The sequence below is a fragment of the Carya illinoinensis genome, chromosome 14 (genome assembly GCF_018687715.1).
Source record: "Carya illinoinensis cultivar Pawnee chromosome 14, C.illinoinensisPawnee_v1, whole genome shotgun sequence".
Classification (NCBI taxonomy): Eukaryota; Viridiplantae; Streptophyta; class Magnoliopsida; order Fagales; family Juglandaceae; genus Carya; species Carya illinoinensis.
In genome coordinates this window covers 30530126-30602214 of record NC_056765.1, presented here as the reverse complement: position 1 = coordinate 30602214, position 72089 = coordinate 30530126, and the positions used below count along the sequence as shown (strand labels likewise).

The 72089-nt window shown below is 33.8% G+C and overlaps 5 protein-coding genes and 1 pseudogene across 11 annotated transcripts; 1 reads left to right on the top strand and 5 right to left on the bottom strand.

Annotated features, from left to right (window-relative positions):
* Positions 1-7432: 7432 nt before the first annotated feature.
* Positions 7433-14819, bottom strand: LOC122293437. 2 transcript variants are annotated; one of them, XM_043102015.1, is made up of 3 exons: positions 14577-14819; positions 14407-14516; positions 7433-7907 (listed from the first exon to the last, which is right to left on the bottom strand). In XM_043102015.1, exons 1-3 carry the CDS (start codon positions 14653-14655, stop codon positions 7578-7580), a joined length of 519 nt encoding a protein of 172 aa, XP_042957949.1. In that variant the 5' UTR covers positions 14656-14819; the 3' UTR covers positions 7433-7577. The 2 variants fall into 2 exon arrangements, with proteins under 2 accessions (XP_042957949.1, XP_042957948.1); XM_043102014.1 differs by having other exon boundaries at positions 14407-14813.
* A 9285-nt stretch (positions 14820-24104) lies between these two features.
* LOC122293811 lies at positions 24105-34305 on the bottom strand (annotated as a pseudogene).
* Positions 34306-35282: 977 nt separating this feature from the next.
* On the bottom strand, positions 35283-40170 carry LOC122293330. 2 transcript variants are annotated; one of them, XM_043101878.1, is made up of 7 exons: positions 39623-40170; positions 38829-39041; positions 38582-38719; positions 36872-36991; positions 36706-36792; positions 35861-36312; positions 35283-35634 (listed from the first exon to the last, which is right to left on the bottom strand). In XM_043101878.1, coding segments are annotated over exons 1-7 (1401 nt in total). In that variant the 5' UTR covers positions 40013-40170; the 3' UTR covers positions 35283-35633. The 2 variants fall into 2 exon arrangements, with proteins under 2 accessions (XP_042957812.1, XP_042957813.1); XM_043101879.1 differs by having other exon boundaries at positions 36013-36312.
* A 14007-nt stretch (positions 40171-54177) lies between these two features.
* On the top strand, positions 54178-56995 carry LOC122293810 (zinc finger BED domain-containing protein RICESLEEPER 2-like). The gene is made up of 6 exons (XM_043102270.1): positions 54178-54436; positions 54557-54684; positions 54913-55596; positions 55735-56259; positions 56792-56860; positions 56972-56995. The coding sequence occupies exons 1-6, from the start codon at positions 54178-54180 to the stop codon at positions 56993-56995; spliced, it is 1689 nt and encodes a 562-aa protein (XP_042958204.1).
* Positions 56996-58433: 1438 nt separating this feature from the next.
* Positions 58434-61556, bottom strand: LOC122295117 (transcription factor bHLH130-like). 5 transcript variants are annotated; one of them, XM_043104171.1, is made up of 8 exons: positions 61416-61556; positions 61074-61144; positions 60179-60801; positions 59542-59846; positions 59290-59463; positions 58946-59011; positions 58796-58864; positions 58434-58698 (listed from the first exon to the last, which is right to left on the bottom strand). In XM_043104171.1, the coding sequence occupies exons 3-8, from the start codon at positions 60705-60707 to the stop codon at positions 58651-58653; spliced, it is 1191 nt and encodes a 396-aa protein (XP_042960105.1). In that variant the 5' UTR covers positions 60708-60801; positions 61074-61144; positions 61416-61556; the 3' UTR covers positions 58434-58650. The 5 variants fall into 5 exon arrangements, with proteins under 5 accessions (XP_042960105.1, XP_042960102.1, XP_042960103.1 ...); XM_043104168.1 differs by lacking the exon at positions 61416-61556 and adding an exon at positions 61255-61415; XM_043104169.1 differs by having other exon boundaries at positions 60179-61144.
* Positions 61557-64691: 3135 nt separating this feature from the next.
* Positions 64692-70194, bottom strand: LOC122295116 (sm-like protein LSM8). The gene is made up of 6 exons (XM_043104166.1): positions 69993-70194; positions 66464-66555; positions 65741-65781; positions 65580-65654; positions 65178-65230; positions 64692-65055 (listed from the first exon to the last, which is right to left on the bottom strand). Exons 2-6 carry the CDS (start codon positions 66498-66500, stop codon positions 64965-64967), a joined length of 297 nt encoding a protein of 98 aa, XP_042960100.1. The 5' UTR covers positions 66501-66555; positions 69993-70194; the 3' UTR covers positions 64692-64964.
* Between the last annotated feature and the right edge of the window lie 1895 nt (positions 70195-72089).

The following is a 72089-nucleotide window of genomic DNA, read 5'->3' as shown; positions in this document are numbered from 1 at the left end:
GGCGTGAGGAAGAGGGAGGAGAGAGAGAGAGCTCGGGGGGGGGGTTCGGACGCGGGGAAGAAAGAAAAGAAAAAAGAAAAAGAAGAAAAAAGAAAAAGAAAGGAAAAAGAAGAGAAGGGAAAAAGAAAAAAGGAAAAAGAGAAAAAGGAAAAAGATGTGAAAAGAAATGAGGTCCAATCCTCACTCCGGGAAAACGAAACAAACCGCCGAAAAAGATTAAAACCACAAAACAACTAAAAGATATAAAACCCAACCTCAAATAAATTAAATTAAAAACCAATTTTAAAACGCAAATAATTTAAAATAAATAACTGATATATTAATTAAAATAAAAACAATTATTTCAGCGAAAATACACTCAAAAGCGGGTCATCACAGTGTTCGTATAAAATAGAAGATTGATGGAATTCTAATATTTTTCTAGGAGTCTATCTATTTACGGTTCTCGTATACTATTCCGATCGGTTGCCCTTCAATATCATATTATTTTGAAGGACCAAAAAGTCTCATGTTGCATTTTCGGTACACTAGATCTAAGGCTGAACTTCAGACCAAATTTTCCTCATTTCTCCTCTATTTGAGCTATGTCCGTCGGCTTGCAGCTAGGGGTGATTTCGGTTCGGTCCGGTCCAGGGTGGGAAAGGTCAGGCTTGGTCAATCTTTCGGTCTCATTCGAAATGGCAGGCTGCCGGTCGCCCAGTGCCCTCAAGTTCTCAACAAATACAAAATACATAACAAATACATCAAGAATTCAAGATCAAATATTCAAAACAAATTGCAATGTGAATAGTTTATAACCTTCAGCTTTAGGGGTTGTGAGGAGGGAGAGAGAGAGGGAGAGTCCCACATTGGATATATATAAAAGCTTCTACACCTTTATATACAATACTTCGAGCGCAACGTTTGTCCCGGTAGACACTGGCAATACGAGCAATGCAATACTAGTAATGTTCTCAAATCCTGCACCTATCTCCTGCCACACAAGGGAGACATTTTTATAAATTTAAAACTATATTCAAATGTCTATTAATTTATAATTTTTCTAATAAACTATAGCAAATTTACGTTAAATTTTATTATATTAACGAATTATATCCAGAGCGCAAGTATATATTATATTAACGAATTATATCCAGAGCGCAAGTATGCAGTGGGCTTATGGTCTATTCTTGTTGGGTTGGCCTTATTGTCATTTACACTTTGTTAATCTTTTAATTAAGTCCAATTCATTAATAATTCTAGTATGTAGTATGTAATACCCTTAAGAGCTTAGGCCCATTCTTAATGAGGCATGTGTTTGTCTTTTAATGAGGTCTAAATATGGTAACCCTGGTCAAACTTAGGAGAAGTTTGTCACGGGTGTATGAGGAAATCCTCTAATTCGAAATCAATATATAACCCTATAATTTTCTTCTCTCTCTCTTTCATGCAATTCTTGGAGGCCACTCGCCCTCTAAGTGAGCTCATCGGTGCTTCTAATGTGTAACAATTTCTTGACAGAGAAAAAGGTAAGCAATTGGGGTATGTTTGTTACATATTTTTGTATGTAAATGTATTTGTGTGGTCCCGCTTGAACTTCGTTTGTCTACACACTTTTTTGGCAAAATTTTGTTAAAACTCAAGTTTGATTCTATAACAATTTTTGTTATATTGATCACTGTTATATGTCTCTTTACTTGAATTTTGGAAGTTACTGTTGGAATAATGAGACAATAACTTTTAAATCTAAGTGAACCAGGAGCAATTTTTTTCTTCTATGACTTTTTATGAAGCTGAAAATTTATTTTATTGTTCAAAACTTCAAGGTTCTGGGAAGCTCAACAATGATGAGAGATATATGCTCAAACTATTTTTGTACTCTCTAGATGGTTGCCGAGGAAGGTGAATGAAATTTGTGTATACAAAATATATGGAAGTTTATGTTTGGTTTTTATATAATGAAAACCATACCCAAAGAAAACAAGTATTTTTTCCTTATTCTATTGGTCCAAGTTCTCTAGTTTATTATTAGGGCTAATATAGAGGTATGCTTCATGACTTGTGGAAGAGTTTTCCAGTGTAAATACAGGAAGATAGGTAATTACTTCCACTCTCCGTATTTATGTTTTTCTCCCTATTAAACAAGAAAAATCACCTGCAATAAGAAAAAGAAAAATTAGATGAAAGGGACGAAGAAATAGCAAAGGAAAGAGATAAATAAAAAAGTTGACGGGCGTAAAACATCTATTCCAATTAATTTTCTTCACACGCGTCAATCTATATTTACAGACCCATATGGATATTGCAGTTACGGGTAATTCTGAACAGTCAACAATTTCAAGATCTGAGTTTTAAATTTGGACTTTAGAGTTTTGATTGCCAAAGCGATAATGGGAGAGACAAAAAAATGTCCCCTAAAAAGCAAAAATAAAAAATAAAAAAGAAAAAGATTTAAAATAAAAAAATAAATTAAATTAAATTAAAAAAAAAAAAAAAAAAAAAAAAAAAAAACCAGTTAGTTTCTCACTAGCATGAAGAACGCAAAGCTGGCTAGTTCTTATAGCTGCCGCTACCCACGTATAGGTCAGTCAAGTTTTGCTACTCATCATCCACACACATCACATACCATATATATATTTTTTAAACTAATTTTTATTTTTGGGCTTTATTCTTCTTAAACTTATTGAATTTTTCTACTCATCATTCATATACTACACATTTGGTAAGAAAAGAAAATTAAAAAAAATGATGTGTAGTGTATGAAGATGATGAATAGAATTTTTTGGGTTAGAAATACAAACCAATTTAAAAGGAAAAAAAAAAAAAAAACACAAAACCAACTACTAAAGGTGGCAATTTTCTTTTGTAAATATTGAATAACAATTTTAAATGAAAAAAACACTTATTTATTAAATTACATTCATGATATTTTGAGTCAAAAATAATGTTTTGGATTCAAAAACTCATATTTTCGATTGAAATAATTTATTTTTTTTAGTAAGAAATACCAATAAATCAAACATAAAAGTCCAAAACCGACTTTAGGAGAAAGCACGATCAAAATGTTGTGGTTCAAATTGATACGCAAGAGTAGATCATAGATGGCCTGTTTTCGAGCTAGCTGCAAGATTGAGCAGCGATAATGATTAATGCTAATAGTTTGATAGGTCCAAACAATATTCTTCTAAATAAAATATAAAATAAAAATTTTAAATAAAAGATTAAAAGACTTATTTATTAGATGACATGCATGATATTTTTATTCGAAAATAATATTTGGACTAAAAAACATATATTTTTAGCAAAACAATTATTCTTTATTCTTTTAAGTTACGAATACCATCCAATCAAACATAAAAGTTTAAAACCGGCTTTAGGAGAGAGCACGATCAAAAGGTCGTGGTTCAGATGGATGCTTAAGGTTAGGTTAGGTTTGAATAGTGAGTTGAGATGAAATAAGTTGATATGAAATTTGAAAATTGAATAAAATATTGTTAGAATATTATTTTTATTTTGAGATTTGAAAAAATTGAATTGTTTATTATATTTTGTATGAAAATTTATAAAAATTGTAATGATAAGATGAGATGGGTTGAGATGAAAAGAGTATACCATAGACTTGTTTTTGAGCTACCTCCTAGATTGAGTGACTATGATTATTTATTAGATGCTATGCATTATAGTATTTGTTGAAAATAATATTTTGGACTTGAAAACTCATATTTTTAGCACAATAATTATTCATTTGGGTCAGAAGTACTAACCAACCAAAACCGACTTTAGGAGAGATCATGATCAAAAGGCCGCAAGAGTATGTGATAAACCTGTTTCAAGCTAACTACTAGATTGATCAGCAATGATGATTAATGCTCATAGTCTGATAGACTTAAACAATTTTCTCTTGAATAAAATATCAAAAATTAATTTTGAATAAAATTAAAATACTTATTTATTAGATGACATTCATGATAGTTTTTGTTGACATAATGTTTTGTACTAAAAAACTAAAACCTGCTTGAATCGTGACTATCACTAGAAATAACAACGCGAAGTTAGCTGGTTCTCATAGTCGCCGCTACATTTGATTATAATGTGGGTGCTAAAAAGAGCTTTCTAGGGAAAAATTATAAGTTGCAACTTAATAGGTACGTAACAACATTCCTAAGGTCAAATAATCAAATATAACTATTAAAAGCCATCTTCATGGCTCTACGCCATGTTGAATGGTTATATCCATTTAGAAAAAAGGAGACTAAAATGGCACTGGGGTGGTCGGCTGAATTAAGAAAATATGGGGAAGAAACATCACTAATGGATGGTGAAGTAAAAGATTGGAGGGCAGAGGCAGCAGCCATGAGAGAAACTTGAAGAAAAAAATTAGGACGTGAAGAAGGAACAAATCAGAAGCCCAAGATGGGCTCTGATACAATGTTGAATGAAGGAAAACAATATCCTTCATTGATTCTAAAATAATGTACATTAGTATTTAAAGGAAAAAGATGCAACAATTGTGCCTATAATTCTGCTATATACAAGGAAAGTAAAGCTATACAATTGAACAAGAAATTATAGAAAGAAAGTGGGTGGCTGATCCTAATATGGTGGTGTAATATATTTCTTGACAGCAGAGTTTGTCAGTACGAAGAGTGTATACCTACAATAGTGGAGGAAAAAGATGTTCAAGGGTAATGGGAAAGAGGTCCCTACATGGAACTATTAGAAAATTTTCTATAGGAAAGGAAAAGGACAGAAGTGGAATCAAAGCTTTAAACCAGATTCTTCAGGTCACAAACAACGAGAAAAATCTTCATCTATAGAAAATTGCTGAAAATATTCCTCTTGAGGGAGGAAATGTACCAACACATTAAAAAGTAGATAGATTCGAAGACTGGAGGTAAATGACTGAGAGCCTTACCTGGAACATGAAGGATAAATATAGGTAGAAAATGCTTCGGCTGTGAATCACCCAAAAAGAGAATTGAGGATCTAGAAGAAATGAAGACACAAGTAGAAGACGCTCCAGCTGTGAATCGCAATCAGAGGAGCGAAGAAAAAATTTCAAAATTTTTACCTCAGCCGGAATTCTCTAGGGATGCTTGAACCGGAGAGAGGAGAGCTCGACGAGCAAATGATATGGCGCCAAACACAGAGGAAATGAAAGAGAAACTGTAGAGTGGGAGGATCTGTGCACCCATAACAAACTTTCCCTGAGCAGTTACCATACTTCCAATAGTTCTGCCATGGAGCACACCGCATTTTAATTAAAAGTGGCAATATGTGATATGACCTGTTAACTTAATACGAACACGACACCATAATAACAGATTTGTGTTTAGTCTTAACGGGTTCGGTCAAAACATGTTGATCCGTTAAGACACGATTGCTTAACGGATTGATAACGAGTAAACCTGTTTTGACCCGTTAATAAAGTTAAAGTTACAATTATACCCTTATACCTAAAAGAAAAATTGTTGAGATTTTAATTTTGATATTTTTATTGTTTTGATTGTAATTTTAGACTTGTGGTTAGTTTTTATATATATATATATATATATATATTTTTTTTTTATAGATATTGTGATTTTAATATTTATATAAAATTATGCTAAACTTAATAAGGATAAACGGGTTAATTTTATGTCTGTTTGATGCACATAAACGAGTTGAACGGGTCGGGTTAACCTATTTCGTAATATTCACTAACGGGTTAAAATAGGTTGACACGACATAACCCGTTATGTTAATGAGTTGTTTTAAGAATTAAGATTTTGACACGATAAACTTAATGGGTCGTGTTCGGATTGACCCATATAGTATAATATACATGTCCTGACACAACACGAATACAATCCTTTAACACGATTTGACATCCCTAATTTTAACACACTGGGTATGGCCAGCGTATATAGTGACACGTCTTTAAGTGGAATAAAAAAATATCCACAGACCAAGAGCTAAAAACTCACTGGGCACGGCCAGCGTGTATAGTGACATTGAAAACCAGGTTACTTTTTCTTCCATTGCAATCTTATTTCTTACCGAATTAATATCCCAAATAAAGATTATACTCATGAAGATGGTAATTATTTCGTTAATGACCTAATTAAGCAATAATTGACAGTTGGACTATTGAGAGAATTGCCCGTTTCTTTCTTAATTTTTTGAAAACTTGTTATATATATATATATATGAATACTGCTACATCTACAAAAGAATTATACAAAAATAATCTAACAAACTAATGTAGTTTCATCTGATTCATTAGATCTACTTTACAATAAAAATAACCTTATAATCTTACGAACCATATCAAGTCATTTCAATTTGTGAAATATTTTTTATGTAATTTCTTTGTGACTAGAATATTTCACTATATATATAATGATCTATAGAGGCGTTGGCATTACAATACCCATGGACACCCCTATGGTCGATGTTATAACAATTTTGAATTCACGATATTATATTATTTCGATGATTTTCCTTGCCTTTGATGTGCATTGGACGGTTAGGATATTGTACTTCTTTGGAGGTTGAGTTGTGTGATTGGATGGATAAAAGGGTACGTTTACTCAATTGTTCTATATTTGTGACTTTGATTTAGCATCATTCACAATTAAATAAAAATATAATTTACAAAATAACGAATGAAATAGTGGTAACTTTTAAAAAGTTCGAGTAGAAACACCTTTTACTATTTAGAGAAGCTTTACAGTTGACACTAGAGAGTGCCACCCTTTGTTTTTGTATTTTTGTTTGTTTTCGTTTTTGTTTTGTTTTCATTTTTGTTTTGTTTCGTTCTTCTTCTTCTTCTTCTTCTTCTTTTGGGACAATAGTGATAGCATGATTCTATTTGTTTGAAGAACAGACATCCAGCCAAGGAGGCATTTTTAGAGAAGCATCATAAATAGAATAGCTTCCTCCACCGTAAGTGTTCAATTACCCAAAAGCATTTCAAAAGAAAAAATGTGAATGACTTGGTGGTACTATGAGAATTCTAAACCATGTGAAATAGCAACTTCTAATGGAGCTACACAGACTATCATACTGACAGGTTAATAATAACTGACTAATAGAATCAGCTTCAACTACACAAAAGAATTACTTCACAACCCAAAGAATAATGAACTAAAAAGCCACTCATGCATCAAAGATCCAAACAAAAAACACTAGGTACAGATAAAAAATAAGAAACCAATTCCAAAAAAGGAATGCAATAGGGTGAGAAGCAAGAATGTGACAACCAAACCAGCAAACAGGTCACTCTTTAGGGGAAAGAAAAGGTGGCCATGAATATCAAACAGTTATGGGCTATAAAGAGTGGTTGCTATTTGGTAGAGTGAAAATCTTTAGATTTAACAGCTTTAGTATGCATCACTCAAAAAACTCATAATAATAGACGATGGAAAAAAGTTTGATTCTACACTTGAAGTTGGTTTTTGCACGTCTTGGATGAAGCTAAACACCTGCTACTTCTGACATTTCACGAACAACATTTTATTCAGTTTGAACAAATTGAAGCAAGTAATGCACTCTATTAACCACATTATATACCATAAATCCTATCCTACCTCCAACCCAACTGCCCAATTCCCTTCTCACAAGATAGCCAACCTTTGCAAGTCTTTGCTTTTTAAGGAAACCACCAGCATATGTGCCAAACAATGCCGGGTCACCAACTTTGCCACCTTTGCACCTTCTTTCTGTGCTTGTTTGGCTGCATCTTTAGCAGACATTCCCTGTGACAATGCATCAACTAAAGTAGACTCAATTGCAGAATGCCTCACCTTTTCAACATGAGCAGCTCTGATGTTGAAGTACAACCTCACACCCTCCTTCACAGCACAAGCTCTAGATCCAGAGCCCATGTCAAAACAGTTTAAGAATGTACACTTTCCACTCTGAGATGACGCTTCTTCCCTAACCAGCTGCCAACATTTTTCAGATGTAAAAAGTAAAAGCAAGGTAAACTCTTATACCTCTATTGGACAAGATGCATAGAACAGGACAACCAAGTGAAGACATGTAAACATACACAATTAAAATTCACAGAAGCAATTAATTACAAAAACAAAAAAAATCACAAAAGCAATTCAAAGATAAAATCAAACACCATTTCTATGTTTTGATATTCGTAAATATTGTTTAAACACCATTCAAAAACTTCAAATCTTTCTCAAAACACCCCCAAAGGACTTTACCTTGACAAAAGTGTCACCAAAAACAAAATGTAAGAGCTTATTTCAAAATTTGATCTTACCAAAATCAGAAACTAAACATTATTATCACTAATTTTTACTAATGGGTTGACAATATGTGTAGAATTAAAAAAATGCATCTGATTTTGGCAAGAACTGTGCTACTTAATTCAGAAACATATGCATACCAAAACTAGTCAGACCCAAAAGTTGGTAGAATTTCAACAGCTAATCAAAATTCAAGTCCAGAAAAGTTATAGTAGGAAGGAAGCTGAGAAGCCACGGAATAGAAGCAACTCTAAAGTAGATGATCAAGTACAATCAATATAATCACACTCCAGATTATTCCACCTAATAAAGGATAAAAACATAAATTAGTTTAATGAATAGTGCCACAACAAATCCATTTTACAGAAAAGTCGGAAAAGCACCAGAAGAGTGATGAAATGAGAAAATCAAGAGTGCAGTTATGAGGATGAATGATTAATAATACCGTTCTGCAAAAGATAACAGATACAGGTAATCAAGAGTGACTAAAGACATAACTGGTTTCCTTATCTTTTGAAAAATTGAGCCAATTTGTTTGCAAATTGAACCATCACTTCTATAATATGATGTTCAATTAGAGTAAAATATACACCTGTGAGTAGAGTAAAATAGAAATGGATTAATTCATACTCAACAAGTGAGGAGCAAGAGTCCCATTACTCGAAGGTTTTGAAGAAGCTGAAGTGGGTTTCGAGCTATTAATAGAATTTGGTGCACTGAACAAGTTCAAGGATGAATGAGTATTGAGCACTCCATCATTGACATTGTTCGAATCATTATGGGATGATTTTGAGGGTTTTCGAGGTAGTTTACCCAGTATTTGTTTGATCATATCTACAAACACTAAAAAGCTAACCCTAACCCAAGTTTTTTTTAAGTAACCAGATGTTCCACCTTGAATTAACTCAAAGTATTAGGCATTCTGATAGTTGTTGAATGTAAAATATATGACAGCGAAAAATGACACCCTCCCCAAAGTATTAGGCATTCTGATAGGTCCCCAATTTTACTCATTCCATATCCTTTGCTAACCTTTGGAAACGAGACTGACAAAAAAGGAGAGTTTTTTTATAGCTTACCACTAACATTTACAACGGGTAATCCAATTTAGGCTCAAATGAGATGACCAACCTTGAGACAATTCTGAAGTGTGTGAGGGAGCTTAACAAAAAATGCAGAAAATGACGAATCAAATGCCTTCAAGGGTCCATTTCCCTTGTTCTGGTGGACTCCTACAATTGTTTTCGAAACCCGTCTCACCCATTAAACTCAAGTCTTTTGCAAAATGTTAGGCATCAATGTCTCATTTTTTGACAACCATACACAATTAGAATTGAAGACAGGTTAATCTTGATCTTAAACTCATAACTCTGAAACGTGGATATGTTCTACTTAATTACAGTTTAGACAGCCATCAAACACACACAATTATAAGAAGCAGCCATCCATTCACCAGTTGAAGATATTCGAGAGAGCGCAAGACAGAGAAAGAGAATGCATGACAACTCAAGACAATATAAGTAAGAAAGTGATATATTTTGCTAACCCATAAACCAACAAAGATCATCACTAGCAACCATTAACTTCAAGAAAGCATTTTCTGCAACTCACTAACATTTTCATGCCCTAACTAAGCCCAATACCCATCTCTGAAAGAAAAAATCTGCCCCAAACTTTACCTCTCTCAGTACAAAGAACTTAATAATGTGGAGTTACCTCTTGTTGCTGAGCAGATGGGCGGCGAAACAGAGGTAGGAGTCACGGGTGCTGGGCGACGAGAGGGACGGCAACGAGTTGAGGTGCGTCACGCGGTGGCACTAGTGGAGGGAGGGCGATGTGGGTACTGGGTGACGAGTGGTTCCCATGAACTCCTCCCTCCTGTTCGAAATGGTCTATAGGGAAAACAGACTGGGTGGCAATGGGCAGAGGTAGGCCGATGAGTCGCCAGTCCTGGGCGACGACAGGGACAACGACACTCGAGGGTTCTGGGCAACGAGAGGGAGGGAGGGGAACGTGGGAGCGGGACGGGTTCAATATGGAAATGGGGTCGATGGTTCAAATGCTAGTTTCAGCACAGACCTGACATTCAAATTGAAGAAGAAGAAGAAGAAGAAGAAGAAGAAGAGCGAAGCAAACAAAATTTAAAAAAAAATAAAATGAAACAAATGTTTTGAGGAATATCTAAAACAAACAACCAACATAAATAATACATGAAGAAAGTCTATGATTTTATAATATTATTTCACTTCATTGACCTGATAATTATGTCCATACTAACAGGCTAAGGTGTCATGGTATTCGTCAAGAAAAAGTTTCAATAATAAATCAAAACATACCCACAAACACATGGTAAAGAAGAGCAAACTTGTGTTACCAAATGCTTTCTTTGACGATCGTGTACATCGAGGAGGTAACAATGGCTTGAAAACACCCAAAAATAAAATTCAAGAAACTCATTATGAAGCATCAAAATTCCTCAAGGCAAAATGGTTAGTTTTTCATACAAGCCATTTTTTGTTAATTAAAAAATTAAAAAAGAAAGATTGTTTGGCCAATTAAATTAATATCAGACTCAACATGTATGAAAAATTAAATTTCTGCAAGACTATATCAGCCCAATCCAATATATCAATCCATCAACAATTCCACGACCAGAAATTATGTGAGCATTGACTAAATCAACCCAATCCAATATATGAAAGATTCCTCTAGAATATTAAAACTCATGTAAATAAATATCCAGCAACAAGACCGATACAAAACCCAATCCCAAAACCAGAAAAACCGAATATGGTAGGTACCAATGAAACCCATCTCAATTCTCCGTCCAAAAGCCGAACAACTCCCCCTATCAAAATTCTGTCGCCCTCTCCCATCCGATCAGAAAACTAAAGAAAAAAAGAAAAAGCCATTTCCAAATTCCTCGATTTGTCCTCAGATCACCGAACAAAAAGGTACATTAATTAAAAAGTTCGAATAAAATCAGGATCAAATCTGATTTAAAAAGTTAGAGTGAGAACCCAACAACTACTGTAAGCTCCACCTCTAAAAAGGTGAAGGAAATAAACACAAGATTCATTAAAATCCCACGAAATTTTGTTGAATGGCAAGAAGTAGTGTGGATACCGGATAACGGCTTGGCCAAACCGTGTATGAAACAATACAAGCAGTCAACTGCCCAGAGTCTACAGGATATCCTGTTTCCAGACCGGACCGGAAAGAACACCATTAGTTCTTGCAGAAGCATTTTAATCATGTCAAATGGGAGCGCCGCAAGTATACGGGGTGGCTAACAACTTATTACCCGAAGGCTCCTCTAGATCAGAAAATGAAGAAATTAAAATTAAGAATCCTGTAATAGTTGGGAAGTGGAAAAATCAAGTTCCCTTGCTTCCCTGACGAAGGGAAGAGAAGCAGCTAGGATGTACTGTAGATTACATGTAGCATGCTGTAGTTTTTAACTAGCAGAGAAGTTTAGTCGCACAGTTAAAAGAGACTAACAACTGGATTGCTTCTCTATCTCTTGCGAGGGAAAAACTAAGACTGCAATAGAATACAATATTTTATTCCACAATGTTTGATAGAGCACATGCCAACCCCAAGCATATAAACACAGAAATCACCCAAGTGTTCAAATTTTCAAGCAATCCCAATCAAGCAGACAATCTTATACTTATGTGCAAATAGAATCAGAAAAATTGTCCAGTAATTTACTTTGGGAAAATATTTCCCTGTCAGAAGGTGAAAGACAACATTTTGTTTACCGGTCATTGCTTGCTTTCTGACTACTTCTAACATTGAGATATGAGACACTGACTTGCAATTAAAAAAAAAAAAGAGGAGAGATTGGGGAAATATTTTACAGCAAATGTGTAACAAGGGGCTTTGGTTTTGAGTCGATCACCTCAAAGCTGTCTTCCAAGTTCTCAACCCATAACAAAACAGAAGAAAAATGGAAACATTTCTTTCAGAATCCATTGCTGCACACAGATCTGGGAAATGCGTGGCAACAATTTTTCAGGAAGGAGAATTGAGGGGAGAAAGTGTTCCATTGACATGGAGAAGAGCAATGGTTTCCCCCCACCATTACTTTTTGGAGGAGGACATTAGGCATGCCAACATCTCGTTAGAAAAAGTCTCAAGAGGAAGATGCACTTCTTAATTCTAACTATAGCACTCACAGTGAGAATTGGCATTAAATGCCCAAATATCTTCTCCTGCATTATGTAAAAATTTAGATGCCATATGTAAAAATTGAGAAATTCAATTTGCAATCCCTACTTCTATTAAATGAGAGAGAGCATTACTTTAGTATGTATATTTTTATAATTTTAAAGATAAAATTACCTAGGCATGCAGCGTGTACCATTGCTCCATAAAATTAAACCACTCATTTCAATAGTGCGCGGCGCTTTGCACAACCCATGACGGTATTTGTCATTACTCTAAAGAGGATAATCACAATACAATATACCTAGCCCCAACTCAAGATTCGGAATTTACTTGCAACTTGCCATTTCATAGACAACAGGAGATTCAATAAGAATTTGAACTGCAACTAAATTTGAATCAACAATCATATACTGTAATTAACGTCGTCGACAGCAATCCCCGTCAAGCAGACAATCTCATGCTTATGTGGAGAGAGAATCAGAAAAATTGTGAAAATATTTCCCCGTCAAAAAGTGAAAGCCAACATTTTTGTTTACGGGTCTTTGCTTGCTTTCTGACTGCTTCTAGCATTGAGATATGAGACACTGACTTCCACCCCCCCCAAAAAAAAAAAAAAAAAATGAGAGATTGGGGAAATATTTTACAGCAAAACTGTAACAAGGGGCTTTGGTTTTGAGTCGATCGCCTCAAAGCTGTCTTCCAAGTTCTCAACCCGTAACAAAACAGAAGAAAAATTGAAACATTTCTTTCAGAATCCATTGCTGCACACGGATCCGGGAAATGCGTGGCAACAATTTTTCAGAAAGGAGAATTGAGGGGAGAAAGTGTTCCATTTACATGGAGAAGAGCAATGGTTTCCCCCGACCATTACTTTCTGAAAAAGGACATTAGGCATGCCAACATCTCGTTAGAAAAAGTCTCAGAGGAAGATGCACTTCTTAATTCTAACTATAGCACTCACAGCGAGAATTGGCATTAAATGCCCAAATATCTTCTCCTGCATTACCTGGGAGTCCCGTGGGACATCCAACACGATGGCAGGAGCTATCATTGTGAAATCAATATTTAGACAATCAATGTAATGACGGTTCATCTAACTTATATAGGACTGACAACAAGCTAAATCAAACAAGTAATGAACTACCATACTCACAATTGGTCAGCAAATAGGACTGTCGGTTAAAAAAGGGAGGTGACAACCAAACCAGCAAACAGGTGACTTTTTAGGGGAAAGAAAAGGTGGCCATGAATATCAAACAGTTATGGGCGATAAAGAGTAGTTGCTTTCAGATGATGAACAAGATTTTTTCCTTTTTTTTAATAAAGATTGAGGTCAAGCCTCCTTATTAAAAATCATCCTCATAGATAGGCTGAGGAGAAGCCCGTGGAACAATAAAGAATAAAGCCTCCCAAAAAAACCCAACAAAGCCGAAGCATAAACCAAAACCAATCTAAGGTCTCTACCCAGAACACATTTTTGATCTAATAAAAGAACAACCCCCCTTATCCAAGTGGGCCTCATCAAGGTCAGCTTGCCATGACCTTGTCAGAAGCATTTCCATAAATAATCACCAAATGTTAATCCATAAATCCACGGGAGACAAACTGCGGGAGTACAGGTCTCAGCTAGGGCCAATACTTGGGCTCAGATCTGTTGAAGTTGTAGAACACAGAGAACCAATTGGCGAATATATCATTATTTTAGGGCACTTCCCCCAGCTCCCTCTGGGGCTGATGCCAATTTGACAAATTCTTGCAAAAAAGTTTTGGAATCTGGTCATTTTTTCCGAGCAGGAGATTTGTACGAATTCAAAAAAGTTTCGTACCTTGGAAACGCCTTGGTTTCTCACTAAGAGAACCAAGGATCGAATCCCCCTCCCCCGTGTGTGAAAATATATATAAAGCGTTACCAACAAAAGAAAACGAAATCAGACGTATTGATAATCTAAGAAGACAATACCCGTGTGAGCAATACATCAAGTGAATTGAAAAGTCAAAGGTGGCTCACCGTCCGATCCAAGAAGCAGACGGTGTAATTCGGATCGGCGATCGACCTGAGCATGTACTGTTTCTTCCCGGTCGGGTCGTTGGGCACGATACAAGCCTGCAACTCGGCGTACTCGTCCGCGCCCCCGCGAAGCCGGACGAGAATCGACGTCTCCTTCTTCTTGTAGGCGTCGTGAAGAACCCTCTGGACGCCGCTCTTGCCGTTCTTGTACGGCGCCTTAGAGAGTAGGAGCGTACCGAAGGTTCCCATTCGGCGGGAGGAGGAGTTGCCAATGCGTAGCTCCGAGACGGGCTGAACTCGGTCGACCGGGATGAAGCTCTGCGACTACGACCCACTTCGACTAAAACTCCAACCAAAATCACACTTCTATGGCTTCATGGCAGGGCTTGAGAGAGAGAGAGAGAGGGTCAAAATGGCCGTGGGTTTTGTCCGAAACTAAAGTTATAAAGTCCCACATTGGATATATATAAAACCTTCTACAGGTTTATATACAATATTTCCAAGGCAACGGTCGTCCCGAAAGGCACTTATGCGGAAAAATCAAGGCTCCGATTGACCCGAATTTGAATACCAGGTTTGGCCAACGCTGTCCCTTTTTTAAATTTTAAACTATATTCTAATCTCTATTAATTAATATAATATAATACCTTTATGGATAATAAATGATAATATTTTTATTTTCGTTTCTAGGTTAATATTTGTATATTGACATTTAAAACTAAACACAAAATAAGTCCCGTGTTACCAAAGTTTTAAATTTTTTTTTTATAAGAAAAAGAAAATAGACATAATAAACATTATAATACAAATAATTCTAAAATAAAATTTTAAACTATCTACAAATGATATTGTAATACGGGTCGTTTTAAAATTGATCCTATAAACGATAGCTGGTTTGTATCAAATTTTATTATTTAAATGGTACTACTACATTCCTCGAGGGATGTACCCGAGAACCTACCGAATAAGGTATTTTTTTATTCATTTTTTTTTATATTCTTAAATATATTTTTTAAAATAACAAAATTCACAACAACGCTAAAAAATATTTACTTAATCACTAAATAATAATTTAAAAAAAAAATATTCGGGACACACTTAAATTGGGACCGAAAGCATTTCCCTTATTTAAATGTCAAACTTCAAATAAGGATGACGAAATTCTTGTTACTCAAGTGTCAAGTTTTAGCATATTGGATGACGAAATTCTAATTAATAATTTTTTTTTGATTTATTTGTTTTTAAACTCTATATAAATAACGTTGTAATATCAATCATTTTAAAATTGTTCATGTAAATGATAGCTAGTTGGCGTAAAAGTTTATTATTTAAATGTCAAATTTTAACGTATTTAATGGTGTGTTAATATAGTATTTTACATATGATAAATGGATGATGAAATTCTAATATTTTGACTTCTGTTCCAGTCTAATCTTTGTATAATGACACTTAAAACTAAACACACAATAAAAGATGTAATGTCAAAACTCTAAACGTCGTAACATACAAGACTTTCTTGGTTGTAATATTAATATGCTATTTGTATAAACGATAGATGGCTGATAAAATTCTAATATTTTTTTTATCATTCGGGTGTCAAACTTCAACGTATCGAATGCTGTGTTAATATAATATTTGTATAATTGATAAATGGGCAATGGAATTCTAATATTTTGTTTTTTTTTTTGCCAATCTAGTTATTGTACAAATAATATTAAAAACCAAACAAATAAGAAACATTGTAATACCATTTTTGTTGAAAATTGATATTTCTTAAAACTGGACACGCAAGAAATGGCAGATGAATTTCAAATAATTTTGATTTCTTTTCGGTGTTTATGTATGTGTAATTGATATTTAAAACTAGGCACACAGGAAATGCTATACTGTACAAAATTTTATCGGATAGGTTAATAATATAGTGTTTGTAGTACGAACGATAGGTATCTAATGAGATTCTAATATATTCTTTTTATTCGAGTGTCAAATTTTAGAGTATTGAATGATGAAATTCTAATGAATAATTTTTTTTGTTTTAAATTAATTTTTGAACAATATATAAATAAAGTTGTAATATCAATCTATTTTAGAATTGTTCGTATAAATGACAGTTGGAAAGTATCAAAGTTTATTATTTAAATGTCAAAATTTAACATATTGAACGCTGCGTTGATATAATATTTATATCAATGATGAATGGATGATGAAATTCTAATAATTTGATTTCTTTTCCAGGTTAGTATTTGTATATGATATTTAAAATTAGAAACATAAAAAAGGCAATAATACCAATTCTTTTAAAATTAATTATTTTAAAATAAACCATGTAATGCCAACAATTTTAAAACTATTTTTTTAATCAAGACACAGTAAACGTTGTAATATACAAAATTTTATTGGATGCGACATTAACGTAGTGTTTGTATAAATGATAGATGGCTGATAAAGTTCTAATATTTTTTTTCTATCATTGGAATGTCAGGCTTTAATGTATTAAGTTTTGCGATAATATAATATTTGTATGATTCATAGATGGCGGATGAAATTCTAATGTTTTGATTTTTCTTTTCAACTTCGTTTTTGTATAAATAATATTAAAGACTTGACAGGCAAGAAACATTGTAATACCATTTTTTAAAATTTTGATTTTTTTAAAAACTAGACGCACAAAAAATGTCCGATGAGTTTCAAATAATTTTAATTTCTTTTCCCGGTTAATATGTGCATAAATTTTATTTAAAACTAGACGCACAATAAATGCTACAATATACAAAATTTTATTGGATGTGATATTAATATAGTGTTCGTATAAAATAGAAGATTGATGGAATTCTAATATTTTTCTAGGAGTCTATCTATGTACGGTTCTCGTGTACTATTCCGATCGGTTGCCCTTCAATATCATATTATTTTAAAGGACCAAAAAGTCTCATGCTGCATTTTCGGTACACTAGATCTAAGGCTGAACTTCAGACCAAATTTTCCTCATTTCTCCTCTATTTGAGCTATGTCCGTCGGCTTGCAGCTAGGGGTGATTTCGGTTCGGTCCGGTCCAGGGTGGGAAAGGTCAGGCTTGGTCAATCTTTCGGTCCCATTCAAAATGGCAGGCTGCCGGTCGCCCAGTGCCCTCAAGTTCTCAACAAATACAAAATACATAACAAATACATCAAGAATTCAAGATGAAATATTCAAAACAAATTGCAATGTGAATAGTTTATAACCTTCAGCTTTAGGGGTTGTGAAGAGGGAGAGAGAGAGGGAGAGTCCCACATTGGATATATATATAAAAGCTTCTACACCTTTATATACAATACTTCGAGCGCAACGTTTGTCCCGGTAGACATTGGCAATACTAGCAATGCAATACTAGTAATGTTCTCAAATCCTGCACCTATCTCCTGCCACACAAGGGAGACATTTTTATAAATTTAAAACTATATTCAAATGTCTATTAATTTATAATTTTTCTAATAAACTATAGCAAATTTACGTTAAATTTTATTATATTAACGAATTATATCCAGAGCGCAAGTATGCAGTGGGCTTATGGTCTATTCTTGTTGGGTTGGCCTTATTGTCATTTACACTTTGTTAATCTTTTAATTAAGTCCAATTCATTAATAATTCTAGTATGTAGTATGTAATACCCTTAAGAGCTTAGGCCCATTCTTAATGAGGCATGTGTTTGTCTTTTAATGAGGTCTAAATATGGTAACCCTGGTCAAACTTAGGAGAAGTTTGTCACGGGTGTATGAGGAAATCCTCTAATTCGAAATCAATACATAACCCTATAATTTTCTTCTCTCTCTCTTTCATGCAATTCTTGGAGGCCACTCGCCCTCTAAGTGAGCTCATCGGTGCTTCTAATGTGTAACAATTTCTTGACAGAGAAAAAGGTAAGCAATTGGGGTATGTTTGTTACATATTTTTGTATGTAAATGTATTTGTGTGGTCACGCTTGAACTTTGTTTGTCTACACACTTTTTTGGCAAAATTTTGTTAAAACTCAAGTTTGATTCTGTAACAATTTTTGTTATATTGATCACTGTTATATGTCTCTTTACTTGAATTTTGGAAGTTACTGTTGGAATAATGAGACAATCACTTTTAAATCTAAGTGAACCAGGAGCAATTTTTTTCTTCTATGACTTTTTATGAAGTTGAAATTTTATTTTATTGTTCAAAACTTCAAGGTTCTGGGAAGCTCAACAATGATGAGAGATATATGCTCAAACTATTTTTGTACTCTCTAGATGGTTGCCGAGGAAGGTGAATGAAATTTGTGTATACAAAATATATGGAAGTTTATGGTTGGTTTTTATATAATGAAAACCATACCTAAAGAAAACAAGTATTTTTTCCTTATTCTATTGGTCCAAGTTCTCTAGTTTATTATTAGGGCTAATATAGAGGTATGCTTCATGACTTGTGGAAGAGTTTTCCAGTGTAAATACAGGAAGATAGGTAATTACTTCCACTCTCTGTATTTATGTTTTTCTCCCTATTAAACAAGAAAAATCACCTGCAATAAGAAAAAGAAAAATTAGATGAAAGGGACGAAGAAATAGCAAAGGAAAGAGATAAATAAAAAAGTTGATGGGCGTAAAACATCTATTCCAATTAATTTTCTTCACACGCGTCAATCTATATTTACAGACCCATATGGATATTGCAGTTACGGGTAATTCTGAACAGTCAACAATTTCAAGATCTGAGTTTTAAATTTGGACTTTAGAGTTTTGATTGCCAAAGCGATAATGGGAGAGACAAAAAAATGTCCCCTAAAAAAAAAAGAAAAAAGAAAAAAGAAAAAGATTTAAAATAAAAAAATAAATTAAATTAAATTAAAAAAAAAAAAAAAAAAAACCAGTTAGTTTCTCACTAGCATGAAGAACGCAAAGCTGGCTAGTTCTTATAGCTGCCGCTACCCACGTATAGGTCAGTCAAGTTTTGCTACTCATCATCCACACACATCACATACCATATATATTTTTTTAAACTAATTTTTATTTTTGGGCTTTATTCTTCTTAAACTTATTGAATTTTTCTACTCATCATTCATATACTACACATTTGGTAAGAAAAGAAAATTAAAAAAAATGATGTGTAGTGTGTGAAGATGATGAATATAATTTTTTGGGTTAGAAATACAAACCAATTTAAAAGGAAAAAAAAAAAAAACACAAAACCAACTACTAAAGGTGGCAATTTTCTTTTGTAAATATTGAATAACAATTTTAAATGAAAAAAACACTTATTTATTAAATTACATTCATGATATTTTGAGTCAAAAATAATGTTTTGGATTCAAAAACTCATATTTTCGATTGAAATAATTTATTTTTTTTAGTAAGAAATACCAATAAATCAAACATAAAAGTCCAAAACCGATTTTAGGAGAAAGCACGATCAAAATGTTGTGGTTCAAAATGATACGCAAGAGTAGATCATAGATGGCCTGTTTTCGAGCTAGCTGCAAGATTGAGCAGCGATAATGATTAATGCTAATAGTTTGATAGGTCCAAACAATATTCTTCTAAATAAAATATAAAATAAAAAATTAAAAGACTTATTTATTAGATGACATGCATGATATTTTTATTCGAAACTAATATTTGGACTAAAAAACATATATTTTTAGCAAAACAATTATTCTTTATTCTTTTAAGTTACGAATACCATCCAATCAAACATAAAAGTTTAAAACCGGCTTTAGAAGAGAGCACGATCAAAAGGTCGTGGTTCAGATGGATGCTTAAGGTTAGGTTAGGTTTGAATAGTGAGTTGAGATGAAATAAGTTGATATGAAATTTGAAAATTGAATAAAATATTGTTAGAATATTATTTTTATTTTGAGATTTGAAAAAATTGAATTGTTTATTATATTTTGTATGAAAATTTATAAAAATTGTAATGATAAGATGAGATGGGTTGAGATGAAAAGAGTATACCATAGACTTGTTTTTGAGCTACCTCCTAGATTGAGTGACTATGATTATTTATTAGATGCTATGCATTATAGTATTTGTTGAAAATAATATTTTGGACTTGAAAACTCATATTTTTAGCACAATAATTATTCATTTGGGTCAGAAGTACTAACCAACCAAAACCGACTTTAGGAGAGATCATGATCAAAAGGCCGCAAGAGTATGTGATAAACCTGTTTCAAGCTAACTACTAGATTGATCAGCAATGATGATTAATGCTCATAGTTTGATAGACTTAAACAATTTTCTCTTGAATAAAATATCAAAAATTAATTTTGAATAAAATTAAAATACTTATTTATTAGATGACATTCATGATAGTTTTTGTTGACATAATGTTTTGTACTAAAAAACTAAAACCTGCTTGAATCGTGACTATCACTAGAAATAACAACGCGGAGTTAGCTGGTTCTCATAGTCGCCGCTACATTTGATTATAATGTGGGTGCTAAAAAGAGCTTTCTAGGGAAAAATTATAAGTTGCAACTTAATAGATACGTAACAACATTCCTAAGGTCAAATAATCAAATATAACTATTAAAAGCCATCTTCATGGCTCTACGCCATGTTGAATGGTTATATCCATTTAGAAAAAAGGAGACTAAAATGGCACTGGGGTGGTCGGCTGAATTAAGAAAATATGGGGAAGAAACATCACTAATGGATGGTGAAGTAAAAGATTGGAGGGCAGAGGCAGTAGCCATGAGAGAAACTTGAAGAAAAAAATTAGGACGTGAAGAAGGAACAAATCAGAAGCCCAAGATGGGCTCTGATACAATGTTGAATGAAGGAAAACAATATCCTTCATTTATTCTAAAATAATGTACATTAGTATTTAAAGGAAAAAGATGCAACAATTGTGCCTATAATTCTGCTATATACAAGGAAAGTAAAGCTATACAATTGAACAAGAAATTATAGAAAGAAAGTGGGTGGCTGATCCTAATATGGTGGTGTAATATATTTCTTGACAGCAGAGTTTGTCAGTACGAAGAGTGTATACCTACAATAGTGGAGGAAAAAGATGTTCAAGGGTAATGGGAAAGAGGTCCCTACATGGAACTATTAGAAAATTTTCTATAGGAAAAGAAAAGGACAGAAGTGGAATCAAAGCTTTAAACCAGATTCTTCAGGTCACAAACAACGAGAAAAATCTTCATCTATAGAAAATTGCTGAAAATATTCCTCTTGAGGGAGGAAATGTACCAACACATTAAAAAGTAGATAGATTCGAAGACTGGAGGTAAATGACTGAGAGCCTTACCTGGAACATGAACGATAAATATAGGTAGAAAATGCTTCGGCTGTGAATCACCCAAAAAGAGAATTGAGGATCTAGAAGAAATGAAGACACAAGTAGAAGACGCTCCAGCTGTGAATCGCAATCGGAGGAGCGAAGAAAAAATTTCAAAATTTTTACCTTAGCCGGAGTTCTCTAGGGATGCTTGAACCGGAGAGAGGAGAGCTCGACGAGCAAATGATATGGCGCCAAACACAGAGGAAATGAAAGAGAAACTGTAGAGTGGGAGGATCTGTGCACCCATAACAAACTTTCCCTGAGCAGTTACCATACTTCCAATAGTTCTGCCATGGAGCACACCGCATTTTAATTAAAAGTGGCAATATGTGATATGACCTGTTAATTTAATACGAACACGACACCATAATAACATATTTGTGTTTAGTCTTAACGGGTTCGGTCAAAACATGTTGATCCGTTAAGACACGATTGCTTAAAGGATTGATAACAAGTAAACCTGTTTTGACCCGTTAATAAAGTTAAAGTTACAATTATACCCTTATACCTAAAAGAAAAATTGTTGAGATTTTAATTTTGATATTTTTATTGTTTTGATTGTAATTTTAGACTTGTGGTTAGTTATATATATATATATATATTTTTTATAGATTTGTGATTTTAATATTTATATAAAATTATGCTAAACTTAATAAGGATAAACGGGTTAATTTTATGTCTGTTTGATGCACATAAACGAGTTGAACGGGTCGGGTTAACCTATTTCGTAATATTCACTAACGGGTTAAAATAGGTTGACACGACATAACCCGTTATGTTAATGAGTTGTTTTAAGAATTAAGATTTTGACACGATAAACTTAATGGGTCGTGTTCAGATTGACCCATATAGTATAATATACATGTCTTGACACAACACGAATACAATCCTTTAACACGATTTGACATCCCTAATTTTAACACACTGGGTATGGCCAGCGTATATAGTGACATGTCTTTAAGTGGAATAAAAAAATATCCACAGACCAAGAGCTAAAAACACACTGGGCATGGCCAGCGTGTATAGTGACATTGAAAACCAGGTTACTTTTTCTTCCATTGCAATCTTATTTCTTACCGAATTAATATCCCAAATAAAGATTATACTCATGAAGATGGTAATTATTTCGTTAATGACCTAATTAAGCAATAATTGACAGTTGGACTATTAAGAGAATTGTCCGTTTCTTTCTTAATTTTTTGAAAACTTGTTATATATATATATATATGAATACTGCTACATCTACAAAAGAATTATACAAAAATAATCTAACAAACTAATGTAGTTTCATCTGATTCATTAGATCTACTTTACAATAAAAATAACCTTATAATCTTACGAACCATATCAAGTTATTTCAGTTTGTGAAATATTTTTTATGTAATTTCTTTGTGACTAGAATATTTCCCTATATATATAATGATCTATAGAGGCGTTGGCATTACAATACCCATGGACACCCCTATGGTCGATGTTATAACAATTTTGAATTCACGATATTATATTATTTCGATGATTTTCCTTGCCTTTGATGTGCATTGGACGGTTAGGATATTGTACTTCTTTGGAGGTTGAGTTGTGTGATTGGATGGATAAAAGGGTACGTTTACTCAATTGTTCTATATTTGTGACTTTGATTTAGCATCATTCACAATTAAATAAAAATATAATTTACAAAATAACGAATGAAATAGTGGTAACTTTTAAAAAGTTCGAGTAGAAGCTCCTTTTACTATTTAGAGAAGCTTTACAGTTGACACTAGAGAGTGCCACCCTTTGTTTTTGTATTTTTGTTTGTTTTCGTTTTTGTTTTGTTTTCATTTTTGTTTTGTTTCGTTCTTCTTCTTCTTCTTCTTCTTCTTTTTTTGGGACAATAGTGATAGCATGATTCTATTTGTTTGAAGCACAGACATCCAGCCAAGGAGGCATTTTTAGAGAAGCATCATAAATAGAATAGCTTCCTCCACCGTAAGTGTTCAATTACCCAAAAGCATTTCAAAAGAAAAAATGTGAATGACTTGGTGGTACTATGAGAATTCTAAACCATGTGAAATAGCAACTTCTAATGGAGCTACACAGACTATCATACTGACAGGTTAATAATAACTGACTAATAGAATCAGCTTCAACTACACAAAAGAATTACTTCACAACCCAAAGAATAATGAACTAAAAAGCCACTCATGCATCAAAGATCCAAACAAAAAACACTAGGTACAGAGAAAAAATAAGAAACCAATTCCAAAAAAGGAATGCAATAGGGTGAGAAGCAAGAATGTGACAACCAAACCAGCAAACAGGTCACTCTTTAGGGGAAAGAAAAGGTGGCCATGAATATCAAACAGTTATGGGCTATAAAGAGTGGTTGCTATTTGGTAGAGTGAAAATCTTTAGATTTAACAGCTTTAGTATGCATCACTCAAAAAACTCATAATAATAGACGATGGAAATAAGTTTGATTCTACACTTGAAGTTGGTTTTTGCACGTCTTGGATGAAGCTAAACACCTGCTACTTCTGACATTTCACGAACAACATTTTATTCAGTTTGAACAAATTGAAGCAAGCAATGCACTCTATTAACCACATTATATACCATAAATCCTATCCTACCTCCAACCCAACTGCCCAATTCACTTCCCACAAGATAGCCAACCTTTGCAAGTCTTTGCTTTTTAAGGAAACCACCAGCATATGTGCCAAACACTGCCGGGTCACCAACTTTGCCACCTTTGCACCTTCTTTCTGTGCTTGTTTGGCTGCATCTTTAGCAGACATTCCCTGTGACAATGCATCAACTAAAGTAGACTCAATTGCAAAATGCCTCACCTTTTCAACATGAGCAGCTCTGATGTTGAAGTACAACCTCACACCCTCCTTCACAGCACAAGCTCTAGATCCAGAGCCCATGTCAAAACAGTTTAAGAATGTACACTTTCCACTCTGAGATGACGCTTCTTCCCTAACCAGCTGCCAACATTTTTCAGCTGTAAAAAGTAAAAGCAAGGTAAACTTTCTATACCTCTATTGGAACAAGATGCATAGAACAGGACAACCAAGTGAAGATATGTAAACATACACAATTAAAATTCACAGAAGCAATTAATTACAAAAACAAAAAAAATCACAAAAGCAATTCAAAGATAAAATCAAACACCATTTCTATGTTTTGATATTCGTAAATATTGTTTAAACACCATTCAAAAACTTCAAATCTTTCTCAAAACACCCCCAAAGGACTTTACCTTGACAAAAGTGTCACCAAAAACAAAATGTAAGAGCTTATTTCAAAATTTGATCTTACCAAAATCAGAAACTAAACATTATTATCACTAATTTTTACTAATGGGTTGACAATATGTGTAGAATTAAAAAAATGCATCTGATTTTGGCAAGAACTGTGCTACTTAATTCAGAAACATATGCATACCAAAACTAGTCAGACCCAAAAGTTGGTAGAATTTCAACAGCTAATCAAAATTCAAGTCCAGAAAAGTTATAGTAGGAAGGAAGCTGAGAAGCCACGGAATAGAAGCAACTCTAAAGTAGATGATCAAGTACAATCAATATAATCACACTCCAGATTATTCCACCTAATAAAGGATAAAAACATAAATTAGTTTAATGAATAGTGCCACAACAAATCCATTTTACAGAAAAGTCGGAAAAGCACCAGAAGAGTGATGAAATGAGAAAATCAAGAGTGCAGTTATGAGGATGAATGATTAATAATACCGTTCTGCAAAAGATAACAGATACAGGTAATCAAGAGTGACTAAAGACATAACTGGTTTCCTTATCTTTTGAAAAATTGAGCCAATTTGTTTGCAAATTGAACCATCACTTCTATAATATGATGTTCAATTAGAGTAAAATATACACCTGTGAGTAGAGTAAAATAGAAATGGATTAATTCATACTCAACAAGTGAGGAGCAAGAGTCCCATTACTCGAAGGTTTTGAAGAAGCTGAAGTGGGTTTCGAGCTATTAATAGAATTTGGTGCACTGAACAAGTTCAAGGATGAATGAGTATTGAGCACTCCATCATTGACATTGTTCGAATCATTATGGGATGATTTTGAGGGTTTTCAAGGTAGTTTACCCAGTATTTGTTTGATCATATCTACAAACACTAAAAAGCTAACCCTAACCCAAGTTTTTTTTAAGTAACCAGATCTTCCACCTTGAATTAACTCAAAGTATTAGGCATTCTGATAGTTCTTGAATGTAAAATATATGACAGCGAAAAATGACACCCTCCCCAAAGTATTAGGCATTCTGATAGGTCCCCAATTTTACTCATTCCATATCCTTTGCTAACCTTTGGAAACGAGACCGACAAAAAAGGAGAGTTTTTTTATAGCTTACCACTAACATTTACAACCGGTAATCCAATTTAGGCTCAAATGAGATGACCAACCTTGAGACAATTCTGAAGTGTGTGAGGGAGCTTAACAAAAAATGCAGAAAATGACGAATCAAATGCCTTCAAGGGTCCATTTCCCTTGTTCTGGTGGACTCCTACAATTGTTTTCGAAACCCCTGTCTCACCCATTAAACTCAAGTCTTTTGCAAAATGTTAGGCATCAATGTCTCATTTTTTGACAACCATACACAATTACAATTGAAGACAGGTTAACCTTGATCTTAAACTCATAACTCTGAAACGTGGATATGTTCTACTTAATTACAGTTTAGACAGCCATCAAACACACACAATTATAAGAAGCAGCCATCCATTCACCAGTTGAAGATATTCGAGAGAGCGCAAGACAGAGAAAGAGAATGCATGACAACTCAAGACAATATAAGTAAGAAAGTGATATATTTTGCTAACCCATAAACCAACAAAGATCATCACTAGCAACCATTAACTTCAAGAAAGCATTTTCTGCAACTCACTAACATTTTCATGCCCTAAGCACAATACCCATCTCTGAAAGAAAAAATCTGCCCCAAACCTTACCTCTCTCAGTACAAAGAACTTAATAATGTGGAGTTACCTCTTGTTGCTGAGCAGATGGGCGGCGAAACAGAGGTAGGAGTCACGGGTGCTGGGCGACGAGAGGGACGGCAACGAGTTGAGGTGCGTCACGCGGTGGCACTAGTGGAGGGAGGGCGATGCGGGTGCTGGGTGGTTCCCATGAACTCCTCCCTCCTGTTCGAAATGGTCTGTAGGGAAAACAGACTGGGTGGCAATGGGCAGAGGTAGGCCGATGAGTCGCCAGTCTTGGGCGACGACAGGGACAACGACACTCGAGGGTTCTGGGCAACGAGAGGGAGGGAGGGGAATGTGGGAGCGGGACGGGTTCAATATGGAAATGGGGTCGATGGTTCAAATGCTAGTTTCAGCACAGACCTGACATTCAAATTGAAGAAGAAGAAGAAGAAGAAGAGCGAAGCAAACAAAATTTAAAAAAAAATAAAATGAAACAAATGTTTTGAGGAACATCTAAAACAAACAACCAACATAAATAATACATGAAGAAAGTCTATGATTTTATAATATTATTTCACTTCATTGACCTGATAATTATGTCCATACTAACAGGCTAAGGTGTCATGGTATTCGTCAAGAAAAAGTTTCAATAATAAATCAAAACATACCCACAAACACATGGTAAAGAAGAGCAAACTTGTGTTACCAAATGCTTTCTTTGACAATCGTGTACATCGAGGAGGTAACAATGGCTTGAAAACACCCAAAAATAAAATTCAAGAAACACATTATGAAGCATCAAAATTCCTCAAGACAAAATGGTTAGTTTTTCATACAAGCCATTTTTTGTTAATTAAAAAATTAAAAAAGAAAGATTGTTTGGCCTATTAAATTAATATCAGACTCAACATGTATGAAAAATTAAATTTCTGCAAGACTATATCAGCCCAATCCAATATATCAATCCATCAACAATTCCACGACCAGAAATTATGTGAGCATTGACTAAATCAACCCAATCCAATATATGAAAGATTCCTCTAGAATATTAAAACTCATGTAAATAAATATCCAGCAACAAGACCGATACAAAACCCAATCCCAAAACCAGAAAAACCGAATATGGTAGGTACCAAAGAAACCCATCTCAATTCTCCGTCCAAAAGCCGAACAACTCCCCCTATCAAAATTCTGTCGCCCTCTCCCATCCGATCAGAAAACTAAAGAAAAAAAGAAAAAGCCATTTCCAAATTCCTCGATTTGTCCTCAGATCACCGAACAAAAAGGTACATTAATTAAAAAGTTCGAATAAAATCAGGATCAAATCTGATTTAAAAAGTTAGAGTGAGAACCCAACAACTACTGTAAGCTCCACCTCTAAAAAGGTGAAGGAAATAAACACAAGATTCATTAAAATCCCACGAAATTTTGTTGAATGGCAAGAAGTAGTGTGGATACCGGATAACGGCTTGGCCAAACCGTGTATGAAACAATACAAGCGGTCAACTGCCCAGAGTCTACAGGATATCCTGTTTCCAGACCGGACCGGAAAGAACACCATTAGTTCTTGCAGAAGCATTTTAATCATGTCAAATGGGAGCGCCGCAAGTATACGGGGTGGCTAACAACTTATTACCCGAAGGCTCCTCTAGATCAGAAAATGAAGAAATTAAAATTAAGAATCCTGTAATAGTTGGGAAGTGGAAAAATCAAGTTCCCTTGCTTCCCTGACGAAGGGAAGAGAAGCAGCTAGGATGTACTGTAGATTACATGTAGCATGCTGTAGTTTTTAACTAGCAGAGAAGTTTAGTCGCACAGTTAAAAGAGACTAACAACTGGATTGCTTCTCTATCTCTTGCGAGGGAAAAACTAAGACTGCAATAGAATACAATATTTTATTCCACAATGTTTGATAGAGCACATGCCAACCCCAAGCATATAAACACAGAAATCACCCAAGTGTTCAAATTTTCAAGCAATCCCAATCAAGCAGACAATCTTATACTTATGTGCAAATAGAATCAGAAAAATTGTCCAGTAATTTACTTTGGGAAAATATTTCCCTGTCAGAAGGTGAAAGACAACATTTTGTTTACCGGTCATTGCTTGCTTTCTGACTACTTCTAACATTGAGATATGAGACACTGACTTGCAATTAAAAAAAAAAAAGAGGAGAGATTGGGGAAATATTTTACAGCAAATGTGTAACAAGGGGCTTTGGTTTTGAGTCGATCACCTCAAAGCTGTCTTCCAAGTTCTCAACCCATAACAAAACAGAAGAAAAATGGAAACATTTCTTTCAGAATCCATTGCTGCACACAGATCTGGGAAATGCGTGGCAACAATTTTTCAGGAAGGAGAATTGAGGGGAGAAAGTGTTCCATTGACATGGAGAAGAGCAATGGTTTCCCCCCACCATTACTTTTTGGAGGAGGACATTAGGCATGCCAACATCTCGTTAGAAAAAGTCTCAAGAGGAAGATGCACTTCTTAATTCTAACTATAGCACTCACAGTGAGAATTGGCATTAAATGCCCAAATATCTTCTCCTGCATTATGTAAAAATTTAGATGCCATATGTAAAAATTGAGAAATTCCATTTGCAATCCCTACTTCTATTAAATGAGAGAGAGCATTACTTTAGTATGTATATTTTTATAATTTTAAAGATAAAATTACCTAGGCATGCAGCGTGTACCATTGCTCCATAAAATTAAACCACTCATTTCAATAGTGCGCGGCGCTTTGCACAACCCATGACGGTATTTGTCATTACTCTAAAGAGGATAATCACAATACAATATACCTAGCCCCAACTCAAGATTCGGAATTTACTTGCAACTTGCCATTTCATAGACAACAGGAGATTCAATAAGAATTTGAACTGCAACCAAATTCGAATCAACAATCATATACTGTAATTAATGTCGTCGACAGCAATCCCCGTCAAGCAGACAATCTCATGCTTATGTGGAGAGAGAATCAGAAAAATTGTGAAAATATTTCCCCGTCAAAAAGTGAAAGCCAACATTTTTGTTTACGGGTCTTTGCTTGCTTTCTGACTGCTTCTAGCATTGAGATATGAGACACTGACTTCCACCCCCCCCCAAAAAAAAAAAAAAATGAGAGATTGGGGAAATATTTTACAGCAAAACTGTAACAAGGGGCTTTGGTTTTGAGTCGATCGCCTCAAAGCTGTCTTCCAAGTTCTCAACCCGTAACAAAACAGAAGAAAAATTGAAACATTTCTTTCAGAATCCATTGCTGCACACGGATCCGGGAAATGCGTGGCAACAATTTTTCAGAAAGGAGAATTGAGGGGAGAAAGTGTTCCATTTACATGGAGAAGAGCAATGGTTTCCCCCGACCATTACTTTCTGAAAAAGGACATTAGGCATGCCAACATCTCGTTAGAAAAAGTCTCAGAGGAAGATGCACTTCTTAATTCTAACTATAGCACTCACAGCGAGAATTGGCATTAAATGCCCAAATATCTTCTCCTGCATTACCTGGGAGTCCCGTGGGACATCCAACACGATGGCAGGAGCTATCATTGTGAAATCAATATTTAGACAATCAATGTAATGACGGTTCATCTAACTTATATAGGACTGACAACAAGCTAAATCAAACAAGTAATGAACTACCATACTCACAATTGGTCAGCAAATAGGACTGTCGGTTAAAAAAGGGAGGTGACAACCAAACCAGCAAACAGGTGACTTTTTAGGGGAAAGAAAAGGTGACCATGAATATCAAACAGTTATGGGCGATAAAGAGTAGTTGCTTTCAGATGATGAACAAGATTTTTTCCTTTTTTTTAATAAAGATTGAGGTCAAGCCTCCTTATTAAAAATCATCCTCATAGATAGGCTGAGGAGAAGCCCGTGGAACAATAAAGAATAAAGCCTCCCAAAAAAACCCAACAAAGCCGAAGCATAAACCAAAACCAATCTAAGGTCTCTACCCAGAACACATTTTTGATCTAATAAAAGAACAACCCCCCTTATCCAAGTGGGCCTCATCAAGGTCAGCTTGCCATGACCTTGTCAGAAGCATTTCCATAAATAATCACCAAATGTTAATCCATAAATCCACGGGAGACAAACTGCGGGAGTATAGGTCTCAGCTAGGGCCAATACTTGGGCTCAGATCTGTTGAAGTTGTAGAACACAGAGAACCAATTGGCGAATATATCATTATTTTAGGGCACTTCCCCCAGCTCCCTCTGGGGCTGATGCCAATTTGACAAATTCTTGCAAAAAAGTTTTGGAATCTGGTCATTTTTTCCGAGCAGGAGATTTGTACGAATTCAAAAAAGTTTCGTACCTTGGAAACGCCTTGGTTTCTCACTAAGAGAACCAAGGATCGAATCCCCCTCCCCCGTGTGTGAAAATATATATAAAGCGTTACCAACAAAAGAAAACGAAATCAGACGTATTGATAATCTAAGAAGACAATACCCGTGTGAGCAATACATCATCAAGTGAATTGAAAAGTCAAAGGTGGCTCACCGTCCGATCCAAGAAGCAGACGGTGTAATTCGGATCGGCGATCGACCTGAGCATGTACTGTTTCTTCCCGGTCGGGTCGTTGGGCACGATACAAGCCTGCAACTCGGCGTACTCGTCCGCGCCCCCGCGAAGCCGGACGAGAATCGACGTCTCCTTCTTCTTGTAGGCGTCGTGAAGAACCCTCTGGACGCCGCTCTTGCCGTTCTTGTACGCGTCTTAGAGAGTAGGAGCGTACCGAAGGTTCCCATTCGGCGGGAGGAGGAGTTGCCAATGCGTAGCTCCGAGACGGGCTGAACTCGGTCGACAGGGATGAAGCTCTGCGACTACGACCCACTTCGACTAAAACTCCAACCAAAATCACACTTCTATGGCTTCATGGCAGGGCTTGAGAGAGAGAGAGAGAGGGTCAAAATGGCCGTGGGTTTTGTCCGAAACTAAAGTTATAAAGTCCCACATTGGATATATATAAAACCTTCTACAGGTTTATATACAATATTTCCAAGGCAACGGTCGTCCCGAAAGGCACCTATGCGGAAAAATCCAGGCTCCTATTGAATCGAATTTGAATACCAGGTTTGGCCAACGCTGTACCTTTTTTAAATTTTAAACTATATTCTAATCTCTATTAATAAGAAAAAGAAAATAGACATAATAAACATTATAATACAAATAATTCTAAAATAAAATTTTAAACTATCTACAAATGATATTGTAATACGGGTCGTTTTAAAATTGATCCTATAAACGATAGCTGGTTTGTATCAAATTTTATTATTTAAATGGTATTATTACATTCCTCGAGGGATGTACCCGAGAACCTACCGAATAAGGTATTTTTTTATTCATTTTTTTTTATATTCTTAAATATGTTTTTTAAAATAACAAAATTCACAACAACGTTAAAAAATACTTACTTAATCACTAAATAATAATTTAAAAAAAAAATATTCGGGACACACTTAAATTGGGACCGAAAGCATTTCCCTTATTTAAATGTCAAACTTCAAATAAGGATGACGAAATTCTTATTACTCAAGTGTCAAGTTTTAGCATATTGGATGATGAAATTCTAATTAATAATTTTTTTTTGATTTATTTGTTTTTAAACTCTATATAAATAACGTTGTAATATCAATCATTTTAAAATTGTTCATGTAAATGATAGCTAGTTGGCGTAAAAGTTTATTATTTAAATGTCAAATTTTAACGTATTTAATGGTGTGTTAATATAGTATTTTACATATGATAAATGGATGATGAAATTCTAATATTTTGACTTCTGTTCCAGTCTAATCTTTGTATAATGACACTTAAAACTAAACACACAATAAAAGATGTAATGTCAAAACTCTAAACGTCGTAACATACAAGACTTTCTTGGTTATAATATTAATATGCTATTTGTATAAACGATAGATGGCTGATAAAATTCTAATATTTTTTTTATCATTCGGGTGTCAAACTTCAACGTATCGAATGCTGTGTTAATATAATATTTGTATAATTGATAAATGGGCAATGGAATTCTAATATTTTGTTTTTTTTTTTTTTTCCAATCTAGTTATTGTACAAATAATATTAAAAACCAAACAAATAAGAAACGTTGTCCTATGTTTGCAGGGCCGCTCATTGGTAAGGCTATTTAGGTCATTGTCTAAGGCTTCTACTCTATGTAATGTCCACAAAATTAAAAATGAGGTATTTTTTTTTTAATTTTTTTGGAAGAAAATAAAAACTATTTCATTAAATAAAATTTTAAATAACTTTTATACTTTTCAATGTGTGCAAAGCGCCATAATACTAAATTTAATATTAAATACAATGAATATTTATATTTTAAATAATTTTTTAAGATCTTGTTAAATTGAGGTACAAAATTTGTATTGAGACCTCATTTAAAGTTGTAATATTCAATCTAAATTCAAAAAAACTTTATGTAAAGATTTTAAATAAAATCTCATTTTAATGAAAATTTTAAAAATATTCCATATAATAATTCAAATTTTATTATATTATAATTATCAATGACTAGCTTAAATTTCACCTTAAGCCTCAATTTATATTGAGCCGCCCTTGAATGGTTGACTGCATTTTGGGGAGGGAACGGATGGGAATTGTGGTTGAATCGTTTAAAAACTCATAATGTTATCATCGTCACTTCATGAAATTTTTTGTCATTGATTTTACATGAGTGACCAATTGGTAGATATTTGAGTGTCATTTTCAGGTCAGTTAATTTCCTGATGTTCAGAAGATATTCAGAGATACCATTTATACAAATGTTTTCAAACTGATTATCATAAATTTTTTAAACTTTCAAACAAAACACAAAAAATAATTTAACATTCTCAAATTTCAAAATAAAAAATAATATTAAAAATAATATCTTAATCTACTTCTTCTATTTCATGTTTCAAAATTCAATAAAACATTTTATTTCACGTAAATTCTTTATTCTGTAAATAAACCTATACTTCTTTCTCTTTCTTCTTCTATTTCTTCTTTTCTCGTATGGCTCTCTCTTTTTAATTCCTTGTTTGTTTTCTGGGATATAGCTTTCTTCAATTATTTTGTCTAAGCTAGTTCTATGTTTTTTGTTCAGGATTTCTACGACATTCACGGTAAAGCACTTTTTTTTACTTCCTTCTATTTCATGATTTCTTGATTGTGTGATTTTATACTAGACTGTTTCTTGAATGTGGTGGGGGAAGATGATGGACCATGGCCATTTGCATCATCTGGGTGGTTTTTATTCAAATAAAAAAGCTAAAGGTGAATTAAAGGTGTTTATTAAATTTTCAAGCATTCTAGCCTTATAATCATGTGGAAATTTTCGGACAACTTACGGTGGGAGATGAACTGAGTGATCGAAGATCCTTTAGATAACCAATGGAAGATCCTTTCAGTTTTAAAATTCTGAGTTTGTTTGTACAAATGAACAAAAAGCATCTCTTAGATGGAAATACCCCTAAATCAAATAAACTTAGAGCATTTTAAATAATAGGAGTATCAAATAACGACAGTAATACTACCACCACCGCCACCTGCAGAAGATCCATTGAGCCAAAAAGAGGAGCAAGCACCAAGCAATGCTCTTCCACGCCAACCTCACAACCATCTCTCTTTCTCACTCCTCTCATCCAACCACTTAATCTCCATGGCTCTTTCTTCTGTAGTGGGTATGCTCTCTCTCTCTCTCTCTCTCTCTCTTGCTGTTGTTGTTGTTTTTTTTGTTTTTTTTTTAATCTTTTTGAGTTTTAAGTCTAAGTAAATCATACCATTGCTGAGTGGTTGAAATAAGGCTATGCTAGTTACTAGGAGGAGGCTTGAGCTTGTCACACACTAGTTGTGGTTTGTAGACAACAGTGGATTTGTGGAATGCGTCTCCCTCAAGATCGGGTTCCTTGGTTGCATGAAGTACTTCTTGCTAGCACAAAATATAGAAAACCCTTTAGAGAGAAAGTGGGAGTGCATTTTGTGAGAGTAGGTGAGGGAAAAAACGGGCCATCTGCTGAGGAAAAAAAAAAGAGAGAAAGAGGAAGTAAGAAAAGAAGAAAGTGAAATTCAAGCTGGCAGATGATTGCGTCCCATCTGCACATATCGATTGTATATAGGGTTTTTCATTTAGCAAAGTATATTTTTAAATTTCAAACTTTGATGATCACAGCCACCACTTTTGTCACTCTCTCTTCCCTAAATAGTAATAAATACAATATTGTTATAATATAATTTTATAATATTAATTTTGTATTCAAATTTAAAAAAGTAAAATTATTTATTATATTTTGTATAGAGATTTGAAAAAGTTATAATGATAAGTTGAAATAAGATAAACTAAATTTTTTGGTTTTGTGTAACCAATCTGGGCCTTAACTCTCCTTTGCCCTCCCTATATTTTCGTAACCTTGACTTACCAACCACAAGCTATAAATGAGTTAAACTACAGAAATTACAATATTTGTTTTTATAATCATTTTCATCTCATTTTATTATTATAATTTTTTTAAACTTTTACACAAAATAAAATAAACAATTTAACTTTTTCAAATTTTAAAATAAAATTTATATTAAAATTATATATTTTAATAATATTTTATTTAACTTTCAACTTTTATCTTAATTGGCACAAAAATAAGTGAGCTTAAATATTCACAATGATGGCATTATGAGCGGACTGTCCTGTTAAGAACCACACTGAGAGTCAGATTGTCCCTAAACAAAAAGACAATTATATCTTGCCCAGCCCTACATAAGGGCACCGCAATTTTATTTTAGAAAGAAATACAGAAAAAAAAAAAAAGTTTACAAGAGACTGATCTGGGGCCTATAGATATGTAATAGCCAATTGATGATATAGAAAGAGTTAGATTTCTTAATGATCAGGAATAACGTGCCACGACCCAATCATCATTTTGGAAGATGCGGAAGTCACACATCTCAATCCAAATTGTAGAAATAATTTGAACTCTTCCACCTCTATATCTCCCTCTGCAACCGCGAATATACAAAGAACCATAAAGATGTGAGATACAATACATGCAAAGCCTTATAATAAACAAAAGAAAATGTGTTTCAAGAGATCAATACCAATCAAGGCATAGCAAAGCGCTCGATCAACAAATAAAGCATTGTCAATTCACATTAAAAGGGTATACGAATGAATTTAGCAAATAGATTATAACGGTTAGGATCTTTTATAACCTTTGCCACTTACTAAATCCATCTCTTCTGGGGAGTTGCATCCTTAGATCCACTTAGATATCGCATTTTATTTTTTCGTGAATTTCCAACAGCTACTTGCTTCGACCTTTGAGAAGAAATTGTTTCGGGTTTTGAATTTGTAGATATTTCTTTAAGAGGACTTACAGATCGAGATTTCAATCGCTGATCTGTTCGTCTCATAAAGGAACCTGAGGCTTTTACCGGTGCTGACATCTGGTTTGTTGTAAAAGTGGAGTTGCTATTCTTCACAAAAACTTCATCAATTTTAGCGAAAGGAGCATGTGGCCTGTTCACAGGGGAGCAGTCTGAATCAGAAGATGAAGGACTAGTAGTACTATCCATGTCATATAGGAGATTATCTGTCATGTGTGGACGTTGCCCGCAGTTTGAGCTCGACTCTGCAGCAGGGAAGGAGGATCTCCGAAGCCTTGTGAAGTGCACAACCTGTTTTCATAAATATTTTGTTATAAATTCAGAACATGATGATCATCTTCTAGACATTACCTCGGATATTTTTTAAATTAAAATTACAGGGGAATTCTCCAATAAGTAACCGTTAACATATATTGTTGCACATTGCTCATTCCTATATGTACTGTTGATAGAATTGCACAGTGATGATCACATATGCTTATTTTTCCTAAAATGCACAGCGTTTCCACCATGAATTTCAGATGTGTAGTAATTAATAGTTATTATCCTTTTAGTGTGAAAAAGGTCAGTGCATAATGTGATTTTATCATAGCACACAACAAGAGGCAAGAAAGGTAACAATTAGCAAGGTAAAAGGGGGCCAGTGACTATCCGATCACTAGATTCCTGCCACTTGAATCTTACCTTTTGCTCTAGGACAAGCATGTCCTTCTTAAGTTTTGTAATTATCATGTTCTTCCTTCGTATAATATCTTCCAACTCTGTAATCCTCTGCTACAAGGAATTCAGATTAATCAAAGACAAATATCTGATGAGGACAAAGTGAAAGAGAAGACAACTGGAAACTTACCTTGGAACCAGCAACATCAGATGAGTGGAGTAACGTGCTTAGCTCCTTTATGGTGGCATCCTTCTCTTCACAGTCCCTCTTGAGGTTGTAAATGTCCTGTTCTACAGCTAAGGTGTTCATCTGAGAAAAATGCACCCTTATGACATTAAATTCATTCAGATGTTTTTTTTTATAAGTAAAGGGGGAAGTAATATTAAAAAAATTCATTCAGATGTAAATAGTTTGAAATCAATTAGTTTTTAACTGGCTCTTCCTATCTTCACCATGAGTTTTTTTCTGTTCTTTTTTTTTTTTTTTTTTTTTTCTTTTTTTAGGTACCACAACCAGGTTTTCTAATTGATGGATTATCCGTCTCTTTCCATATAACCCTTCTGAATCTCTGATGTTACTGGGAAGAAAAGTGAACTCTAACCATTGCGGGTCTTTTCCAAGTATGACAGTAAAAATAAATAGGATTCACTTTCTAATCAAAGACCTACAAAAAGGAATTTAGGGATAATATCATCAGATTGTGTACACAACCAAAAAGGGCCATCCTACAGCTATATATCCCCAATCACTAATTAGAGGTGAGGATTTTGGGACCACATAAGGTGCTTAAAGTTGGTTATGTCCTAGTCCAACCCAGCGAGATGAACTTTAAGAAACATCTTTGCAAAGAACTAGAAGCAAAAGTATAGAACATATACAAAATAGATAAGATCATCTTCTAACATCATATTAACACTTGGCTAACTACATAACAATTAAGCCTGGATTGGTTACACAAACTAAAAATCTCATCTCATCTTATTTCAACTCATCATTACAACTTTTTCAAATCTCCATACAAAATATAATAAACAATTTAACTTTTTCAAATCCCAATACAAAATTAATATTAAAAAATTATATTATAACAATATTTTATTCATTACTATTTAACACATCTCATCTAATCTATGTAACCAAACGAGAAAATGTATGTTTCTACTCAGAAAGTTAATTCCAAGCATCTCATATTAAATCAATTAACTTTCTGACAAATTGATTGATTGAGCCAATGCTATTTTTTGCAGGATGCAAAAAGGCAAAACCCATAAGGTCTTCCAAAGATTGCATTAACAAGGTACACGATGGAAGGGTTCTAATAAGAAACATCAAGGAGAATGTTATTACAACCCGAGTATCCACACAAATATGTCTAGAATAGTGGAAAAAGGAGTGAAAGAAGAAATTTCTACTTGAAGAGAAAGTCCTACCCCATGAAGAGAAAGACCTACCCCACGTAAGCAGCAAAGAGCATTTGTTGAGGGAAGGAGAACTGGGGGCAACATTCTGAGTGACTCTAAAGCTTATTCTATTAGTAACTTTTCTTAAACATATTTTTTAGATTTTCCCTTTAAAATAAAGAATAAAAGATAATGTCCCCCAGACTCTCGATAAAAATCGTCACAGAAGGGCCCAACAGTTATTTCCTTGCTGTAGGGGCCAGAGAAATTTAAAATTCAATGCTAGCATATTACAAAGATGACTTTGAGATAAACGAAGTGATGAACACAAAATAAATTATAATAATTTTCATTTTGCACCCAAACAAAAGAACCCGTTCTATTAGGCTTAACAACTTTAATTTGTAAACCACAATGACTTGCGTTATAATTAATGTAAAAGTCTTCTGGCTATCTAATTTAAGCAACAATTCTTTAATGCTTTTGAACCTCCAATTACCTGAATTTCGGCAGAAGATGTGACACTTGAAGCCCAATCTGACAAATCAGACATGCGGCGTTCTTCTGGTTCCGCTTCATTCGAGAAAGCCAATTTATATTGGAGCATCCCGTCCCCACCAGAAGATTTCATGCTACCCTGAAACCAAACTTGAGAGATCAGTTAGGATATTCAAGTTCTTTAACATTGGACATTCACAAACTCTGATTTGACGGCACATTCAGAAATGTAAGAAATAACATCTCACCGACAATGCATTATAAATGTCGCGATGTTGATCACAGAGCCAACAACCACAATCAACAAATTTAATCGTATCAGAGCCAAAAGCTTTATTACATGGCAATTCGGCATTTTTGGTGGCTGCCATCTCGCCCAAAGCACCTGAGTGGTCCCTAACATTATTCACCTCCTCGCAGAGAATATCAAGCTTCTGTTGCATGCTTGACAGCACCTGATCCTAAAAATATTTACGAAGAAGAGCTTAAACAAATAACTTTGCTGTTATACAGTATCAAAACTGAGGGATAAAAAATTTCCACCAAAACGTTAAACCAACATTGGCAGTAAATTAGTAAACCAAAGCGCAGACAGACATTAACAGATTAACTAAACACGCATACAAACAATCAAAATTGCAAAAGGTACTAAATTAAACATACCCAGAAACAAAAAATTAAATCTATAATAAATGTAATCAAGCTTACAATGAATAATAAATTGCAACTACATTAAAAATAAGATCATTTATTTGCCGAAAAAGGGACTAGTTTTAAAAGAACAATAATGGACGGAGAAATAAAAAGAAAATCAGAAATAAATGCATTCAAAAGCAAAACAATGTCTTAAATCATGCCCATACAATTAATTACTGAGATACTCAAATTGCATAAACCCTTAAAACCCACATCATTCAATTAGAATTTAGCCGTATAAATCATGCATTAAACCAATAGTTAATATAAACTAATAACAAACGAAAATGCATATGCATTTTTTATTTAGATTAATTATGTAAGATTAAAAACCCTAACTACTAACCCTAAGTTCCACAGATTTTGTGAGCTGCCAAATGATTCGGTTTTTCTTGGACTCGGCAACGGCGACACCGATAACGGCGACAATAAGGAACCTCTGAATGGGGCTGAAAAACTCCCAAGCCGCGGCTTCTTCGCGACTCAAGTTGCCCCCGATGGCTCTAGCCGAGCTCGCTTCTTCAGCATTGACGAGCCGCCCCTGGAGGGACACCCAGGCCATCCTTTTAGGCGGGGCGGGGGCTGGGGCGGGGACGGGACGGCTGGACTGGGCGAAGTTGCCGATGGAGAGCCGGCGTTGGGATGGAGAGGGGATAGAAGAAAACGAGGCGAGAGAGACCAGAGCCGGAGATAAAGCCGCAACGTCGAAGCTGAGATCATGGCCGTCTTCTTCCATGGCTAAAATCAAGACTTGGAGAGCGTACCGGAGAAACAAGATCTATAAGGGGCCGTGATTGCTGCGGCGGCGACCGTTTTGTTGAAATCGAATGGTCCGTTTAGAACAAATTGTGTGTTTCGAAATTTTTTGAACTGAAAGACGAGAGAGGGAAAGCTCAAAACATAGAAGGTGAACGTTGGTAACATTCAGAAATTCGGCCACGTGTCATCCTATTCTTTTTCTTGTTTTGTTTTCTTTTTTTTTTTTAATTCCTACAATTTTCTCTTTTATTTTTATCTGAAAATAATTTATACAATTTTTTTTTTTGTAAAAAGAAAATCTAATGGATTATAAGAAGAATATTAGTATTTTATAAACATTTTATCTATTTTTAATATTGAGTTGTAAAAAGTAATGTATCTATAATATATCATTATTTTTTTCCATTTACTATCATTATGAAATATCTGCCACACCAAAAAATTTAAAAGGAAATAAAATTAAATATCTTAATGAGATAATTGAGATTATTGAACAGAAATATGTACACGAGTCCTTTAAAATAGATTACCACTAATAAATAAGAAGTCGTTTGGATTAAAAAATATTTTAACTCATCTCATCATTATAATTTTTTTTAAATTCTCACACAAAATATAATAAAAAATTTAATTTTATCAAATTTCAATTCAATTTTTTCAAATTTTAAAATAATAATAATATTAAAAAATAATATTATAACAATATTTTATTCAATTTTCATCTAAAACCATCTCATCTCATCTCACCATCTAAACAACCTCTAATTTTTTTTTTTTTTAATTGATACATACTTCATTCCAAAAGGAAATAAATATTCAGAACAAGATACAAATCAGTAAAACATTTTACAACCCATAAAACTGAAATACTACTAACCCAAACATCAATTAATTTTCAGCATCAAGAACTACTCAATTAAGAATAAAATCTGGACAGCTATTCCACCACGGTAGATAATCATCAATTTTTTGAGCAAATCTTGCCAACATATGCGCAGCTTCATTACCTTCTCTTCCCTCATGTGAGATTTCAGAATCTGAAAACAAGTGTAGTAGTTAAACAATTTCCAAATCAATAGGCCCATGTGACAATACTATAGAAACCCATACTAAAAACCATTTGCAAGCCTCACAAGACTGCTAAAGATTCAATTTCATCTACTTCAAATACACCATCTTCCTTCTGGCTTAAAGCAAACAGCACATGTCCCATGTGGTTCCTAATTATAATTTCAGAGCCCCTTCGGACCAGTCGGGCTGTTTTCCTCTTAATAACAGCCCCCACACATAGGGTGACACGTAGGCAAGCTCACAATAAGCTGTCTGAAGGAGAATCAGCCGATTGATTTCAGAAATTACAACTCACTACGTATTACGAAAGGAAATACCAGAGCTCTCTCTTCCAAAGAACCAGCTCGACTTCGCCGCACCATACCAGCTTTGTTGCCGCCACAGCTAGACTTCGCCGCACCACCAAGAGCCGTCGTCGTCCACGGAGGTCGCCGCCTTCTCCACTGCCACTCCATGGTTTGATTTTTGCCCAAATTTTTTATGTATTTACCTATCTTCAATCTGAATGAGATGCTGTATTTACCTATCTTCACTTTGCAAACTTTACTTGTACACAAATCCATCAACCTTGTTTCTTATATTTGCAGGGACTATTAGAAGAATAAAATGATTTTTTTGTAAATCAAAAATTGCATGAAGTAGAAGAAAAATTAATTCTGGAGTGCTGTATTTTAGCTTGAAAAATTAAGTTTGGTCTCCATGTCCAAACCTGAATTGAAACTTTTGCAAAATGGGTAAAATTCTGCAATGCCCAATAACCAGAAATGCATTGAGTGTAAATTTCAGATTTTATAGTTTACACGAGTATTTTTTTTTTTAATTTGCAATGCCCAATAATTAAGATTTTTCTGAAATTAGAAGACTTAAATTAGAGTGATCTTCCTTTATTTTAGTTTGAGTCATTTCTCTCTTTTTCATTACATGCCATTTACTTTCTAAATTTTGGAGTTTATATTGATTTTGTATGCATCTGAATTTTTTTTATGTAAATTATAGAACATAACCATTGATTTGCTAGTAAATTATAGGATGCATCCATTCAAGAGTTATGTTGTTGTTTAATGGAAAGTTTGTTGTACTTACAGAATTTTCACAAGTAGATAAATTTTTTTTTTTTTATTCAAGTTCTTTAATTTGATTCACCTATATTTTTCAAAAAATAATTTCAAAAAACAGAATCAACCTGTAGTGAATATAGGTTAATCACTTAGTAAGAAAAAAACACCTATGAAAAAGGAAAGACCTAAATAGAAGCTAAATTGATGAGGTAAAACCCAAATATGTTGATTACATGGGTTTCATTTTGCTGCTGTCTGGGACATTCAGCCCAGCCCATGTGTGTGGGTCCATAATTCTATTTTTAGATAATCTGAAATTAACATATGTATGTATATATATATATATAATTATATGACCTTCATGTCCATCAATGCACGGTGTTCTTAGTTTTAGAGTACTGCTTTGGATTAATTATAAATGAACGTTAAATTTTTGTGTTTTCCTTATAGTGAGGTAGAGCCCAAATAGGTTGATTAAGTGGGTCTAAATTATGGAGTTTAGATTGATTTTGTATGCATCTGAATTTTCTTTTTGTAAATTATAGAATATAACCATTGATTTGCTAGTAAATTATTTTGTGTTTTTTTTTTTTTTGGTAACAAAGGATAAATTTTGGAGCTCCGATAGTGATGATGTTGAGATGATGTCGAGTCACACATGTGTAGAAGGTGAAGATGTCGATGAAGTAAATATAGAAAATGTTGTGAATGTGGAAGATGAAGTTCATGTGGATGTTGATGTGAATGTGGAAGATGGAGGCCGTGTGGATGATGGAGTGAATTTGATTTCTTCTTCAAGTAGTGGTTTATTGGAGCCATTCACCAGTATGGAATTTGATGACGTAGAAGATGCCCAAGCATTTTATAAAGCGTATGCAAGAAGAAATGGTTTTGCCATTCGTACCAATCATACCCGATTGTCGAAAAAGGAGAAAAAACTTATTGCAGTAGACTATGTTTGCTCAAGAAAAGGATTTCGATGGGAAAGGAGCAAACATGTAGAAAGAACAATTCTGGAAACTGCAGAAACAAAGATTGGATGTAAAGCAATAATGGGGATAAAAAAAGAGAGTGAAAAGTGGATAGTATGTAAGTTTGTGATGGAACATAATCATGGTCTACTTACACCGAGAAGTACTAATTTTCTCCGTGGACATAGGGGAGTCACACGTGTGCAAAAAAAACTCATTATGACTTAAAATGAGTCTGGTGTACCGACTAGGAAGATAATGTCGGTGTTGAGTAAAGAATCAGGGGGTGACTTTAATATTGGTTGCATTGGGAAAGATGTGGAAAATTATTTAGGAAACAGAAGAAAAAAAATTGTTTGAAGAGGGAGATGCTCAAAGGTTATATACGTATTTTCTTGATCGACAATGCAAAGAGCCTGGATTTGTGTACTCCATGCAAGTTGATGAGAATGGGTGTATGGGAAGTTGTTTTTGGGCAGATGTGAGATCAAGGGCGGCGTACCAATATTTTGGGGATGTTGTCACATTCGATGCTACATATTTGACAAATTTGTATAAGATGCCATTTGTGCCATTTTCTGGAGTTAACCATCATCACCAAACCATCATGTTTGGTCGTGCTTTGTTAGTAAACGAAACAACCGAATCCTATGTTTGGTTATTGAGAACATGGCAAGAGGCAATACTTGGGCGTGCCCCTTCAACCATAATTACTAATGATGACAAAGCTATGGCGAAAGCCATTGTAGAGGTACTCCCAAATACAACTCATAGGTTGTGCTTGTGGCATATTTTACAAAAATTTCCCGAACACTTGGCTCATGTGTATAATAGATTTCCAGAGTTTGGTAAAGATTTCCGTCATTGTATTCATGAAACAATTACAATTGAGGAATTTGAGCAGGCATGGAGTTTTATATTAGTGAAGTATGCATTAGGAGATAATGCTTGGTTGTAAGGTCTTTATAACCGACGTGAGAAGTGGGTTCCGGCTTACTTGCGTTCAACATTTTGTGCAGGCATATCAACAACTCAAAGGAGTGAAAGCATGAACAAGTTTTTTAAGGATTATGTTCGTTCAAGCACGATGGTGAGTGACTTTGTGCATCAATATGAGAAAGCATTAGATGCACGTTACTTTAAAGAAAAAGAAAAGGATGTGCGAACAAAATCTACACGGGCAATATTGAAAATGGGTTACAAAATTGAAGAAGAGGCCGCCATAGTTTACACGAGGAAATCTTTTATGAAATTTCAAGAGGAACTTTTTAGCAATTTTTCACAGACGCTACAGGACCCTCCACGGGTGCCAACCAAAGGGCGCCCAAAATCTGTGAGAGCAAAAAATCCAAAACAGGCGCAACCAACAAAGAAAAGGCATTGTGGCATTTGTAAAATGGAAGGACATGCTAGGAATAACTGTCCTTCAATGAGGTATTGTAGGTTTTTAGTCTTCATGGTTTTTTCGTTTTTAAACTTTATGGTATTTGTTGTTGTTTATGGTATTTGTTGTTCAATATGTAGGGATATTGCACATACACCTGAGGTCGATTGCCAAAACTTGGATGCTTAAATGAGATTTGCTTATGTATGTCTGTGTTATGAGCTATTGTGATATTATAGTTGCTTATATTTGGATACATTAAACTTAATGTAATTTTTTGGTTAAACTTAATGTGACAGGTCTATTGTGATGTGCTTGTGGAAAAAGCAAGGATGAAGATTTTGTGGATAACCTTCGCTATAGATTCTATTCAGTGGTTGGCTTGAACTTATGTATTTGGAGTCAAGTGTTTTGAACTTATGTATTCTGGAGTGGTTGGCTTGAACTTATGTATTTGGAGCCATGTGTTTTGAACTTATGTATTCTGAATGGTTGGCTTGAATTTTTGTATTTGGAGCCATGTGTTGTGGCATGTATTTCAGATTTTCTGGTTTTATAGGTTTTTTTCTATCAGATGTGTTGTTTTTTCTGGTTTTATAGTTTATTTTTTCTAGTTCCAGAGTATTTTTTTCGGTTTTATAGTTTTTTTTTTCTGGGAAAGATGTGTTTTTTTTCCTGGTTTTATAGGTTTTCTTTTCTGTCCTATGTGTTTTTTTTTTTTCTGACTTTATAGTTTTTTTCCTGGTTTTATAGGATTTTTTCCTGGGAAAGATGTGTTTTTTTTTTTTTTCTGGTTTGCAAGTTTTTGTTTTCAGTTTTATAGTTTTTTTTTTTTTTTTGTATAGTTTTTTTGAACTTCTGTTGTTTTGAATATTTAATGGCAAGAGGTAATTTTGAAATGCAAGAGGCAACAGGTTTTATAATTTTATACTTTGCTGTAGTTATTGCAAAAGTTTGTCCATAATTTTGGACTTTTGCCCATACCCTGTAAAACGTCACTTTAACACCTGTCTATTAAATATTCATTCCGTTGCAAGACATTCCAAAACAATAAAGAAACGCACGTGTTCATTAAATTCATAAAACCATACTAATTACATCACATGTTCATTACAATCAGTTGTCCAAAGCTAAAATAGCTTACATGAGTCGAGGCACTGCCCAACATACACTTTGGTTTTTGGGATACATAAAAATTACAGCATAAATCGCAATAAAAAGCAACCACGATGTCAACAAGACTTTCAAGGTAGCATTATACTTCTTCTCCAATGCTTTATATTTGGCTTGTTCCTTCGTTACATGTTCGTGAAATAACCTTTCATTCCTTCGTTGAGCTAACTCCAACATCATCTTGCAGCATGAATTTTGTTCATTTTCAAGATCAATCCATTCAAAAAATCCACATTGTTTATTGATCTTATAGTTTGGGCAATTGTAAAATCTTCTGCCAAAACTATTACTCTTTCCAGAGATTCTGAGTTTTGATGGAATGCCACAGTAGTAAAGTGGCCAGTCCACACTTGCTTTGTCTTTCTCTCTTGAAGTCCACGAACTTGAACCGGTATTGGTACTTGAACTTGTCATTTGCTGGAACCTATAAAAACAACCGTGCACTTTTAAATGTTGAGAAAAGAATATTAAATTTCTAGTTTTGACAAATAAACTACTTCTAGTTCGATGGTATTCTTTTTTATAAGTATATAAACTTCTAGTTCTTATACCAAGTTGATGACTTTCAAATTTTCAATACATAAATCACCCTTTCTTCTTTATGCAATTTTAGTAATACAAGTAGGGATCTGGTATGTATGAAAATATAGCATTATGAGTTCATAAAAATGTGCCAAGATTGTGAAACAGAAGGATTATGTTCGGCAATACCAGTAATAAATGTTTTCTCTTGTATACATTTCTTGTACTTGGCTATGCCTATTGATATTGATAGAATTTTACTTGTAAAAAAAATAAGGGGCTTAGGCAATTATGCAGTCAGTATCTGAATACCTGCAGGGGATTTGATTGAGCTTACACCTTTTGTTTCATGGTGTCAATGGTTTGTAAGTCCAAATTATATGCCACAGGGGATTTGCTTTGCCTTTGTAAACATTGCTGCTTTTTCCAGATCTTACTGTTTTCAGCTTTTGTGGTGTAAGGGATTAAGAAATGAACAAGTTATGTGGATGAACCATTTATGACCTACAATGACCAAGCATCATTTGACGTGGTAATCATTAAAACAATGGCTAATTGTCTAAAACCATTACTGGCCTTAGGTTCTGGTCAACTTTTGGGCAGTTTTTTTGGGGTGAGCAAAGCCATTGACCAAATTGGTTCATGTTATATTAGCCTGACCGGCGAGTCTGGTCAAGTCTTGAAAGAAATAATAGTCATCACAACTATGATAACACAAATATTTCCATGGGTAAACTGGATATTTGTTGCATGTTTTCTTGAAAATAGCAATTAATGCACTTGTAACCTTGCATCTCTTGTTGCAAGCATGGTGTTACAATCAAGAATGAAGAAAACTCAAAATACTGGGTCATTTGGTAATACTAAAAAAGTTAAACCAAGAAGAGAAAGAAAATGATTTCCTCCTTTCCAGTTCATAGGTCATATGCCATTGCATCTTAAGTGTCCAATCTTTGTAGAATCTCTAATCACCTAAGAAATAAAAAACTAAAATAAAGTTTTAAGAAAATTGTTTTACAAAAATGCAAAAATATATACGACACTTTTTTCCTTATAATCACAATTATAATTTACAAATTTAATCAAATAAACTTTATCATGTAGTCAATAGACAACAACTAATTAGTTGAAGGCCTTGATAAACAAACTAGTATTGCTCGGTTTTATTACAACATATTTATCATTTACAAAAGAGCTACAGCTCTACTGAGCCTTTCATCAAACAGCTCGTGTGCCTACAAATGCCACTGTCATTCCAATAACTAGTAAATCCATTATATTCCTCTTTACAACCAAACACAACAGAGTAATTTCATTGGGATAAATAATGCAACACTCCCCAATAATCAAGCAAATTGTACAAAGAAAGAATCCCAAATACCGACGTGAAGATTCTGTTCTGTAAAAATTGTTGAAGTAAATCATCAAGCAAATGGTAAGAATTTGAGAGAGAGGATTTCGGACTGACCAGGAACAGGGATGATGATCAAATTAGAGGAGGAGGAGACCCGCGCCGGAGAAGACCCACTTCGATGAAGAGGAGGTGACCCGTGTCTCCGATGGTGAACAACTTCGATGGAGAGGAGGAGGTGACCCGCAACTTTTCAGGTGACCAGTGTTCTCAGGTGACCGGTGTGTGGCCGAGGAAGAAGAAGTCTGGGTTCAAAGGGTCTGAAGAAATGATTTGGTGTAAACGGATCCATCACAAATAAAATGAATTGGACACGTGCCGCACCATAATTGAAGGGCTGTTATTAAGTGAAAAGCAGCCCGACCGGTTATAAGGTTTTGCCTTATAATTTCCACCCCGGCCTTACCTTCATCCCTAAACAAAACTCCATCAAAATTCAATTTTACCTTCCCAAGATGAGGTTGTACCCACTTAAGCACTTTTTCCATTTTCACAATCTAAGAGTACTCCCAATAGATTTTTCATCATATTCTTTAAAATACATCACCAAATCTCACTTTTTCTATTTTATATAGTGATTTTTACAATACATCATATATCAGCTTATCTATTTTTTCTTCATATCATTTTAATATTATACCTTTTAATATTTTATGAGAGAAAAAGTACAATAAAAGAAATTAATTTTAGAGAAAAAGTACAAGAAAAGATAGAAAACAATTAAAATATGTTTACATTTGTGTACAGTTGCTTCTACATCTAGCGGCAACACTGTACACAAATGTAAAATAGAAAAAAAAAAAGGAAGTATCCGTTGGATGCACATTTTAGACCATTTTTTTTTTTAATTTTACATAACAATGGGTTTTACAAAACCCATTGTGAGTGCTCTAAGAAGATGCTTTAATAGTATTGAAATTGTTTTTATACTCACAACACCGATCCACAACATTCAATACTGAAATGTTAGCTTCATTAAACAAACACAAATTTCGATATCTCCACACATCCCAATAGATTGTAAAAAATAATGAAATCAAAGACAAATTATTTTCCATAATCTTCCAAACTAATATTTCAAACTATTGTCCAACATTCAAGAAAGGCAAAAAAAACTTGGCATTTAGATCTCCACATTTTACAAAAATTAGGACACAAACACAATATATGAGTGACATCCTCAACCTTCACATGACAAAAACCACACACTCCATCTTCCACTACACCCATTTTCAACAAATTAGCCTTAGCAGGCAAATTATTAGTGCAGGCTCTCCATGCAAAATTTTTAACTATATTAGGGGTAGACAAGTTCTATAAATTCTTCCACAAACCCATATGAGACTGAGAATAAGAAGACCCCACAACATCCCTTCTATATACCATTTTCAGAAAAATGATAGTCAGATTTAACGGAGTACATACCTGATTTATTTCCTCCCCATACAAGTTGATTAACTATCCAATAATGCAAAGGAATATGTAGAATCTGGTATGCTACATAAGCTGGAAAGACATTACGAATTAACTCTACATTAGAAATCAACAAAAACTTGTAATCATGACGGAGGGTATAGGCTCACCTTCCACATTCTTTGACTTAATTCGTAAGATTGTTGACTTAATTAGAAGGTGAATGAAAAATTCATAGAGTAACATTATCGTTTTGGAAATAAACTAATGAAATTGTCAAAACTTGCATCATAGTAAATCACAATAGTTGGATCTTAATTACTTATGATATGGTAAATCACAAGAAAAATGTTTTGACTATAAAGAAATTATACTAAAATAAACTAATATGATATGTCAGATTATAAAGTTGCTTTCATGACAAGATAGATCTAATATATCAGACGAAATCATGTCTATTTTAAATTTACTTTTGTGAAATATATTTTTAAATGTAGCACATTTTTTTTTTTTTTCATACAATGGGGTGGAAGATTTCGAATCCATATTTTTCATTTAAAGAATTTGGTTATCAATCAGGTTATAAGGCTATTGACAAATGTATCACTTCTCAAATCACAATAATTGAATTTTGATTACACGTATTGCGATAAAGCTCAACATTTGCCAAGAATGTCACTAACATTTATCCCTTCTCAAGGTTGAATTTTGAATACTTGTGTACAGAGTAAAACTTACGTAATCTAATAAGGGGGGATTCATCAACAACGTCACTAAGATTTATCCCTTCTCAAGAAGTAATATCTTGACTTTGTCCCAATAAAACAAAATGGGTATAATCATAACCCTTCTCAGCCTTAGAAGCAACACCAAAAGCGTTCATCATATTGTGCAGTTTGTCCTCATAGGAAATTTCATCTTCCTTGGCTCAATATAAGAACGCAGGTCCACCGTGTGAGAAGCTCCATGCAGCTACGAGGGAACCCCAAGGTTAATGTAGCTTGATGAGACCCATAGCACGGCTGTGAAAGTCCCCCCGGGGCACATTACACTTTGAGAAAGATATTTATAATTATAAATTGTGTAACTGTCTTTTAATCATTTTGAAAAAATAAATAAAATATGAAATTTACATGAAAAAAATTAATAGTTTAATAATTAATTCCATTATTTTTTAAAATGATTACGCAGTACTTACATACTTTACGATTATATGTAGAATTACTCGTAAAAAAAAAAGAGTTTTGTTGCTTATAAGCACAAACAATCTATTATAATTATAAAATAAAATTAAAATATTAATTTTTTTAATCACTGTAGGACCCACTTCAATAATATATTAGGAGTATTAAAAATAAATTTTATAAATATATTCTTTTCATGGAGAAAAGATGCACCATGAGTTGGGAACTTGGGAGAGTGGATATAGGGCTGTAAAATAAATAGGCAGCTCGAATTCGACTCGAATAAACTCGAAATCGGCTCGAATCGAATATTTAATGAGCCGTTTATACACACAGAAATAAATTCGATTATTAAACGATACAAACTCGTATAAAACTCGACCGACTCGATTAATATTCGTGAATATACTTGTATGAAGCTCGACTCGACTCATAGTGACTTATAGTTAAACATTTTCTTCTACATATACTATAAGCTTGATATTTAATTTATAATATTAATATATCATATTGAAATATTTATCTTATTCTTATCAGATAGTGAAATGTCATATAAGAAGTTATGCTTATAGGATAATAAGGCTCTAGGCTATAGTCTATAAGCTATAGTCATAACTTATTGCCCTATAACATATCACTCATAAATCATAATTATATCATTCTATTTACAATATTTTTATTAATATATCATAACATAATTATTAAATACTTATCACCTATGATTCTTAGATTATATCATTATATATTCTATGAATTTGCAACACTACTTGCTAGTTTTAAAAATTAATTTATATAACAATTAACATGTATTATAATTTATAGAGTATAATATTTTCTAAAATAGAATACTCTTTTTGGTTAATATACGGTATTAGCCTATAGTATTATTATACTATACTAATTAATATAACTATAAATTTATATTATGAGTACCAATTTGGAGAATGTTTGATAAAATATAATGTTAGACAATTTTATAGTATAATTAAATATTATAAATAAATATAGGTTTTTTTTACAGCACTACAGTCACTACTTGCTAATTATAAAAATTATAATTTAAAAAAATTAACATGTATTATAATTTATAATGCATAGACTATAGTATTTTTTTTAATAGGATAATATTTAAATATACTTTTTTATGCTAGTATAAATTTAATTAAAGAGCCGATTAAACCCTAAATTGATTTCAACCGTTGGATATGTGGTTACTTTTTCCAGGGACTTGAGAGCTGTTGGATTTTAATGGAGGCACATTTGCCCTAGGGTTACAACGCTTCCCGAGTCTGTTACTGTTGCGCCGCTTCACGTTTCACTTTCACCAAGTGAAATTTCGCTCTCTCGGCCTTGCCGCTTCACTTTCTCTCCTCTCACTCTCAGACCCATCGAGAAACCCTAGCTTCTTATCCTATTATCCATTCTCTGAATCTCTTATGCTTACACGGTTACACCGATTACTAGTTACCTCCTATATGCCATCTTAATCTATCATTCGATTTGTGTGGTGCATTTGGGCAGCATTTGTTCTCGAGAGGCCTCGGGCCGTCGAGTGAAAATGGCTGCTTCTGCAGTCTGCTAGAAACCCTAGCAAATGCAGTCGGCGGCCGTTTTAGAGGGGAACCATGGCTGCAATCTCAGCCTCTGAGAAAGCAGCCGGTCCTCGACAAATGGGTCATTAAATGCATGCATTTATGACTCCCAACCACTGCTTCCCTAATTTTGTGGCTTGTGGTTCTCTGGTTCGTCGATTCGTCCATCTACGAGTCGATTACCCAATTTAGTTTCCTTTTTCTACGCATTTAGTTGGGAATGTTGGCAGATTTGATTGATTTATCTAGTTATAGTTTAATCTAACTATTTTCAATGCCCATTTCTGGTTCTATCCTAACTTTTTTTCATATTGTGATTTGTGGTATTGTGGGCACAATAGATCTACATGAAATCATCTAAGTACACTGTCATTCATGATTCGTGATCACTCAACAATCGTATATGCTAATTTTGGTAACTGTGAGACACTGAGACTATGACTGTTTTGGTTGTCCATCACTTTGATTGTTAAGTTTATGTTTTAATTTTATTTTTTTATTTTATTTTGTAATAATTGAATATGCCCTATTAGAACTTAGACCTTAGGCCGTTAAGTGTTAACTTCATGTTTTGGTTATTTTGCTATTGCTTACAATTTTTGAACTTGTAGTCTAACTTGAGCTTTTATATCTGAGCTTGCTGCTTGCCTAATCATCTTACCTACTGAGTTGTGCTCAAAGAAAAATTTATAGTCGCAAGTATGTTCTCTCAGCCTCTCAAGTTAATTGCTATTTAATGATGCTTTTATGTTCTTGCTTGAACTATTTAATAATGCTTTATTATTCATGTTTGGGTTGATTAATCTGATCCTATGGTGATTTTGGCCTTAAGTAGTGGTGCATGTTTTATTTAACATGTATTGGTTGATTTATCTTTTACAATCTGTCTTGTAGTTATGTAACTGTGTTTATGTTCTAATTTCAAATATTTAAATATACTTTTTTGAATCTGTTTTGGTTGATTATAAAGGATCATATATGGTGATTGCTTCAAGTATTTAATGTTGTTTTCTTTACCATGTGTTACTTAATTCATCTTAATTCTTATCCAATCTGTTTTGTGTTTATGTTCTAATTACAAGTACTTAAATATGCAAAGAAAGAATCTGTTTTAGTTGATTATAAATGTTTATACATTGTTCTTGAGAAAGTATTTAATTATGCCATAAAATTGTGTTGCTTGATTAATCTGTTCCAATCTGTTTTGTATTTCTGTTCTAATTTCAAGTATTTAAATATGCTTTCTTGAATCTGTTTTACTTGATTATAAATGTTTATACATTTTTCTTGAGAAAGTATTTAATTATGCCATAAAATTGTGTTGCTTGATTAATCTGTTCTAATCTATTTTGTGTTTCTGTTCTAATTTCAAGTACTTAAATATGTTTTCTTGAATCTATTTTACTTGATTATAAATATTTATACATTGTTCTTACTTGAAGTATTTAATTATGCCATAAAATTGTGTTGCTTGATTAATCTGTTCCAATCTATTTTGTGTTTTTATTTTAATTTCAAGTACTTAAATATGCTTTCTTGAATCTGTTTTACTTGATTATAAATGTTTATACATTATTCTTGAGAAAGTATTTAATTATGCCATAAAATTGTGTTGCTTGATTAATCTGTTCCAATCTGTTTTATGTTTCTGTTCTAATTTCAAGTACTTAAATATGCTTTCTTGAATCTGTTTTACTTGATTATAAATGTTTATACATTGTTCTTGAGAAAGTATTTAATTATGCCATAAAATTATGTTGCTTGATTAATATGTTTCAATCTGTTTTGTGTTTCTGTTCTAATTTCAAGTACTTAAATATGCTTTCTTGAATCTGTTTTACTTGATTATAAATTTTTATACATTGTTCTTGCTTCAAGTATTTAATTATGCCATAAAATTGTGTTGCTTGATTAATCTGTTCCAATCTGTTTCGTGTTTCTGTTCTAATTACAAGTATGAAATGGTATTGTGTTTAATATGTTTTTGTTGACAAGTTTTATCCAGTTTCTTCTATGTTTATGTTGTTGAGGTACCTTACTTCTGGAGGCACATCAAGCCACTAAGGCAAGATTGAATACTAAAACTGTTCAAGTCAAATTAGTTTGACTTTAACATTTGTTTTAGTTGAATTAAATCAACTATATCAGCCTTGCCTTTTGGAGGCACATTGAGCCATCAAGGCAGGGTTGTATAACAAAACTGTTATTGTGAAATTGTTTTGACTTTAACATCTTTTAGTATCCTTGCCTTCTGGTGACACCTTGAGCCACCAAGTTGAAAGGTTGTTTTGATTTCTGGTCTGTGATCCTATGTTTATTGGATGTTTCTAGTTTTGTGTTTATAAAATATTAGATCCCACCAAATGGGTGATCCAGTGAATGATGTTGATCCGGTAGAGGAGTATGAAAATGAAAGCTCTGTTGGGATTAGCTTAGTAGAGGCCATATCTGATAATGATAGAGACACTGCCCAAAATTCTCAAGCCCCTAATATTGTGTCTACTGAGGGCCCTTTCACAGAAGTTCAAACAGTAGCCTATGAAAGAAAAAAAAGAAAGAGGACTCCTGATATTTGGAAGGATTTTGTTGAAATTGATAGCAATGGGGTTAAACAGCCTCAATGTAAGTGGTGTAAAACTATATTTAAAGCTTCTCGCTCAAGTTCTACCACTACATTATGTAGGCACCTGCTGACTTGTTTGCCATACATGGGGTCTAAGAAAAAATAAAAAGTCTTAGCAGTTGAGTCTAAGGAGGCAGATGGTGCCTTCACTGTCTCAAACTTTACCTATGATCGTAATAGGGTCCGAAAGCTTGCCTCTCATATGATACTTTACCATGAATATCCATTCTCTTTAATGGAACATGTGGTATTTAATAGATTCATGAGTGCAAACACTCCATATTGAAGAAAAATGTCTTGGGCTGCTGCAAAGAAAGAATGCATGAGAACTTATGAGAATGAAAAGATAAAGTTAAGGGCTTTGCTTAAACATGTGAATAAGGTTCATATCACAACTGATATGTGGACTTCTTGTCAAAAACTTTCATATATGGTAGTGACATGTCATTTTATAGACTCTGATTGACACCTTCAGAGGCATGTCTTGAATTTTTGTAATGTGCCACCTCCACATACTGGCCTTCTTATTGCTGATGCTTTAGAAAAGTGTTTCCAAAATTGGGAGATTGAGAATAAAATTAGTTCAATTACTGTTGACAATGCTAGTTCTAATGATGTTGCCATTTGGATCTTGAAAGATGATTTTAGATTGAAGAAAACATTGTCTGTAAATGGCCAACTGTTTCATGTACGTTGTTGTGCACATATAACAAATTTACTTGTACAGTATGGACTTGGGGAGATTAGGGATATTGTTGATTGTGTTAGAGATGGTATAAAATATCTGGTAGCATCAGAGAGTAGGCTAAAACAGTTTAGTGAAATTGCAAAACAGTTACAATTACCCTCAAAGAAACTGATTTTAGATATGCCTACAAGATGGAATAGCACTTATTTAATGTTGGATGCTGCAATTCAGTTTAAAAAAGTTTTTCCTAGATATGGTGATAGAGATAGATGTTTTGAATGGGTTCCAACTATTGAAGAGTGGGGGCAAGTTGAAAATATTTGTCAACTATTAGCTATTTTCAATGAAGTCACCAATATTGTATCTGGAAGTGATTACCCAACAGCAAACTTATTTCTTTCTGAAGTTTGGAGAATGAATGACATCTTAGGTAAGAAGAGTAGAGATGAGAATGAGTACGTGAAATCAATGGTAAGAAAAATGAGTGCTAAGTTTGACAAATATTGGGGGGAGTGTAATCTATTGATGGCAATTGTTGCGGTGTTAGATCCTAGATTCAAAATGGTCCTGATCTAGTTTTGTTTTCATTTAATTTATCACGGGCCGAAGGCTGCAAAGAATATTGATCATGTCTCTACTGTGTTGCTTGAGTTATATAATGAGTATGTTCATGAATACAATTCAACTCTTGAGGCACAAAGAGAGCAGGATAATGCTCGAATGAATGTATCTGGTTCTTCCTCAAGTGTTGGGACTAGGAGAAACATGCAGAGTGGCCAGTCATTATTTAAATCTTTTCTTAGAAGTGTTGATACCGTGCAGCTTAGTAAATCAGAACTGGACAATTATTTAGAGGAGATCATTTATATTTGTGAAGAGGGTTCAGATGCAAGTTTTGATGCCTTGGAATGGTGGAAAACAAATAGTCTCAAGTTTCGAACTTTGTCCAAACTGGCCCGAGATATTTTGGCTACTCCAATTACCACAGTTAGCTCAGAATCAATATTAAGCACAAGAGGCAGAGTCATTGATACTCATAGAGCTTCATTGAAGACTGAAACTGTCCAAATGTTGTTATGTGGGTCTGATTGGGTTAGAGCACTATATGGGCTTAAAAGATCATCCACAAATTCTGTAAGTGTATTTTATTTATTTTAATTGCCTATTGCTATTATACTATTTTATACTTACTATTATTAATTTATTCACAAAAATACTAACTACTGTTTTTTTATTGTCAATAGATGGATGTTCCATCAGAAACTCATATTCTCTTGCCACAGCAATAGGCCCATACAAACTTACATTCTGTTTTTTGAGCATGTTGAAAAAATGGAGCATTTGGGCAGTTTTCTAGTTTTATCTGGTTTTTTTTGTTTAGTCTATATTATTTGCTATATGATATTTGGACAGTTTACTTTGTAATATTTGGACAGTTTGGTTGTTCTATTTGATTTTGTTTGGGATGATATGAGTCATGATAGTTCAGGTAATTTCTAAATTCTAACTCCTTACCATCTAGATTTCCTTAATTTACTTTAAATGATAAATTAAATTTTGCATTGCAAACATCCCTTGACAATATTACTAAGTTAAAAGTATTTGAGTAATTTTGCAAGGGAATAAAAATTATATTAATGTTTTTTTACTGGATCAGTGTGTGCAGGTTGTCATGGTGATTTTGTTCAAGTTTGGGAACTTGTTGACTTCTGATATGGTGAACTCTGATTTTTTGGTAACTTCCTTTCATTGTGAATTTCCTAAATTTTGGTAACTGCAGTTAGAAGAATGAGATTAACTTCAAACTTTGGTAACTTGTTGTGAACATCTGTTTTGGACACTGCAGTTGGCCATCTATATGTTTGTCTGACTGATTTTGTTGAACTTTGGTAACTTGTTATGAACTTGTAACTTCTTTGGTAACTGCCAATGGTATGAGAATGAGAGTATTGTGGGCCTGTGGATGGTAACTATCTCAAACTGCATTTTGTATCTATTTTGTATTGATATTTTGTGGCTGGTATGAGAGTATTGAGTTTTGAGTATTTTCTATGTGTGTGCCTATTGAAGTTGTCAACTTGTCTACCTCACAGTTTGTTGTCTGGCTGATATGAGTCGTGCCTATTGGCTATTGCCTATTGCTGGGTCGTTGTTTTGGATCTGTTCTGTGGTAACTGCATAATGCATTTGGTAACTTGGCTGAATCACTGATGCACATATTTCTATCAGATTTTGGGAACTTGTTGACTTATGTGACTGTCACGGTGATATCAGATTTCAAAACTTGTCTAAATCCCTAATGCACATATTTATTTATGATATTGTCTGTATAATTGTATTGTGTAACTTGTTAGAGATATGATATTGATTTTTCATGGCAAATTAAGTTTTACATTTTTTGTGGAATATCCCTTGACAGTATTGCTAAGTTAATAGTACTTGAGCAAGGGATTAAAAATAACACCAATTTTTTTAGTATATTAGTGTATGCAGGGCAACAATGTCAAGATTTCTGGCTGGCTCCATGCACGATTCCATGAAGACTGAGGACTTTGTCATTTGACAGCCCATTTTTTGTTTTGAAATATAATGTATATTATTTCATAATTTATTGTTGTAATTAATTTTTTTATTCACTTGTTCCGTTAAGATGTAAAATTTCGTCTAATATTGTACCATAAGTCCATAACCATAATACTCTTAATGTAAATTAGTATTTAATTTGTTATAAGTATTGATGCATTTATTTTAATTTTATAATTTTATATGTTTATATAAATAATTTAATTAGTGAAATTTTAACATAAACGAGCCGAACTCGAGTCGAGCTTGAGCTTGACTCGTTAACATAACCGAGCTCGAGCCGAGCTCGAGTTCATTTCCCTCCTATACGAGCCGAGCTCGAACTAGCTCTTAGGCTCGGCTGATAAATGAGCCGAGCCTCAGCTCAACTCGAGTAGTGACCGAGCCGAGCTCGAACACCCCAAGCTCGCTCAAACTCGACTCGTTTACAGCCCTAAGTGGAATTATCTCCTATCACATTCGAACCAAAAACCCTTTTGACAGCCGTTGTCACAATATTACATCCTTATTTCACTCTATCTTATTATAATGATATGAATTATTCGTCAGACTTTAAGATTTTATCTAAAAAGATAAGTACGCTTCTACTGTGCCACCCAACTTTTAGAGTTAGTGTGTCCCGCTAATACAATCTCATTCCCTTTAATAGTAACTCAAAAACTGACCATCATACACTAAAGAAATACTGTCAATTTGTAAAACGTTTTTTTTTTTTTGAGATTGTCTTATTGGAGGAAAGAATTTACTGTTTCTGTTAACTCCATAGCAAACATTGCATACATTTACTGTACAGCTTTTGCATTCTATAATGGCATCAATAGGTACGGATCTTACAGTTAACTACGACCAGCCTTTTGGCTTGTATTTTCTTCCCCTCAGTGCAAAAGAGAAGCCGGCTTCGTTTTCTGTATTTTTCTCCACATTCATTTTGCAGCATGGCTGCTACTTGTTTGAAGAACACGTACACTTTGCACGGTTTTCAGAAAGTTTCTGATAAAATTCAAAGAAATCAAACATAAGAACGAATGAGAATGGTCGAAAAAAAAGTACAAGAAACGATTAAATATTGGGAGGATTTAGTGGATACCTGGACTTGATTTTGAAGGTCTTTAATGTGCTCAACTGCAAAATCTAACATGTCTGCTGTGTTTGTTTGCTACAGAGAAAAGAAGCGAAAAATGAGTCCCAACAAAGAAATCTACAATTGAAGAACAACAATGTAGGAGAAAGTTTATACCTTGTCCATGTTAGGGACAAGATCTTGTAGCTTCCTCATCCTTTCACTGATTTTGGTTCTTCTCACCTGAAAGATTCACAGGAAAATGAACATGTAAAGCAATTTTAGCATCATGGATTTGGCTGTGTCACCCTTTTAAAATGGAAGGGTGATCAAGTTCAGGGATTAAACTATCTATGACTAACATTTGCAGCCAATTTACCAACAATAAAAATGACTGATGAACTGAAAATGAACAATTATATTTGCATGCCGAATAAAGATCTTCCACAACCTTGATATGGTAGGATTTGATTCATAAGAAAAAGTATCTTGCAAGAAAAATGGACTTTTCAAAAAATTACCCTCTCGGCAATGCTTCGTGGGTGCGTGGCAAAGCCACGCTTAGCTCGAATCTTACAAGGTACGGAATCTTGAAACTGCACGAACTTTTCAATGGCAGCCATCTCTGCTGCAGTTTTTGGCAAACTCAGGTGACGAGCCAAACCAGAGCGTGGGCGATTCCTATACTCCATGTTCTGATCGACAGAAAAAAACTTGGATTAAGTAGATAGATAACAAAAAGCAAGCACAACAGCTCAGATATATCTAACTACCTGAGTTTCTGACACATCTATATTAGAAAGTGTCATTGCATCAGCATCAATATCGTCATCTGTAACTCTTTTGAGATCGGAAATCATATCAGAATCATCCCAAGAACCAATCGGGAAACCACTGTCTGGATTGCTTGCTGCCATATTTTTGTCCTCAATTTCAGGGATTGGAGCCATTATCCCTACTGCTGCAGAAGGTGGCACTGATGAGTAATTCTTCAACCTGCTAGCAGTTGAAAAAGGTGACTCTTCACTAGTGCCCTTACTGCCTCCGAAACTTCCCATGCCTCTCATTGCAGCATAGCCTGCCAATTGCTAAGAAATTCTTAGTGCCATAAAAACTTGTACCAAGAAGAATCAATACTGAAACAGCTCACTATTTTTTTTCTTATGACATGATTCCATGAGAATAAACTGCCTTGCTCCTTCTAAATCTTGTTTATAAAATCAGTAAATCTACCCGCAAACATTTACAACTTAACATCTCACTAAGCAAACTGTTCAAAATATTTTCAAGCATTGTTTTCTGCAGCTAAAAGGAGGTTAGCAATAACTTACTATGAGTGCTTTCTTTTCTTTCCTCTCATATATTCTTCTAACCAAACATAATAGGTGGGAAAATGCAAAAGGTACTTACTATTCTCAACATTGATGTGGGAGAATGATCCGGCCGGCAAGCTATTATGCCGAACAAGACTTGAATTATTATCACCACCACCACCTGTCTTCATCTGAGGCAATATTCGACCCATTCCCATTGAACAAGACCCCTCCAAACTCGGATTCAAGCCCTGATTCGGCAATGGCGGCCGTGATGGGTTCTGGTAAAAATTCTGAGAAGCAGAACCATAATTTTTCAGCTGTTGAACAACCCCTGCCGCTTCGTTGTTCATTGATGCCATAAACTGCGTAGATTCTTTTGCCGCCACTTCTGATGCGTCGTCATGTGTGCCACCGCTGCTCATAAACCGATCGAAGATTCGCTCTGTCTCCAGGCTCGAAGACCGGTTGAAGAATTGCTCGCAAAATTCCCTGTCAATGATTCCTGAGAAATACGAGCCTGGGGCCGAACGGTACCGTGTCAAGCCGGAGTTCGTCTGGCTCTGGTGATGTTGGTGTTGATGATCATGAAGATTATGATGGTTTCTTTGAAGATCTGGCTCCATTTGCTTCTCTTCTTTTTTCTTCAATTTTCTTCCATAAAATCTTTAAGGTGACGTTGAAAAGTCGTGTACTTTTTGAAGGTAACCTCTTTGACCCCTTTTATGAAATCAAACAAAAAGCTCAAGGAGATCAGAAAAACTTTCAAAACCACCACCAACAGGAACAGAGTTTGGCTCTGTTTTCTTCACAAGCAAAATTACTTCCCAGGAAGGTTTCCAATAAAATTTTTGCTGATTCGGGTGGATCTACCACCAGATATAAACCCAAATCAATATTGTAACTTGGACTGAGAACACACTGCCATTAAAGTAGCCTTAAGAAACAGAGGAAAAAGAGGGAAGCAGAAATTCAGGATCATAAAAAGTTACTTTTTCCTCAGAAACACCAACGTGTTGACAACCATCCAATCTGACGACAACCCAGGTTTATATTTGTGAGTCTGAACCACAAAAATGAAGAAGACAATATTAACAACAGAAGCAATCACTGAAATCTAAACAAGGAATATTAGATTGGAACAAATAATAAAGAGAGAAGGCAACTCTGTACAAGTTCTGTTGGGAGTGGAGGCGGCGGTGCTGATGCCAGTGAGTGGGGAGAGAGAGAGATAGAGAGAGAACTAAAATGAAGAATTCTTACTTCTCCTGTGAGTTGAGCGAATGAAAAGTGAACAGAGGACAGAAATCTAGAGATTTGCTAGTTTCACTTACACTGTTTCACAATCCTTCATTTTACAAAGAAGAAAGGCTAGGTTTTGATTAATGGGGCAACCCCAATCGACAATTACTACACCATCCCTGTTGGACAACATATGTGAATTATTTACCAGGCATTAAGAGACAATTCCAACACTTTCTCCCATATTTAAAGAAGATATGGTTCCTTTTCAATCCATGGCAACATACGACACATGTTTTGTCGGCTTCTTACTACTAAGTTGTATGATTGGAATCTGCTTGAGGGAATATCTACTGTTCTCACGTGTCTGGACTCGTATAGACCTCTTATCTTATTGTATACTCCAGACTCCAACAATGTAAGTGTTACAGCTTAGGTCCTGTTTGAATATTGATGTAAATTAAGATGAATTGAATTTTTTTATAAATAATGATAAATTGAGATGTTAGAGTGAGTTTTGTGAAATTCATTTCAAATAAGTTTAGATGTATTTGAATGTGATTAAATGTATTTATAAAAAATTAAAAAAAGTTATGGATTCTGCGTGTAAAGAAATGTTAAGTTAAAAAAATTATGGGTCTCACGTTTAGAGAAGTTTTGAGTTGAGATGAATTTAATGATTTGAGAGTTGAGTGTTTAGATATTAAATTCTACTTAAAATTTCAACTCAATTTAGACCAACTTCCAAATGAGACCTAATGTTACCTCTTATCTACCGTTTTCAGTTTATGAATTTATTTTTATAAGAATTTTTTATAATTGTAAGTTCCCGATTACATATATCCAAGAAGATAACAACAAAAATAAAATAAATCAAACTTTGGTGATAAATGGTTCCATCGATAACTCCTATCTTGATTGATTTTATTTATTTATTGTTGTTATTTCATTCTTTACATACAGCATGCATTTGGAAATCATGTCATCTTGATCAGACTGTATGTATGGGGAAAGAATCAGGATTGTTACAACCATAGTCTAACAAATGTAGGCATTGTTTCCTTTACTTTTTCCCTTTTTCCTTTGGATTGACAAGTAGTGGGTCCAGTAGGTAAATAATTACACATTTTAAGGTTTATGGAATAACAAAATTGGCAGTATATTAAGACATGAAAATGTCTTGGCAATAAAACCAGATAGGCAGAGATTCCCCAGACGGCCATCTTCATGTGACTCTTATATGAACTAACAAACACCTTTGCCTCTGAGGAATATAAATAAATAAAGCCTACCCCTCCCAACTCTTTTGGAGATGATTAAATTATTATTAACAAACAACTTTTACTTTTTATGTGAGTTATTCTATTTTTAAGTACTTGTATAGAGCATATCATCTATATCACTTAAATAGAAAGATTTAATTAATAATATTTAAACTTTAACTTATGTTTTTCAAATATAAATACTTTATTATATATACTCTATATACCGACTCTAGAATATAATTTTTCTTTTTACACTATTCTTATTTAAGGTTTTCTAATACGAGTTAGGGCTAATTTAGTTACACAAAATCAAATTATATCATTTCATCTCATTTTATATAAATTATAATTTTTATAATTTTTTCAAATTTTCATATAAAATATAATAAATAATTCAATTTTTTCAAAACTAAAAAAAAAATTAATATTTAAAAATTATATTATTTTATTCAATTTTCAACAAAATATCTTATCTCATTATATTTGAATTGTGAAACGGCCTACATGTCACTTTTTTTAATGGAAACTTCCACCTAACTAAGTTTAAGGCCTTATTTGTTGATACACTTATCACTACTAAATGACAAACCTGATCATTTGATTTGAGTGGAGGTTAAGGTGTTGCATATAAAATCAGAGATAATGATTGTAAGAGATTATGCTTAGTGCATACTTCTTGAAAATGTGAGGATGTTGGGGCCCACTTGGTATATGATATGAATAATGTCATTTTCTGCACCCTTTTCTTTTTTGTCATATCGCTTTGTGGGGGTAAAAACCGAGTTTTTGCAAAAGGTAGAAACAAAAGTAATTATCAATACATAGTCTTAATCGATGTCAACAAAGCATATCATATGCATTTGAACGTTGAATTAAGTTGAATTATATTATAAATAATAATATTTTATAAGTTAAGATGGATTTAACTTTTTTAGGTTGAGATGATTTTAACTTTTTTATATAAAATTAAAAAAATAATGAGTTCCATCAATGTCGGTTTAAGATGAGTTGAGTTATGTTTATCTTCCGAACACAGCGTTTATGCCAAAGTTTAAGTAATAGCCCTTTCAAAGTGAACTCTGTACGATTATATTAAATTGATTCGGCCATAGAAATATGAAAAACGACTTTTTATAGTTTTTTTCGATTTGTTGGTTTTTATTTTTAGTTATATATTAACTTGTTTGGAATGCTCATTCGGAATGATTCTTCTTCTTCACTGTTTGTACTACCTTTTGATTCGTTAAAATTATTATCTTTATTGCCCATTATTGCTATTCAAAATGGCATAAAGGCACTGCGCATGATTAATAGCAATCCCAAATGCAGGGATAAAGAGACATTATTACTTATAGATACGAATAATGAAATACCAAATATCCCACACCATAATTCTCTAGTTCTAATCCCACACACTTAATAAAACCAAAGCCTGACTTTAGGGTTGAGGTCTTTGAACTGTGACAATTGTCAACTACTTGATTGGGGTTAACTTGCGTCACCTTCTAATAAACTTAAGAACTGCATTATTAAGTCCTAATGTGATAGTTCTGTGCTGAAATAGTTCTTGTAGTCCTTTTTCTTTTTTGTGTCAAACTAAAAACACCTCATTTGACATTCATATTTGACAACAATAAAAAATTTTATGTGCAGTCACTTTTATGTACTCCTTGCATACTTCACTAATATGATTTGGACATCACTTTGTTTTAATATAAAATAACTGTTTTGACCAATCACATCAGTAAAGTGCATAAAAAATATACAAAAATAACTATACATAACAACTATACGTAACAGAACTATTATCTTCATATGTTCATTTTACCAGACACAAGTGGTTGGGTGTATGTACGATGATCTTGCCACTCCAAAATGCAAAAGTCAATTTGGCATTGCGCAACCTTATCGTGGCAACTATATCTTATTAATTTAAAACGAGCCTTTGATCTTAAGAGGAAAGCCTTAAGAATGGAAGCCTTCATGACGTTAAATTCATTAAATAAAAACGTACCATTTTCAGTAACATATGATATCCAATAGCAACAACATCAACAACCAAAACAAGAATCATCACCCTCGATTTAAAAGAATATGATAAGGTATCCGCAACATGTTCTTATAATTAGATCATGGAATAGTTAACTGATCGACACTTGGGTAATGTTCATTTCTATTAGAACAGGACTGAAAGCTCTCACAACTGCAAATAATGACCAAACAAAAAATATTGCAAAACCGCTGCAGACAGAATATTCGGCACTTTCAAAGGCTTATAGCACAGAATTCTCGTTTTAATATACCTACATGTTCTGACAATTGTTTTAAGGTAATCGCTCGCTTAGTCTATAACAGCTCTACAATTTTCCAGGTCGATCAGTGGATGACAGGCTTAAGGGGATGAGCCCTCAGTGTTGATAAATCAAGATTAGAATCAAGCTCTTCATCCAGCTCCCCAACAATGCTTCTGCAAGAATCAAGGCACAGAGATTATGTTGTAGCATGTAGTAAGAAACATCAGCAAGAGTCCTCTCACTTCCCTACCCCGGGAGAGGAGAGGAATACATATAAAAAAAGGTTAGAAATTACATGTTGTCGCCCCTTATTATGTACAAGCCCAGCACAAGTTGTTGAACACCTTCCTGTGAGTCAGAAGAAGCCAGAAGTCCAGTTATTTAAGTGGGGTGAAACCCCAATTTATATTTATTTGGTTCTACTCCGTGAACCACACATAACATTCCCAAATTCAGCATGGTATAACTAATAAAAGAACCAACAAGTTACATCAGTCAACACTCTTACCACCCCCATATCCTCCACAAGGGGAGGGCATAAAGAAATGAGAAAAAGGGAAAAAAATGTCTCACAAAAAGATGCCGAAACATTCCCAGGAAAGTTAATACATATGTTGTTTCTAAAATTCTTCAAGTCCAATCACTCATGCTCCTAAGAGTGAAAGCATCTGAGATGTGTCAAGTAGAAGATACAAACCTTTGTCGAGTAGACACGTTCATGAGATTCATCTAGGATAACATTTGTAGCTTGGTCAAAGCCTTTCAGTACTCCCTATATGGAAAATCAAAACTGTTAATACGATAATACCTCATTGGTAATATCTAGCTGGTGCATCGAACTATTATTATGTCACATACCACTATGTTGCGTCCGTCATTTGTGATAACTGATATAGTTTCTGCACACAGACAAAATGACTTACAAATAATTTTTGTAACTCATAGTAAACCAAAGTTTCTCGATACTTAAAAGTATTTGTTGCATGATAAACTCTTAACAATCTCTATGCGATTTCAATAAATTTCAAATCAAGTGTGAATCTGTGATAACAAAATTTCAAACCAGATGTAAGAATTCCTAATCGGATTTATTTCGGTTTCTTTTATTTAGCTCGTGTTCTTCCAATCTAATCTATAGCCAAAAATAGCAGATGAAGTATGTTCCACATAATCTGGTATCCATTTTAGGAATCACCATTTGATTTAAATAAATTTTAACAGTAAATAATCTATTAAAGTGAAATGTTTCAATTTACAGAGAGAAAAATATTAGCATTCTGTCTATTACTTCTTTTGTAATCAATATTGTGTGCGTGTATTTTCCATAAGTTTTCACAAAAAAAATGTTTTACTTCCTAGAAAAGCATAACTTTTGGAAATAAAAATTTATTGTTTGAAAAGCTTACACCTTAATGCACCTAGCCTAATGCCTTTGTCAAAAAGTGATAAAACAGAAGGGGAGAGAGTGGGTGGGGGGGGGGGGGGAACAGAAGAAGAAGAAGACCTTCCCTGTAGCTTAGCGTGTATATATATATATGAAACATAAAAGAAATGAAAAGTATTTGTCAAGTATTTGCATACGATCTACAAGAGATTCAAGTCCAAGGCCACTTGACATATTTGAGCTCCCAAAAAGGATATATCAGAGACCTGTATGCAGGACTGGTTATTTTCTGCAAAAAATAAAAAAGAAAAGGGGGAGGGAGGCATGAGCACTTTAGGGGCAGTTTACATAAAACGAAGAAAATAAGAAATATGAGATATATGATAAACATTATAAAAATATTTCTCTATTTATAATACTTTTAGGGGGGCAAGGGAGAGTGGAGGTGAGATTTAAAGGATATGATATAATAAAATTGGTAAAAGAACATTTTTTATTGGCATCAAGTGTCCAAGAACAAAGTCCTGACTAATCTCAGAGGTGCACATGCCATCGGCAAGGAGTTTGCCGCAAGTGCACCTTAGGTAAATCAAGGGGAAATTCCACAGTCTAAACTCTAATGTCCCCTAGAAATTGTTTGCACCCAAAAGGTTTTGAACCTTAGACCAAGAGAGAGCCTAACACCAAGACCAAGGCCCTTACCACTTGAGCTAACCTCTAGGGGTTATCAAATTGGTAAAAGAAATAAATATTTAGGATGTGATCAATCAATTCAAGCTATAAATCATAACTGGAATGGAGGATTAATTAGAAATTGTTAATTATTCTGAAGCACTTACCTGGCTTATAGTGCAACATATAGAGAGTAGAGGGAGAGAAAAGAGAGGGATAATTCCTATGAGATATGGCATAAAGAGAGATTACATTTAGCCAACTAAATTATCAGCTCTTGACGCAAACTAAAGCAAGTAAGAAAATCAACCTAATTTAAGAAAAGCAACAAAACATAACAATAATCATTGATGCTTCCACTATTGTTGAGGGCCTGTGCACTCCCGGGATTAGTTGGGACGCTATTCTGGACACCCGGTGCCCAAAAAAATATCATTGATGCTTCCACTAGTATCAGTCACTTACAGATATCGTTAGAGCACAATGGAGTCTCTAAGTTTTTTTTTTTTTTTTTTTTTCTTTTTTAAATTAATAAGAATTTTATTATCACGAATAGACATAGCCCAAGTACACATGAAGTATACAAAGGAAATACCTACTGCACTCTAGAAAACAGGAAAACTAAAACAGAAACAGATTCAGTACATTCTCATCATTCCTTACAAAGATCTTAGCCCACAAACTCAAAGTACAATGGATTCTCTAAGTTTCCATGGGATGTCAATTGGAGAAAATAAAATGTCAATTCCTATAGAATTTGACCTTTAAAGACCCATAAATGCAAAGGCCCAACTAGAGGATATTGTATATCGATATCAAATACCAAATTTTCTCCCACCTTCAAAATCAAGAGTAAGTAGGCCAACAGATCAAGACTTGGGGAAAATGCTGATTGCAGTAAGATTTAAGGCTTATTATTTAAGATTTCTGTCCCACCATAGGTGATACAAAGTTCACTTTCATACTTTTATCAATCAACTCATGTAAAGCCAACTGGGGCATGCCATGTATGAGTTGAGATCTAGATGAAAGAACTTCCATTTTGGGGAACATGGCAATAATCTATAACTCAAAAATACAAGTGAAGAAGAACAAAGCAATAGATTTTGCAAAGGGATTAGTCATTGTCTAAATTTTTTTTAGGTAAGCAAGAACTTTTATTTATAGCAATAAGCATAGCCCATGTACATGAGTCGTATATAAAAGAAACACCTAAGCATGATTAGCAATTGACACAAAAAAAGTTGTAGATACTCAATCCATTGAGATCTATTTCAATAGACCATTGGAGTAAACTATCAAAGACACCACCATGGTCTGTTGGCGATCTTCAAAACTTTGATTGTTTCTTTCCCTCCAAAGACACCACCAAAGATAAATGGGAACCTTCTTCCAAATAGCTGCAATATGTGGATTGCCCCTAGCCACCATCTAATTACACACCGGTAGGTGTATACTGACAAAAAGATGGACTCACAGAAACCTTTCCTTAACCTTCATTGGCTTGAATAAGTGATTGACAACACTAGTTTTAGCTATATACAAACCTCTGATTACTAGATCTCAAACAGCTAAGAAGCTACAAACCAGAAATGTAGCAGCTCTTTCTATTTTTTCTATAAGAAAGAGAGGCAGTTTTATTAATACGAATGAAATAGGTGAATGTAGCAGCTCTTTTATATTGAAACTTCAGACTCCTTAATTTTTTTTTAAAGCAAGATAGAATTTTATTCAACGAATGTAATAGGCAAAGCTCATGTATATAAGACGTATACATAGGCAAAGCCCATGTACACAGACTCCTTAATTTGCTACATAGGCTAAGAAGTTTGCTACAAACCAGAAATTTAGCAGCTCTTTTTATTTTTTCTATAAGTAAGAGAGGCAGTTTTATTAATACGAATGAAATAGGTGAATGTAGCAGCTCTTTTATATTGAAACTTCAGACTCAATTTTTTTTATAAGCAAGATGGAATTTTATTCAACGAATGTAATAGGCGAAGCTCATGTATACAGGACGTATACATTGGCAAAGCCCATGTACACAGACTCCTTAATTTGAAGACAATGTTTCAATGCCAACATTTTTTACTCTCTCTCTCTCTCTCTCTCTCTCTCTCTCTCTCTCTCAACAAGCTACAAAATAAATAAAGTCAGAACCCAATGAATTTATGCAACACTGTGAGGACTTGACGTCTATGATATTCAATCAATGATAAAAAATATATATATATATCTTTAATATTTAATCAAAGATAAACACTAGATTATTACCATCTAATTAATTTCTCCTACACACAAATAATACATCATCATCATCATCAAATAGTAATCTTTAAGTTTGGGAAAGGAGTACGAAACTAAGAAGGCTAGACTCCAGAATCCAACGAGAGAAACAACACGAGAGAGAGAGAGAGAGAGAGAGAGAGAGAGAGAGAGAGAGGAAGTAGCCTACTAGTGGTTTCTGCTAGAGAAGAACTACTGTAAGTGGCTAATTGCCAAGAACCGATCTGTTCTTTTTCTGATAATTACTAATAGTCAGTATATTACAGTCTTCTTTTCGTTACATCATCAGCCTATTGACCAGGAGCATTAGGCCAGGTTGGGGAATGTTTACGGTCAAATACTCTATCAGTCAGGTGGCATATGATTTACCAATTATTTTGAGTTGTTCACAAAAGACCCACGGCCTCCCAAGTCCCAACTCAGAAGTCTACTCAAACTTTCCTCATCTTATGCCCGCACCCTCGTGATACTGCCCCACAAACCCTTAACTCACCGTAATGATCAAATGGTTAACACCCAAAACCAAAGGAACCCAAAACCCCCCATCAGAAAATAAGCCCACCATCACTCGAATCCAAAACACCACCTAAACCAGTAACTCTTCAAACACCCCACAAACGAAACCAAACCTAAAAACGTAACTCCCGTTCAAACGCGCGCATGCGGGCACACTTACAGTTACAGAGCCAAGAGGCCGCTAATAGACCATATATGATGGAGTGAAATGTCGAGTGAAAATAGGGAAACAACAGATTAAAAAATCCTCACCTTGGTATAATCAGCTAGAAACAGCCGAAACTCGTGGCCAAAAGGCGGCACCGGCGCTAAATGAACGACGAAAACGAAGAGTAGGTGAACGAAGAAAGAAGGCCGGGAAGATCAAGCGGGACGGTGGCGGGAAGAAGAGAAGTAAAAAGGGGGAATAGAGAAATGCGGAAGTATCAGCACGAAAGCGAGAGGAAACTATGGGATGCCCTTGTTTGGAGTCTTGGGCCCAGAGAACAGTGTAACTTTTACCAAAGCCCATGGTATCATCGATAGTTTCTTCTTCTTCTTCTTCTTCTTTTTTTTTTTAATTCAATTTTTATTTATTATTTTTTTCGATATTTTAAATAAATAAATTCATAAATTAATATAATTTTATATGATTTATTATATTTATTTATAATAAAAATAATTTAACAATTTTACGTACTATATGGAGCTAAGTTAAAATTAATTATTCATATTAAAGGAATTCAATGCATGTTCAATGATTTAGGAATTTGAGTAATATTTTTTATAAGAATAATTAAGTGTATATATTTTCAATCGACCAACCAATCAAGTAAATCCTTCCATTAAATTACCAAATAATTATTGAATTACAGTACAGAATTATAAAATATGCCTAAAATGATGTTATCATCAGTAGCCTTTTTATAAGGATAAATGCCATCTGAAAAGAAGAAATCCAACAGACTTGCTTGTGCCACACCTATTCTGCAGGAAAATTTTGGTTACAAGTATAATTGTATATTAATATGTATATCAATTTAATATAATTGGTCAAAAAATAAATTTTATTAAAAACTGTATTAATTTAAATTTTGAATATGAAGAAATCAATATTAATACGTAGATTAGTACACGACTTTACTTGTACGTAGCAAAACTGTATTCTACCTAAAAGGCTACGCAAAAACAAGCATGACAAAAGATTTTTTCTATGGGATAACGACACGGGTAATATTACATACAGTTATTTTTATGTATTTTTTGTATATTTTATTGATGTGATTGACTATATCAATTTTTTTAATACACAACCAATTACATCAATAGAATGCATAAAAGAGTATGTAAGAGTGACTGCACATAGAATTTTTGTAATGATACATATATATATTTTTCTATAACTATTTTACAACTCATTTTATAATCAATCAATATAATTATACAACTACATTAAGCCAAATAAGACAATTTATCTAGAGAGGGAGCTGGGAATTGGGATGAATGTTCAAATAGGCTTATAAGTTACTAGTAGTTCAAAGTTGTATGAATTTAATTTAAAGTCTAAGAATTAAATATAAATTATAAATAAATCATGCTAGCTAACTCTCTAATTTATACATTATCATTGATTGCTAAAGAAATATTATGAATTGATCACTTTATGTGTAGATCTCTCTTCTATTTAAAGCTCTACAATACAATTATGCATACACAAACTATATTAGGAGTGGGATTGGCGTAATCATGTTTCTAATTGTGTGTCGCCACCCATCAAAAGGCAAACAATCAGTAAGTGATGTAAAAGCTTTTGCTGCATTTCTCAATGTATGCATTTATTATGATGTTTAAAATAATACAATTTTTCAAAATTACACGGTATTGTGCTTTTAAGAATTTAATTTATTAGTAAATATATATAATATATATTATATATGCACACAAGCTGGATCACGAGTTGGTCGTTTATTTACTTTGTCGTAATTTGTCATTAATTTTGTTTGAAGTTATTGCATGTTTAGGCAAACAGTAAATTTAAAATCTTAACTATTTTATTATTGTCTTCTTCTTTTTTCAAATTGTTGTATGACAATTGTAGTTGTTGATGCTATAGCTGCTGTAATGAAAATTAAGCATTCGGAATAAAATATATCAAAACTTTCTCTCCACGAGCTTATTGATTGTTGCAAAGCAAATCAGACACTACCTTATGACTATTATTTAAAGATAGCATTTGAGTGAATCCAACACAATGGAATTAGAAAAGAGAATGATTATTCTTTCAAATACTAAGTTTCCTTACAATCCAAAACTGAAGAAGAGATTATATATTTGATATATATATATATATTTCTCTATAATGTTTTTCAA

Coding starts and splice junctions, on each gene's coding strand:
- LOC122293437 (XM_043102014.1), bottom strand. CDS start 14,655: ATGGGAACCTTCGGTACGCTCCTACTCTCTAAGGCGCCGTACAAGAAC. Junction 7,908..14,406: donor TCTGCTTCTTGGATCGGACG/GTGAGCCACCTT, acceptor AAATGTTGGCAG/CTGGTTAGGGAAGAAGCGTC.
- LOC122293330 (XM_043101878.1), bottom strand. CDS start 40,012: ATGGAAGAAGACGGCCATGATCTCAGCTTCGACGTTGCGGCTTTATCT. Junction 38,720..38,828: donor ACATTTATAATGCATTGTCG/GTGAGATGTTAT, acceptor GTTTGGTTTCAG/GGTAGCATGAAATCTTCTGG. Junction 36,793..36,871: donor CTGATGTTGCTGGTTCCAAG/GTAAGTTTCCAG, acceptor TCCTTGTAGCAG/AGGATTACAGAGTTGGAAGA.
- LOC122293810 (XM_043102270.1), top strand. CDS start 54,178: ATGGGTGATCCAGTGAATGATGTTGATCCGGTAGAGGAGTATGAAAAT. Junction 54,437..54,556: donor TGGGGTTAAACAGCCTCAAT/GTAAGTGGTGTA, acceptor AAGTCTTAGCAG/TTGAGTCTAAGGAGGCAGAT. Junction 55,597..55,734: donor ATGAGTACGTGAAATCAATG/GTAAGAAAAATG, acceptor CACGGGCCGAAG/GCTGCAAAGAATATTGATCA.
- LOC122295117 (XM_043104169.1), bottom strand. CDS start 60,707: ATGGAGCCAGATCTTCAAAGAAACCATCATAATCTTCATGATCATCAA. Junction 59,464..59,541: donor TAGATGTGTCAGAAACTCAG/GTAGTTAGATAT, acceptor TCTGTCGATCAG/AACATGGAGTATAGGAATCG. Junction 58,865..58,945: donor TTGTCCCTAACATGGACAAG/GTATAAACTTTC, acceptor TTTTCTCTGTAG/CAAACAAACACAGCAGACAT.
- LOC122295116 (XM_043104166.1), bottom strand. CDS start 66,500: ATGTCAAGTGGCCTTGGACTTGAATCTCTTGTAGATC. Junction 65,231..65,579: donor AACGTGTCTACTCGACAAAG/GTTTGTATCTTC, acceptor TCTGACTCACAG/GAAGGTGTTCAACAACTTGT. Junction 65,056..65,177: donor ATAATAAGGGGCGACAACAT/GTAATTTCTAAC, acceptor TGATTCTTGCAG/AAGCATTGTTGGGGAGCTGG.